The sequence below is a fragment of the Rhamphochromis sp. 'chilingali' genome, assembly GCF_963969265.1.
Source record: "Rhamphochromis sp. 'chilingali' genome assembly, chromosome: 18".
Classification (NCBI taxonomy): Eukaryota; Metazoa; Chordata; class Actinopteri; order Cichliformes; family Cichlidae; genus Rhamphochromis; species Rhamphochromis sp. 'chilingali'.
This window is the reverse complement of record NC_137945.1, coordinates 16,400,652-16,472,740: the sequence shown is the minus strand read 5'-3', so window position 1 is coordinate 16,472,740 and position 72,089 is coordinate 16,400,652. Positions and strand designations below refer to the sequence as shown.

Sequence of the window (72,089 nt, the reverse complement as noted above, 5' to 3'; positions counted from 1 at the left end):
GATTCACAGTGATGCCCTTTGGTTTGCATGGAGCACCAGCTACATTCCAAAGGTTGGTGGATCGAGTGTTGAAGGGTGCAGAACAATATGCAGCTGCCTACATTGATGACATTGTTGTTTATAGTGGTACATGGGAAGATCATCTGAAACATCTTGCTGATGTGTTTCGACGTATCGCAAATGCTGGACTTGTCATAAATGCCAAGAAATGTCACATCGCCAAGCCCGAGGTGCAGTACCTGGGTTATGTAATAGGGGGTGGAGGCATTCGCCCTCAGGTTGGAAAAGTGGATGCAGTTGCTGCAGCACTCTTGCCAAACACAAAGAAAAGGTTGAGATCATTTTTGGGATTAGTAGGTTGGTATCGTCGACTAATTCCAAATTTTTCCTCAAGAGCAGCTTTATTGACTGACATGACAAGAAAATCTAGTCCTACAAGGATCAGGTGGACGAAAGATGCTGAGGATGCATTTAATGATTTGAAAGACTGTTTGTGTCAGAAACCTGTTTTGCAGTGTCCAGATTTTAACCTTCCATTCACAGTACAAACAGATGCCTCTGAGGTGGGTCTGGGAGCTGTTTTACTGCAAGGAGAGGAAGGGCAGCAGTTGCCTGTCCAGTACATCAGTCGAAAACTTTGTCCAAGGGAAATGAGGTATTCGACCATTGAAAAGGAGGCATTGGCGATTAAATGGGCTCTAGACACCTTGCGATATTATCTTGTTGGGAAAGAGTTTGTTCTTGAGACTGATCATCGTGCTTTGCAATGGATTCATAATATGAAAGACACTAATGCCAGGATAACAAGATGGTATTTATCTCTCCAGCCTTTTCGTTTCCAGGTCCAGTATAGACCTGGACATAAGAATGTCATTGCTGATTTCCTGTCCCGTGACTCAGAGGAGTAACGGTCTTAAGGGGGGGGGGGAAGTGTGACAAAGTGGGTGAGAAGACCATTTGTCTACATTCTTAACATTCTTGTTTTGATTTAACCATATTTCACATGTAATCTGCAATAGGCAAACATCTACTATCCCGGGTTTGTTTATGTTCTGCACTTTTACAGATTATATAATATAACATCTTGGTTTAAATCAATTCATGCAAGTTTGTTAAGTTAACATGTTATTTATTTCAACTGTTAATTTGTATTGTTTGAACTTACCTTTACCTACCTGTCTTCCAGAAGCAAAAGGAGGAAATGTAGTTCTACTTCCTGCTTTATACCTTCTGGGTTCATCTGAGGTCACAGGAAGAGACCAAGGGCAGGAGGGGAAGAATTCTTATAATTTAATAAAGTTGATTTTAAAGGGTTTATAAAGAAATAGATTTAATGTTGTGATATGTATTGATTACACCAGAGTTTATGTTGCCAGTCAAGAGGAGTAGTAGAGGATGAATATAATCATGTTCATCTCACCTACCTACTGAATGGAATAGTCCAGAGGAGAAAGTGTTTGATTAAGGGGACTATTTAAGCAGACGAACTCAGGTGTTTCAGAAGAAGGGTTCAGATCAGTGTAGCTGTGTGCAGTTTGACCTTAATTTCCGTTGATTTAAGTTCAGTTATGTTTATTTGAATTGAGTTTATTATAGAGTTGAGTTTCTTATTTGTTTCTTTGTAAATATTCTTGGGCCACAGAATGGTGAATAAATCACTTGCTACACTGGACAGCATCAGTCTCCTGCACTTCTTTGACCGCTTAAGTCGAGTCCTACCACACAGATAAATCAAACTTTATTAAACTCATTCTTCTTGCTTCCTCCACTTCTGTACCATTGATTCATTAATGTTGAATTCTCTGGCAGCTGCTCTATTCCCATGTTGTTGCAGTATATTAATGACTAACCTCGTATGTGGATGGATTATCTCAGTTGTTCTCCTGACTGAAGTTTGGTCCGTTTACAGCATCCTGCCATGCGATTGCATTTGTCTCTAACCATGAGGAACCTTCACGTTAACTTTTATAAGTGGAAAAAAGTTAGCGTTCATCCTCCAGCTTCACTGTTTATGTTATGCTAACATAGCTGTGTCGCTAGCGATCACGTAGCACATCATTATATACCAGCTAGCCCAACTTCAGTAACCCTACAAACGTCACTGCTGTTTAGTTTCCTGTCTTCATTTATGTTGGAAGTGATAGCAGAGCTGTACGTTTGAATTTTTTTCAGAAATCTCTCAGTCAGAACGTGCTATATCATGCTTAGGTAACTAGCGAAACTAGCGAGCTAACTTCCGCTAGCTTCCTGCTAACTTCTAACTCCGTTAAATGTAATAACTTTTGTTTTCATGGATGCCTGGAAGTTAAACTTTATAGTTACACCTGGTAAAGCAGCAATGCTGATCGTTTTATTAAAGATGAAAGAATTTAGACAGTTTAACTCTAAGTGATGCTGCAGTGTTGTTTGACCTGAAGCCTACAGAGTTTAGGACCCAGATTACTCCCAGATTTAAGAGCATCTTAGTCCGACAAATACGACAATAACAACGGCCGCTTGCATGTTCTGCAAAAAAATGTGCTTTGTTGTGTATCTGACGGACAAACACCAAACCAGTTCCACACCACTGAAGTTGCACCATTTTTACAAACCAATTCTGGTTCATCTGTTTCACTCAACAATCGGCCATGTGCGTATGAAAACAAAGGCACTGCGCATGCGCGTTTTACTCCAATTCTATCGCGATATTTCATTTTCCTATCATTGCCTAACATTATACCGGTATTACCGTGAACGGTATAATATGGCCCAGCCCTAGTTCATTGTCTTGTGCAGGTTTGTGTGGAAGCATGTAGTTGTATAGAAAATATAAAAGATAAAAATCCAAGTATATCCAGCAAAAATAATAAGCTTCCAAGGTTAAGACAGTAAAGCAACCGACTTCACATAATCTTGGAATATACAAGTTGCAGAAAGCTTCTTTAGCAGGCATTGATGTGGCCGGCCTGGTTGCGCTTGCTGACGTGAATGTGCGGCTGCAGAGGATTAAAGACGACGGCTGAGTGGCACTGCAGGTGGCAGGCTGTTCTTGCCGACCTCACCAGAGAGAGAAAATCAAGTTGGCTGTCAGTATGATTGCTGTCACTGCGATGTACCTCCATTATGATGCACCATGTGTATCACGTTTTCACCTTTCACTTCTGCCAGAAGCAGCATTTAGCACACCTCTGTTCTACATTTTTGAGGCATGAGAAGCCTTTAAACAACAAGAGCTCTTAAACCGTCTGACCATGGGGAACACTGGTAACTGAAGTCTGACACAAACAGCCATAAATAGATGCTTCCGTTACTGACATGAAAAACCTTCTGCTCTAACCAAAAGGCTAGTTCAAGTGAAAGGAAATCTATCTTTGAACCTTTTAAAGTTAATCAAATTAAGCAATTGATTAATTTGTGTCACATTACAGAAAGTACAGTTTTATCACTGATCTGTTCAATATACAGTCGTGAGACTGTAGGAATGCAGTCCTGTGAAAAACTAACTACACCCATTAGAATTAAGAGGGTAAGTAGCAGCCAGGTGCTGTTAACAAATGCACTTGATTAATTGATAATCTGCAAGTGTGAGCACCTCTATACTAAAACAGACATTTTGGCAGTTTGTGGGTCTAAAGCATTCAGGTGTGTTAAGACAATACCAAAGGGGAAAGATATAAACAATGATATTATAAAAAAAAAATCAATTGTGGCTGCCCATTAATCTGGGAAGGGTTATAAGGCCATTTTCATACAATCTGAAGTCCATCATTCTACAGTGTAAAAGACAGCTGCCAATGCTCCCTGGAGTCGACACACAAGTTAATTAAATCTGAGGTGAGACTGTGAAATGCTCAGAAAAACTGCAAAAATCTAAGAGCTGCATATCTGTACAGGCCTGAGTTAGCATGTTAAATGTTAATGCTCATAAGAGTACAATTAGAAAAACACTGAATAAGTATGGTTTCCTCAGTTTTTTTTTTTTTACTGAAAAAAGGTCATAGCAACATAGTTTAGGTTTGCAAAGTCTGAATCTGAACAAATCAAAGACTTGTGGAACAACGACAAAGAAGCCAAAGTGGAGATATCTGCCCATAATCTATAGCACCACAGTTGGTAACAACCCACCATGCTGTGGTACTGTCAAGCATGGTGAGGGAGGGGTGATGATTTGGGCTTGTTTTGCAACTTTGTACTCGTCTGAGTATCAAAGTATTCCAGAGTCAACTGTGAGGACGTCTGTGCAACAGCCAAAGGTTGGCACAAGCTGGGGGATGCAGCATGACGAGGAGTCCAAACACAGCAGCAGATCTGCAACAGGATCACTGAAAAGGAAAAACATCAAGGTGTTGCGGTGGCTGCACCTCAACCCGACTCAATGCTGTAATTAGACCCTAAGAGAGCTGTGCATAAACAAATGGTCAGATGCCTCAATGAGATGAAACAATATTCATTGTAAAGAGGACTGAGCAGAAATGCCTCCCCAATGAGAGACTGATAAGCTCATACCAAAAGGATTTTCTTTGAATTATTGCTGCCAAAGGTGATCCTACAAACTTGAATCATGGAGTGTACTTAGTTTTTCACACACTGCTTCCACACTGTGGCTCAGTTTTTGTAAAATAAATAATGACACTGTGTCACATCACATGTGTTTTTGTTCTTCTGACATGTTGCTTATGTAATTTTAAAACCTGATGATTTTTTTTTATTATGTTCTGATAGGTAAAACCAAAGAATTAACAGAAGATGTATTTGCTTTTACCATAACTGTATAAAACCTGATAGATATAACAATTGGCCTGAAACTGTGAGCAACACTTTCCTGATGCTTGAATTGATAGCCTGTGAGCTCCACATGAATCTTTTTCCTCAATATTTTCCTTGCCTACAGGAAGCTTTTAGCTTCTCAGGAAGAGACAACGCCTGCAGTCTCTATCGGACGTCAGTCAGATGAAAAGGGATGTGACTGCAATATTTACAATTTATCACAATGCAGAGACAGCACATAATGGAACAAAAAAACCTCAATGAAAGATTCCTGAGATATAGCTCCTATCTCAAGCATGTTATTGAGAATATTTCTGATTTCCTCCCACTTTGTTTTATATCATTGAAACTCATTTGAACCCATTATACTTCAGACTCAGAATTAATTGCTGTGCACTTGATTTGAATAAACAAGGACATACTTATTATTTTTCCCGTGTCCACAATTAACAAAGAGATGTTCCAAATTGTAAAATGTCTTTGTGTTTAACAAAAAAAAAACAACCCCCCAAAAACACAGGTATACAAACTATCTTCCAATTTCCTCTTGTTCTATTCACTCATAACAGGCTCAGCTGGCTGAAGTCCTGCATGCTGTGTGCTTGAATCACAGGCTGATAATGACACTCACAGACACTAATGGTCTCACCTTCACCTTGGGTTAAGGCTCTTTTTTAGAAAATGCAGGCAGGAAAGAAATGCTTGGTGCTTTGATGAACAGCAGCTGCAGCAATGGAAGAATGAATAGGAAAAATGCTGTGTGGGATTATAATGATGGTGCTTGAATTTACCGTGTTTATTGTTTCCCATGCAAACAAATGAAATGTGGACCGACTTGGGGGCAAAACTGTACATGCATTTATTAGCGTGACTGACTTGCTAAACACTCTGCATTAATATTTAAAAACAAGCTCACTGAGCATTAATTAAAACTGAAAGAGATTATCATAAAAGCATTCTAGATATATCCCATTTATTAAGTTTTACAGTTTTAGAGAGAGAACCCCCAAAATTTGATGATTTCCGGTGATTGAGTGCTTGGCAACTGTGGGGAGAGAGAACTCCTTTTTAACAGGAAGTCTATGTAGGTCACAGGTGTCGAACTCCAGGCCTCGAGGGCCGGTGTCCTGCAGGTTTTAGATGTGTTCTTAAAGGCTAAATTACCTCCTCAACATGTCTTGAAGTTCTCTAGAGGCCTGGTAATGAACTAATCATTTGATTTAGGTGTGCTGACCCAGGGTGAGATCTAAAACCTGCAGGACACTGGCCCTTGAGGCCTGGAGTTCAACACCCCTGGCGTAGGTCCTCAATCATCCACATCATTGTGGTCTTAATCACTTTAGTTGAAAGAAACCGTTTCACCTCTCATCCAAGAGCCTTTTTCAGGTCAAAAACTGATGGATTAAAGATTTAACCCCTAGTGAGACTATCACCTTGGAGGTGGTGCCACGAGTCATTGGCCCCACCTTGTTACCATGTCAGTCAACCACAATTCATAAGACAGATGTGAGTGGGGGTTGAATTGACTGGAAGGGTTCTCCAGATTGAGTTGTAGGGGGCTGATAGTTGGTGTCGTATGTTGTAAAAGAGGGCACCACCTTTGTTTTCACTCCTCACTCAAACCATTTTGGTCAAAAAATGTGAACATTCACACTCATAAAATCGTCTTTTCTTCATTAATTGCGGATGCACAGCTTAGTCCTGTTCACTTGTGTCTTACATTTGTGGTGCATGCACTTGGCCTCTCCTATGTTCTGTATGTCCAAACTCTACTCACTGCATTGCGCAGCTTACACAACACTGTCCATCTAGTGTTCAGGTGTTTTTGTCCTCTGGGATGAACTGGGATGGAGTTTCTCTGACAAACCCGCTAAATAAAAAGTATTACTCTACCTGTTGTTCTGTTTCCTCTGGTTAATGTCTCAGATTTTTGTCATGCTTAATAAAGACCCAGTTGGGATAATAGCATGCTTTGAGCACTCTCTTAATGATTGTGCTAATTTTCTTTCCGTTCTGCCTTGCAGGGAACGTTTTCTGCCAAATGGCATAAGGTCCTGATAACCTCAAGTCTGTGTTCAAGTTAGTGGTGGGAGTCAAAGAGCAGGTGCTGGCCTGTATTTGGGTTTCTGGCAAACTTCAAAGTCCAGGCTATCGTCCTCCCCAAAGTACACAGCACAGTCCAGGAGTGATAACCTGTTTTCTTTGGTATCCTCCCTGGTGAGCACATTAACTCAGTGAACAGAAACAAGTTCTGCAGGGAGGATACCGAAGAATCATGATTAGGGAACAAGAAGTCCGCTAAGCTACTGAAACTCAGGATTTAGGTGAGGACAAAGGCAAAAGCTTTGACACTGAGCTCACAGCTTTGACAAAACCCAACCACACTCACTCTGACTTATTCTGTGTTAAATGTGACTCAGTACAATATCTGCCACAAACTTTAATAAACCTCTTTCTGAGATTCTGCAGTATGAATAGTAAATTCCTATAAATGCGAAAGGCCAGCTGCAAAATTAACTGGATAGTAAATATCGGCTGTAGGCACAAGAGGGAATTGTCTGGAACCAACTATTAGTAAATCTGGGACTTTGAATAATAACATAAAACCCATTTTATGTCGCATTCATTTTGTTTAACTTAAAATCACATTAAGTCTGAGTAACCCTTGGATGCAGGGTAAAGCACCACCTACCTATAAAGCATTTCCCTTGTTAGCTTTGTAGCTGACAGATAGTAATGGGTATTATCGGCTCTGGTAACCCTCTTGTATACTTCCTACCCCTGCTGTATACCAGTCGGCTGTAGCCTTCGCTCCCACTGACAGCTCCGTTAAAATCTCCTCTCACAATCAGTTCAACACACCCTGTTATTTTATCCGTCACTGCAACATTTTATTGACAATTCACAGATGTAGTTGCCACATCGCCGTGAATCTCTTCGCATATGCATGGCCCATCAGGCATAGAAAAACTAGAGAAGCTGCTAAAATCACAGGTAATGTAACTTACTTAAACCTGCAAATTGAACCCAACAGAATTCACCTTACTTCTTACTGAAAATGTGCTGAAGCATTTGAGATGATTAAAGGAAATGTCAAAATTAGAGTCTATCTACCTAATCCTTAATATTTTCGGAGGCTTCAAGGAGCAATTTATCCTACTTGAGCTATAATTTGGAGAATTTATTTTTTGCCATCCTTTGCCTGTTCATTGTGAAACCATCCCTACACATGGAGGTGGCCTAAGATGAATTCGGTAGCCTGAAAGACTCTTGACTTTACCCACAGAGAAGTCTGTTAATTTTCCATGGTCTGGTGGTCTAATATATCACTCTCTGGATCTAAAGGTCAGATGTGATTCAAATCCAACCAAATAAGAGAAACTATATTTTAACCTAATGACTTAAAAAATTGTCTCTTTCAGCACAAAGGCTGCTCTTTGTTACCCATTTGAAGGGAACGCAAAGAGGTTTGTGCAGTCATATATACTTTGTAACAGCATCAGCTCTTTTCAGTAACTCAAAAAATAAGTTTTATAAAACCATGCCTACTGTATATAAGAAAAAGATTTATCCACCTGACAGGGATCACAGCTTTTCAGTACAGTAGCAGCAAAATGTAAGCCCTGATTCATAAACATTTGCCTGACAGTGGTGCTAAAAATGTTTTAACTCGATGAAAACTGCATTTATATTTTATCTTTGCATACGATCCTACGTTTATTTGCATATTCATTAGTGGTTATATGGCAAATATACTGCAGTGTGCTTTAAAACTACCAAGGCAGCATGCTTAAATGAAACACAAACCAGGGAGTGATGCCATAAGATAGAAATAACCTGTGATGTCACACAAAGCAAGGATTAAGTAAAACAAGAACGCTCTATGTGTTGGTATGTGTTCTGTTGTGTTACGATGGCCTGAGCCAACCACACTATCTATCAATATTCATGGGAGAGCTCAGGCAGAGAAGTCCTTACTGTGCTGTGAGGTCTAGTCAGCTGTGAGTGGAGCCACCGTGACACAGACGGCATGTGGGTACCGCTGTGACTTAAGAAGATGGAGGGGTCGCCCGATGCTGCAGCCAGGATGGATGATGAGTGTATTTGTGTGACTGCAGGGGGACGAGACAATTTTAGAGGCTCTGCGAGAACTTATAGGCAATTTTGTGTCTCTCACTTGGTGCGGCATGTTATTTTTAATCACATTGTGCTCATCTTTGTGAATTAGCAATTACAAAGGGATTGCCCACTTCAATTTGGGTAATGGACTTTTTGTCATTGAAGGAAGTAGCTGTTCAGTGCATCCCTCTTTATAGATTTCTTACCCTTGTGTCAGATCAGGCTTTTACCCCAACATTAGGGTAACGAGCTGCTGGCCACCTGCACTAGACGCGTCTCCTCCTTCCTGCCGCCACAACCACAGAGTGCATCTTCAACCTCATAACTTTTGTTTTCAGAAAACTTTCAGAAACCTTTATCTTATTATCATGCCTTCAATGATTATTGTATTCATTTATACTGTTGTAAGAGTGGATATACAGTAATGGTTTCCAAACAAAGATGCCTTCAGGCAGCTTTTTTTTTGTATTTGCAGGTACATTAAATTACTGTGAGTGATTATTCAAGTTACCTTTGTGCTATTTTATGTGTCAGATGTCAGTAATTTTTTGCAGGAGTTTGATTCAGTCTTGCCTAAGTTCAGAGATATAAGTGCGATCCCCACGCAGGGAACAGGGAAGCTGGGTTCCCTGTTCCTAGCTCCCAGCTAAAATGTCCAGGCTTAGTGGCTTAAAGTTACATGGTCACTTTATTTGGTAGGCTGATGTTAACACAGGCTGCTAGACATTTGCTAGGTCTAACATCACCTAATTCAAGCATTTCATCTCTGTTTTTGGAGCGTTTTCAGTGCAATTACCCAGCAAACGATACGTCTTCTTGTAGTTAATTGTTAACAGAGTACATTCAAGAAGTCTGCACTGATTTTTGTGTGAGTGAAATTCCATCCATCCATTTTTTTTCATCTAAATCAGGAGAGCGGACTGGAGCCTGTCTCAACTATCATTGGCAGTTACTTGCAGGGTACACCCTGGACAGGTCCAATCCATCACAGAGCTATCACATTAAGTGTGCCCTAAGCATCCTTCGAAGGACGTGGCCTATCACGAGGAGCCGAAGTGAGCGGTTAAATGGGATGGTCTAGCCTACGATGCGCCGCTTCTGTTGCCTAGCAGCTACAGACCTTATCATTGCTCAACTTAGGTATAGGAGAAAATCTTCATTTTGCCTCATTTGTTTTTACTTTTACTAGAGGAAATTAAGATGTCTGTGATCTGTCTGAGGCTGAGAGACTATAGTCACATAAAAACAAGACTGTTAGCCAAATGTAAAACGTTAGCTTGTAAACAACAGCTAGCTAATGTCATTTATGCGACTGGTGTCATTACAATATAATTTGAATAATATAAAGGGGCCTACATTGACAATGTTATATATATTTTTAATCAAAAATGACAAGTGGTGCAGTTTAACTCAGATGACTCATACTGAGCTTCAGTAAAAGTTTAAGATACATTTCCATTTCATATCATTGAATATCATCACTGCTCTATCTCAGCGATAAAAAATATTGTTAATATAGCGCAACCTACATTTGTCTGAAAGCTTTACTTATTTATATCTTCTGTCTTTCCCCAGGCTGTCGGACTACTTTACTACGCCCCCTTACTTCGATCACTACTCGATTAATGTGTTACAATAAGGCACTTACCTATACAGGCTATAATAGCTTTGCACACTGGACTGAATATAAGCATTTTGCACATCATGATCCACCTACATATTGCATTTGCTCCCTTCTTGCTCATAACATTTACATATTTTTCAAATTCTGATTTGTATCCTAATAATATCTGTAGGCAGTTGGTATATATTCCTATTGTGTGCACTTATACTAATATTTATATGGCTATGTATGTATTGCATATACTATTCTATATTTTATTTCTGTGTCACTATTTTATTACACTGTGACACCGAAACAAATTCCTCCTGGTTTACATTTAAGCGCAGTATCCCGTAATTTTAGCAAAAGTTATAAAAAGAATTAACAAGATGTGACCATTTTATGTTTCTCATAAAGTGAAGGACAAATTGATGCTCTTAATATTTCTTTACTGAGTTATAAAATAATTTCATAACTACCATGACAGGGACAGCAAACCATTCACACCAACAGACAGTTAATAGACAAGTAAGCACATGTTATTTCTATATTTAAAAGCTAAATGCTAATTACCTTAAAAATCAAACTCACAAACTTACCCAACATGCATAGCGGTTCCAGCCCAGGACCTTATTGCTGTAAATCAACAGTGCTAGCTACACAAAGTGAAAGTCTAGCAATATTTTATTTAAAAGTTAGCAGAGTTAGCAGGTGTTGTCTGAATGCTACAGCAATACAGATGGATGGGCTCTGATAACCAAGCTAGCTTTTCTTAGCTTATAACTCAACACTTCACTGCTCCTGTCCAAACATCCAGCTGCAAAAGATGAAAGTGCTTAAACCAGGCGTCAGAACCTCTAATCTACAAACCAATGGATGTCTTCGCCGTGACTTTCTCTGTGTCGTACTGTATACAAGCATCCATCCATCCATGCTTCCTTGCAGTTAGTTTCACAGCCCCCTCTTGATATACATTTGATGGTAGTGAAATGCAAAGTAGTGACGCACTCGAAGAAGAAAACACTAAGCACGAAAACAATACGCACGACAAATATTTAGTGAGTCAGCTTGGTAAATATTTCATGTTTCTGGGAGAAACATATAAAATTGTATGTCATGTTTATTTCGGATTGTAATATTCTCAGTCTCTCCATAATCAATGTTTTGACTCTTTGAATAATGCAATCATCTATGGTTCTAACACATGCAACACAATACTTCAGAAAATCTGCAGGAAAACACCAACCCACACTTGCAGGGTTTATTCCGCAGTGTGTGTTGCCACTAGCCCCGCTGTGGAGAATCGGCGTGTTTGTCTACAAAAGCATGCATTGTGTTCACAATTAACCAGCCTGACAGACTTGTCAGCAGTCTTCAGGGACGTGACAGGCGGCGTGGAGTTGTGAATGGGAGAGGGGGCGGGTACAGGGAAGCAGACGCAGCTCTCCTGCCGGAGGAGCGCACACAGAAAAGCGCAATCCGATGGAGCGTAGGCGGTTTACCTCACACACCTAAACACGCGTAAACATACGCACTCACTTCTCCTCAAACACCTAAACCAGTCTCCAAAGGAGGTTGTTTTTTTTACCCAAAGAGAATAAAAAAAAATCTAAGGACAGGATGGATTCTGCACAGCTGCTCCTTCTGGTGTTGTGCGGATACCTGCCAAAAGTAAGTCTCTGTCTCTCTTCATACTGAAACCATTAATTTATACTTTTACTACAGGCATATTAGATTAAATCCGCTGTTGGACTCTTAAAAAACATTTTCGAGTGTGTTTAATGTAATAAAACAAAAACCCTTTTACTTCTATTTTACTTTTCCTGCTCTATGATATTTCCTGTTCATCTCCTCGTAAGACATCTGGCTTTAGAAAGATAAACTAGGCTGCTTTCACCCAGCAATATATGTGTGGTTGGGTAATTTCAGTAGCTGGCAACGTGAACAGTTGGCTTTAAAAAAAAAAAAAAAACCGTGAGTGTAGTAAAATAAAAAGTCCTCTAAATTCTTAAAGATCGCACATGATAGTGGTTCAGATCAGAAACCTTTGTGTGTGAAATCCACCAGCCTGGCTGCTTTTTACTTTGTTCCTCCGCCTGTTTGATTTATTGTATACAAGTGGACACCTCATACAGGGCTCCCCACTATTTTCATCCATTCTCCCAGGTGGATGAGTGGAGTAATTTACCTAGGCTCTATTTTTACTACTCTAGTAAATAGTTGTAGTCTCTCTAGGTTTATATAATTACATAGAAAGCCTTTGAGCATTGCCACCTGGCAATAAGTCACCTTTTAGTGGCACTCAGTGTTTCTGCAGGGAGTTTTTCTAAGCCTGCACTGTGAGTGATGGATGCATAGGCTTTCCCGCATCTCCTTAAAATTACACTCACTGTAGACGTAAGCAGGAGTGAGGCATGAGTCTCTGCTGGTCTGCTCGGTTGTACCTTTCGGTCCTTTTGTGAGCAACAAACCGAAGCGCCGTCAGGTTTTGCCTCATTTTTCAGAAATGTTATGTCAATTTCACTTCAGTTTTATTTTTTTTACTACACAATAGCACCGGTTCACAACAGTCAATATTTGAGAATATTTGGAATGTGAAGAGGGCTCTCACTGCATTTCAGTAACTGAGGGCAGAGGTTTGCTCGTTATTCATCTAATCTCTGTCAGGAACCTGTAGTTTCAGCGAACTGAAGAGGCTTTTTGTTACAATTTTCAGACATGTGGGAGAGAAAAGAAATAGACAAATATCTACTAATAGTTATAATTTTGTGCTGATCTGAGTCATCTGTCCCTGAAGCACGGCTTCCTCAATGCTTTCCACAGAAGCTCTTATCAGGCAGACTACACTGTGAACATCTACTGTGAGAATTTCTCCCCGCTCACCTCTCATGACTCTTTGATATCAGGCTCAGCCTGACGTTTTAGCTTAGCCAGATGTGTGATTAGTTGACATACTTTATTGGCTCATATGCCGTATATTTGTCTCTTTTTTTCCCCCTAAGTCCTTAGATGGCTGCTTTATAATAACACATGTTTCATCAATATGAATATGTCCAATAAGGAGTTGTGGTGCTGAGTGAAGTGAAGAAAGTGGTTAAAAAGGGTATGTTAGTGGCTGGATGTTGCTGTTATTGATTTAACCGAATGCAGATGGGAGAAGGAGAAGAGCAGGGACAGGGATGAGAGGTGGTGGTGGGAGGTGAGGATGGGGGCAATAATGATTTCTCTTCCTCGTCTCTCTCTGAATATGAAACCAGTCGAGAAAAACCTTAAGGAACTTTTCTTCCAAATAATCACAGAAACCCATTTACGCTGTGGGGTGGTGTGGGAGGTGCAGCACAAACGTATTTTATTTCTTCAAACCGTTTCCGTTCCGATGCGTGAAAATGACTTTTCTGTTTTGGTTCAAGTGTGTAAAAAAAAGCAAATATATTCTCTGCCTTAATATCCTTATGTGTCTGTACCAGTGGCTGAATGTAACTAAGTACATTTACTCAGGTGCTGTTTTGAATTTTATGATAATTTAAATCTCTACTCCATCTCAGAGACAAATATTAATATTATGTATTTGTCCATAAGCTTTAGTGGCATATTAAAACTATCATATTCCTCCTCTCACGTCGAGGCAAACCGCAAATCGCCAAATTTGGAGATTTTAAAATTAAATCAGGCTGAAGGATATAGTGTTCCTTTGTTGGCTGACAATTCTTTTTAAATATTAGCAGGTTATAAATGTAAAATAAAGCTAGAAAATGCAGAAAACAGGACTTTGAGATGCATAGTTCTCACAGGGCTCTGATCCTACAAACACATGGTGCAGATTAAACCGTCCGACAGTTTATGAAGTTCAAAATAGCTCAACCTTAAATTTCTGCAGCAGTAAAATTCAGCAAACGCATTAATGAATCAGTTATATTACCCCTAAAACATCATGGAAGATAGTAAAACACTTTTACTCGTGGAGTATTTCAACAGTAGTATCATATTGCTTCTTAAAGTAAGCAAGTGAAGGCACTGAATACTTCTTCCACCACGGGCTCTTAAAGTTTAGAGATGTTTCCACTCTCTCTGCAGTCACACAAGTCAGCATTTCCAAACTTTGACTGCGTAAAAATAGAAATGAAAATATCTGTAGCATTATAGGATTACTTTCAAAGGATAAGCATAAAGAATGCTTCAGAAATAACGGTGTGCAAACAAAAACAGTTGTCTAAGGAAGCAGAAGGCCACAAGAATGCAGTTCAAAGCAGGCCTATATTTCTAAACGTGCATGTAATATGATCTTTTTTAAATACTAGCACGTGCAGATATTACGGTATTGTTTGGTCTCTTCATGCTGTTGGCAAACTGTAATACTTAATCACATTGAAAAAACAGGGGTTGTAAATCTTATTTATATAAATAAGTAAAAGATAAATATGAGGCCTATTGTATAAAAATTAATCCCTGCAACACTCAAAGCCTGCTCTATTATATAAATCTGGCTGTAGTCTACTATTGTGTTGTCCATTATGTAGCCTCTTATGGCAACACAGTGGCATCATAATATGTCATGTCATAGTTTTGTGCATATAAATTAGATGTTGCTGTGCTGGATGTAAAATAAAACAATGATTTTTCGGGATGTTATAGGTGCACGGACATTAAAAGTTATTCATTTGAGCCCATTGGTAGGTGGTTGCTAGGCAACAGGATTACATCATATATGTAATATTGATAAGAACCTTCTGTGGCCGGAGAGGTACCTGTGTGTCAAGTTTGGTTGTTCAGCTCCTGATTGTGTTGGAGGAGTTTGTGGACCAACAAACAAACAAACAAACAAACAGACAAACAGACGTTTGGCCCATTAGGATGTACATGGAGAAAACTGCGCTGTGAAAGACTGATGTGAAATATTCCAAAATTTTAGCTTTATTTATCAAAGATTGTATTTCACAAATACCGCACAATTGATGAAAGCTCACTCTGAACTGATCATAGAGCAACAAGTTGTGTTAAAGCAGAGCTGCTTTGGGTTATTGGTTACAGATATGTGGCAGCAGCTACTCCGTCAGCTAATTTTGGCACTTGTACTGGCAACTGGAAACGGCACTGCATAATTGGAACCACATAAATCCACAGCCTGATGTTTGATCATTCAGAAACAACATGATAATCACTCAAGCTCTTTGAAGACCATGCATAAGCACATTGTTCTCAGTAACTGAGAGCAATTCAAAATACTGCTCAAGTCGTGTCAGACGTGTCCTGTGCTTTTGTTTGTTTGGCTTGCACGGTGTTCAAGCCTTCGTTTTTTGTCAGATTTTTAACAACTGCTCGTTTTTGTTTTGTTCAGTGAAGTGTAGAATTGGGAAAAACATATTAGTCCACAATGTCAGACACGAGTTTCACCTTTCATTCTTCTGTCAGCTCTTCCTCCTTTTTAGAATTTGATTGTTATCTCAAACAATGCCAGACTGGGAGCCACTTTGAATAACAACAATCACTAAATACTTCCTTGCACTGCTCACGATGAGGTCTACGCAACCAAAACTTTAAATCCTGCAGGTATTTATTCAACGTTTTCCACCCTGAGACAACGTGCATACGTGTTCTGTGTGTATATGTGCTTGTAGCTAAGTCTTTGATGAGGTCCACTTATCATCTGTACAATTTTGCGTAGTTTGGCGCTGACATTTTGATTCATTCCTCAATACAGTCATCTCCATAGGTGGCTGTCTAAGTGCTTGGTATTAGTAGGTTTCCAGTATCTCAAGCGGCAAGCACTTAGTTTTTGTCTCCTCCTTTTTGAGCCCAGTTATAGATCACTGTCGCATCTCCTCCCCTCCTGTATCACTCCAGCTGTATGAATCCCTTGCTGTGAACTCTGATGACTGTTTTATCATTGGTCTACCTCTTTGTGTGCTCTGGCTCTATTCACAATATACAGGATTATGTGAACTAATAAACTACCTCCATGCAATAGAGAAAGCTTGATCCCAGCAGCCTACAGTAGAAAGCCATGCTCACATTCCACTGCTATGTCTGTTTTCTTCCCTGATGAGGGACTTTGTTTCAGTTTTTCTTCTGTTTATGCAGCATTAGTGGCTTTTGGGAAACGTCACATTCAAAATGAGTTACATTTTGCAAAAGCTGCAAGACACGAAGCAACTTTAATTATCATTGACATTTTTAAAATTGTTGGCTGTTACCCAGATCTTTTTATTATTATTATTATTGTTTTTAGAAAATGCAATTTATTCAAATAAACATAAAAAAAAGAATTTAAATGCAGATTTGTCATTGTAAAGATAATGAGAGTGTTAATGAGATTCAGGATGGCCCTGTTATACTGTGGGGAGTCAGCATGCATAATCACTAGAGTTGAAAACACAAACAGATAAAGTTTAATTATTTAAACTTATTGAGTCTCTTGCTTTAAGTCCTTTGGTTAAACCCTGCCAGTAGGGGGCAGCAGAACAAACGTGAAATACAAAATATAAGTACATTAATCTCTATAAGCAAATATTTGCATGTTAATAGAGTCTGTATGAAAGGGACACAATTTATTGTCCTGTTTTTTTACATTTTATTTCGTAGTCTGATTTCTATTGACCAATCACAGTTGACAGACATCGACCCGAAGTCCTGAAACAGTGGCCATACAAAAGACACCAGACGCCAAGTAATCAGAAAACACCTGACAGTAGATTACAAGTCAAAGAAATTTAGATTTTCACACATAGTTAATTACTCGGAGGGATTTTTCTAAGACATTAGGACATAAAACTGCTTTTTGCTCTCTATTTTTGGTCCCCACGATGAAGTACCTGATAGGACAGCTGGGACTCCGGAGGTAGAGCTGGTCACTTTCTATACAGAAGGTTGGTGGCTTGATCTTCAGGTCCTCCAAAATTTCAAAGTGCCCTTGGGCAAGACACTGAATTTCACTTGACTCTTGATGGATCCATTAGACAGTGTGAGATCCATGTGACTGAAGTGCTTAAAGGCATAGAATACAGTGCTGTATGAATGGGTGAATGAATCTTTTGGTAAAAACATCTTCTGCAGACTCAGAGTAGAAAGGCACTCTATAAGTACCAGACAATTTACTATTTGTTTGGCTGCTAAATTCTGCAGTAGGTTAGCTGCTTAACACACTAAATAACCAATCACAAGGCAGCAACTCAAACCATTTAGGCTTGTAGGGATGCTCAGAATGACCTGCTGAGGTTCAAGCTGAGTATCAGAATGTGCAAGAAAAGTGATTTAAGTCACTTTGGCATGGTTGTTGGTGTCGGTCTGAGTATTGCAGAAACTGCTGATCTACTCGAATTCTCTCACACAACCATCTCTAGGGTTTACAGAGATCTGTACAACTATCAAACATCAAACACCCAGTTCTATGGGTGAAAATGCCAAGTTGAGGAGAATTTGAGCTGATAGGAAGGCAACAGTAACTTAAATTATCACATGTTAAAACTAAGGTATGCAGAAGAGCATATCTGAATGCACAACATGGTAAACCTTGAAGCAGATGGGCTCTGGGAACAGAAGACCACACCAAGGTCTACTCCTGTCAGCTACAAACTCAAAACAGTGGCTCAAACGGTTAGTTCGTGGTGCTAAAATTGCTCAAATCTGCAGCAACTGCATGACACTATCATGTCACTGTGAACCTAATCTCTGATGTTTCTGTCACATAGTTCAGTCAGCCATGAAGTAGCCCAACACAATACAAGTAAGGTATAACTAAAGTGGCCAGTGAGTGAATATTTGACGCTGGGTAATCAGACTGCTGTGGGGTTGTCCAACATTTGGCGACTACAGATGCAAATCAGCTTTAATCTGCATCTGCCAAAGTAAATATAATGTTTTTATCAGTACATTTAGTGCATTGGTGAACCCTATTACAGTGATATCATTACTACACCATTTTGCACACATTTAATAACACTATACTGATAGCAAACAAATATTCTCAATGGTGTAATGATTTTTTTTAAAGGAGCTTTTAGTGACTAATGTAACCGTCACTGTACTTGACATTATAATTGCAGTGGAGATGTTAAATCACTCGTGCACATAATAAAACTTTCTGTCACGGACTGGAGGAACTTGTAGTCTGCAATGTAAACTCACTATGAGGATAGCATTTTCCACTCAGAGAGGTTTCTGGACCCAGATCATCTCTAAAGTGCTTCATTTTTACATTGTCTTACAATCAACATCATTCTAATGAAAAACAGGGTTACTGAAAGGTCTGCCCAACATGAGAGTTAGCAGTTTTCTTTCTTTTCAAGCAGTGCTGCTACCATTTCCTGAGGATATGTTGGACTTTCTGCTGTAATCAGTCACAGGCAAAGACTCTCATCCCAAAGCTGTGTGGATTATGAGAGTGTCAGGATGACCTTCAAGAGAGCAAGCGAGGCAATGAGTAACACTCAGGGAAGGCAGTGCAGTGTAGACAGGCAAATTACAGCGAGATTTTACATGGTTCGTACCGTGCACTGAACTTCATCATTAAAATTGTTTATTTTGCTAACTTTTTAAAGGAAAGCCATCTTATTATACTTTACAATGTTTGAATTATCAATATCCAAGAAGGAAGGACTCAGTCTGGAACCATAGCCCTGGCAGAACAAAAAGCAATCCCAAGTAATTTTTTAAATGTCATTCTTCTGATTGCCGACCGTTAAACAGTTTGATCTTGGGGAATGACTGGAAGGGTAACTGGTGTACAAACTACCATGTCAAACAAAATCAAACCCACTGTGGTGATTCCACAGCATATGGGAGCAACCAGAAGTAGCTTCTTCTGACAGCTTTTCTTGTGTTTGATCAATCATTGTTTGCAGGTCAGTCACTGGGGGCATCTTTTAATTATCTTTATGTTAGGTTAGCAAAGCTGTGACAACAAAGGTGGGTTCCTAGATTCACAGACATCCTCATCAGTTATATATAGTTTTCATCAAAGTGTCAAAGGTGGGGCCGAAGGGAGGCCCCTGGAACAAAATGCAACAATGGGTGGAAGCTACACAGGGGATAAAGAGGTCTCGCTAGTCCTACCACTCTGTTAAAATTTAATATATTTACTGTTGAAAACAGATTATTTCTTATCCGGTTAAATCGCTGTTAGATCTTGTGCATCAGGGCACCTGCTATTAATTACTGCTCTCCTAATGTATGGAGGCAGGAGGTCTGTGCTCGTTACCATCATTGTAACTCAGCGAATGGTCAGCTGGTCAACATCTGGTAGAAACAACCCCCCACCCCCTTACTCATTGCTGGATCCCCCTGTGCCACCCGAATCTAAAAAAAAAAAATCCTGTAAGTGCTCCTGTAAGCGTTATTTATGCATGAATAAAAACAGAGTTGTGAAATAAAGCACTCCAGCCTTCCTGATCTCATTCAAGAATAATTTACTGCTCTTCATAATATTTTAATCTAAGTCTAATATAATGAGTGGGGAGTTGTTTTTGAACTAACTCTGTTGCTGCCAGAAGCATTGAGGCTGCACTAATTTGTTGTTCCCAAAGCTGGATCCCACTTGGATTCTACTATTTGAACTTTAACTAAAAGTAAAAGTAGGTGTCGCTTAAACGTTAAACTTGAATAGATTTTTACTACTAAAAAAGGCTGATGGGGTATTGTTGTTACCCTGTCGGGCAGCTGGACAACTCGATTTCATAGATATACCTGCTAAAAATCTCAGCCGAACTCGAATCTCAGTGACCTCGACCTCAAGGTCAAGGTGAGAGGTCAGGTTTTCTGAACATTTTGTGAATGCAATAACTGTAGGCGTGTCTACTAGGACACAGGGGTAGCACTGGGGGGCTCCCTGTTGATGTTATGGTCCTGAGTGCATGTGATACTGCTTGTTTTTGATACTGCTTACTGAGTAACCTCAGTTTTAAACAGGAATATAACACTGGCAACCAGTTAGGTCAAGTCTCCTATCGCAAAGAAACACGTTGCAGACAAGTTGCACTGATCACAGCAGACACACTCAGACTGATTGTAATGTCATAGAAATCTATGTTTATAAATTAGATGGCAATTGTTTGCAAAGCTTCACTAATGAAGAGTGATTGCAGTCAGTCCAAGTCAGACGATGATTGTTTGGAGACAGGTTGCTTCCCACCAGGTGTCTTGAGCAATCACCTTGACATCGAAAGTGATCATCTAGAGGTTGAGGGTATTGCATGCTTAACCTATGAGCGACCAGTTAATCACCCCATCTCCTTGTAGTTCAATTAGGTCACTGGAAAGCCGTCAATTTTCACTAATCACGCGGGTTAGTGTTCTATTTTTAATCTAGTGTGACTGTGCTTTTGTGCTTCTGTTTTTGTTTTGTGTCTCCCACCTGCCTCTGTGTTCTGCTTGTAGGTCCTCTCATCACTGTTTTATGACAGCTGATAAAGCGGGACATTAATAGCATGTGTAAATGTCACCTCATTTGGTGTTTGACCTGTGGCAGTTAAGACGAATATTGGGCTCATATCAGCGTATGATAATGTAACACTGATATATCAGTGTTCGTGCTGCGAGAGGATCCCTTGTTTAACAGATGAACCTCTGACTATCCCATGCCTCATTAAACTACTAACATGAGACGTGTCCTTTTTCATTTGTGATGGTTTGAGGTGTTTCTCTCACCCGGGGTGCGCATTGCATCGCTGACTGCTGTTTACAGCAGCGTAATATCATTTGGGAACTCAACCCTGCACTAAGTAGGACATTTCTGGATGATTGATGAGGATCATTTGATGTTTGACAGCTGGTGGCCGGGACTCATGAAGAACCACTTATAGAGAGGATGAGTCGAACAAGCGTAAATGCATCTTTGTGCTTTAGCCCTCCTCACTGTGACCTTTGCTGCTTTGAGCGTTGCCGCTTGGTTAGCAAGGTGCACACTGAAGCTCTTCACTAGGAGTTCATGAATACGCTCTGCTTCACGCCGACTTTTCTCTCCTCATCTCCAGTGACCTTCTCAAGCTCCTCACTGCTCGTCTTACACATTTTCATTGACCCACCGGCTCTCCACTAGCAGCCGTCATCCTGCATTTTTCAGCGTGTGTTGACACAGATGAACAGTCACAGCAGATTACTCAGTGGCTCCCTTCTCCTCTCCCTAATTTATTTGCACAAGAAAATCTATTTCCCTGGAAAAAAGGCTCAGTTTGAGAACATTTCTTTCTACTTAGCGTATTATTAGTCATTAGTTCAGTCTAATAAAATATAGCATGAAAAGCTGGTGACGGTGACGAGAAAATGTTTACTAATATAACTGCAAACTCATATTTTCTGGTGTTCTTGTGTGCGCCTTGCTAAATAGAAGTTCTTTCTGTTGCAGGACAATAGAGGCATTTTTTCACTCCTGAAACTTAAATGTGCTTTCTGTTTCATCCGTAGGTGCTGTCAGTGCAGATGTGCGACGTGGTGAACGAGATCCAGCTGGAGAAAGAGCGCTGTGAAAATAGCACCTCTGGGAACGTCACTTCAGGTCATTATGGAAAACATATGTAGTCTCTCCAGCTCTTTAGGGTGTGCAAAAGGCTACTTAAAGAAAAAGGGAGGCATAGTTGGTAAATATATAGTAAGGTGAGGTCAGACAGTGTGTGAATGTATATTTCAGAAATACATTTCTTCAGGACATAACAGCCACATTCAGACACGAGAGGGAAAATAACTTTCAAAATAAAACAGGAAGAGACTGAAATAGAAACATGTAACACAATGACAGACAAACAGCAGGAGACACAAACAAGGAGGCACAGCAGTAAGCCACATGCATAACAGTAGTACACTTTTATCCTGTTAAAGTAGCTAAAACTACACCAATGCCTTTTAACTCAGACACCAATTTAGATTCAAAATGTAATGTATGCTTCTCTTTTTGGCCCACTGAGATATCTGCTTGGCCGTCCTTCCTGTGACTTTAGGAACGCAGTGAAATATTGATGTTAAACGTTGTTGGCACTATCTCCATTTCCTTTCATTTTAATAAAAAATCACTACACGTGCTGTACATACGGCATGCTGCGTTAAGGTAACAGTGGAAACAGCGTTCTTTATTGCTGTAATGGCCCTTATTTTTCTACTTTCTTATCTACTTCCTCAACCAGAACATAGTTGAAGTGGCAGTCAGGGGTCACATCCTGAGTAACTGAGTTAACATGAGTGTTTGTGGGGAACCATAAGCTTACAGACTATGGCGGTGCAACATAATACATCAAGGGATCCTTCAGCAGTTCCTTGGTTTTCTTATAATATTTTGGACATTAAAACATTTTGATCGAAAGTAGATTTTAGCTTGTAGCATTAATCAAGTATAAACATTTTATTAAAGGACAATATGGTGATTGCACAATATGTCATAATGAAGCTGTTTGTTTGCTTTGCATTGCTCACGTCATCATTTCCTGGGGTTAACTCGGGTGTTGTCAAGTAAGTCATGTATTTGAAAGGTGCAGCTGAATAACACTTTCAGACTGCTAGGTTTTCACTTTTGTTTTTCAAAATTATTATTTAGAAATATGTATTTTTTATTAGATTTTATTAGATTAATAAAAAAATAATAACTAATTATAAATAAAATAATAAAAATGAATTAAGAATTTAAAATACTTAAAATAAAAACAATTAAAAATATGTTCAAAATAATAATAGATCAAAGAAAAACAATGGTGTGCTTGGTTTCAACGTAACTTTATTCTTTCATGAGTTATTTACAAGTTTCTGACCACTTATAAAATGTGTTCAATGTGCTGCCCATTGTGTTGGATTGTCAATGCAACCCTCTTCTCTCACTCTTCACACACTGACAGCAACACCGCAGGAGAAATGCCAGCACAGGCATCCAGTATCCGTAGTTTCAGGTGCTGCACATCTCGTATCTTCACATCATAGACAATTGCCTTCAGATGACCCCAAAGATAAAAGTCTAAGGGGGTCACCATTGTTTTTCTTGTGACATTACCAATAAGTTTGGTGTGTCACATGGCCCTCTTCCTATTGAAAAAACAAAAGTTGTATCCAAGATGGCCGACTTCTAAATGGCCACCATGGTCACCACCCATCTTGAGGAGTTTGCCCCCTCACATATACTAATGTGCCACAAACAGGACTTTAATATCACCAACCATTCCCATTTTATTGCGGTGTATCCATATAAATGGCCCACCCTGTAGAGTCAGAATTTGATGTAAACGACATGAAAGCATGGGTCCATTTTACCACGTATCACCATCTCACAAAGCTCGAATCATCTTAAACTCAGTATCATTTCTTATATATGACAGTGAGTTCACTGGACTCAAACGGCATCCACAGTCACCAGATCTCAGCAAACCTGCAGCAACTGTGGATGAAAATCTCCATCTTTCCCCCCAAAATTGTTTCATCTGTAGAATAATTATTATTAAGGTAGGGGCCTAACTCCATATTAGTGTCTCTGATAAACTTTCCACTGAGACTCTCAGGCAGTCCATTATCTCAGATAAATGTCAAGCTGATTAAATATTGATTGTGACAAATCAATATGTTTAAAAATAAAAATTCATCTGTTGCTTGAAGACTGGAGGCATAGAAGATGAAACCACCATGAATGAGTTTTTCTTTAACCCATATTATGACATTTACAAAACTCTAAACCTGTAACTAAGTCCCTAAAGTGAAACTGAGTGATAACACGCAGCTGCTGCTTGCCATTAATTACTTATTCAATTTGGCTTTAGTGTTGGACATGATTTCATTTTGTCATCGTGGTGTTGGTGCTTGCACGTGTGTCTCTTACAATATGAGCGATGCCATGTTGATATTATTATGTTCACCTGGCAGGGTGCCAAGGCATGTGGGACATCATCGCCTGCTGGCCTTCAGCTCGGGTCGGAGAGGTGGTTACAATAACCTGCCCGCCTTATTTCAGCTACTTCAGTGACCATCAGAAAGGTAAATCGATTACATTCAGTGCAAGTGCACAAAAGAAGGAATAACAGATGTTCTCTATGTGCTCTTCCATAAAATAACAAGCTCAAGAAGAAGAAAACTAACCGTCATTTAAATGTATGTAATTTTCTTTATGAAGGAAATAACTGCTTTGTGGCCAAAAAGCCTAAAGATGCCATAGCAGGACTTCGCTCAGCAGTGCTGTCACGGGCTAACACATTTATTTATTCTTTTATAACTGTGAGTATTTTCATATTTAAAAGGTTATTTGCATACAGTTGAGCCTTTGGGTAGACACTGAAGATAAAATTTTCTCCTTGCACACAAATGGACTTTTAAAATATCAAGGACAGTCACTGGATGCCCAACAGAAAGCCTGCAGCAAACATCTCAGGGGAGATTGGATTGGATATTGATTCATGAGGCCCATAAAAAGCTTCATTTCATCATTTTTGACACGACAAATCCATAAAATATCAAAAGGTTTTGCATGTATCCATTTTATTAAAATGCAAAAAGAATTTAACCGTGTCAGCCTAAAATCAACCAAAGCACATGATTATCAACTTTAATGTTAAAACAGTCCTATTTATGTAATAGTGGAGCGGGGAACACAGACAGGATAGTGGGGAGAGAGAGAGAGAGAACGGGAGGACATGCAGGTTGAATCAAAGCCAGGCCTCTAGACATGCGGCATACTGTCGTCTGCTCACCCACTGAGCTAAACTGATGACTACTGTTAGTGAAGCTTACCGATTAGCTGTAGAGGTTTGGTGCTTGGAAGTGTTCAGCTGACTCAAGCCTCTGATAAGCGGAATAAAACCATAAATATCAAACATCTCAGGGGCAAGCCGATGCAAGCAATTACAAGGGTTTTAAACTGAATCCTAAGCTGTACAGGTAGCCAGTTTAACGATACCAAGGTAAGTTTAATAGGTTCATCTTTTCATTTACGAGTATCAGCATTTTGGACTAACTGCAATCGTCATAAACGTGCCTGGCACGCTCTGGCATATAAAGAACTGCAGTAATCGAGTGTGGCTGTGGTAAAATCACGGATCACATTCTGAAAGTTATTAAAAAAAATAAAAGGTCTCATTTTGGCTTTCACTGAGAAAAGCTTAAAAAAATCTAATCTGCAAATCTCATTTCAGACTCTGTTCAAATTTGTCTTTTTCTACCACATTTTCCCTGATTCCTGATCACGTGCTGTGAGGGTTTTCTGAAGGAATCGATTTTGCAACTTATTAAGTTGTGCTTAATACCTCAAAGGAAGTCGTGGAGTGAAGTTTTACTGTACAGAATTTACCTGCATTCAGTTGGTTATGCAGATGTATAAATGCATAAATTCTTTTACATTTGATTGTAATTTACCACCAAGTCTATTTTATGCTGCTGGAACTGCAGGTAAAAGAGTAAAGATGAGAAAACTAAATTAAAGAATAATTAAATTTAACTTGGATGTGACCACAAATTACATTGCTTTCAACATCTCTCTCTCTCACGAGGATATGCACTCATGTATAAATATAAATATGTTGTCAGAACTATAAGGTAGCAGCTGTCAAAGAGTGACGGTTAAGAAATAAATGTCAAGCACACGAGGGTTAAAATAAATATATTACATCTCTAAATATATTACCTCTCTTGACTCATTTGCAGGATCTGTGTTGCCTTTTGCGATTATATTTTCACATCCCATTCTTTATCTGTCCCTATCACCGGTTTTTCTGATAGTGTCTTTGACAAAAATAGGCAGCCTTCAATTGGTCCATTTTGTGCAGAAGGAGAGCCAAATGACACCTTTTATGTGAGCGTGCACACAGCCTGAAGCAGAGAGAGCTGATAAGCACTGTCATAATACCCGTCATGTCTGATTGAGGTTTTAAGCTGATGTGTTGTCAACCTAATGCACAGAAAGCCTATAGCTATGCTGAGCTTGCTGCACAGTGAACTGCACTGTTAAACAACTACGTCATCGTGCTGTGTGGAAGGACATTGTTCTGATTGAAGTGTCTCCACATAATACTAGTGTTCTGTGTTGAACCTGCAATGTGTATGTATGGTGCATATAGAATTTGAAAAAGCGCTTGATGTTAACGTTAAAACTTCACTGAGGTTACTGTAGATGTAATGAATGGACAAAGCCGAGGACTAGATGTAAAGTCTGGACAGACTCGATCACAGTCTGGAAGAAAACTGCTCAGACCCCTGCTTAACCTTTATTCTGGACGACGTACAGACACAAAGCGTTATGTGACAGCTGTGTGCAGACTCCGGAGACAGAAAGTAACTCAAAACAGCTTTAATGCTGAACTCAAAAGGGTAACAAAAACTAAGAATACAAAATACACCTACACAGACTAAACACACAGCAAGATAAAGGCAGATCGCAACAATGACAAACTGAAACACAGGGCTTAAATACACAGAGGGAGCAATCAGGGAATGGACAACAGGAGGGAAACACAGCTGGGGCAAATCAGGACTAACGAGACAAAGAAGCGTAATCTGAACACACTGAGATAAGACAGAGACCTTCAAAGTAAAACAGGAAACACATAACACAGACTGAACAAAAGACACACACTCACATGCAGGCAGAGGGAACAGAGACGTGTGACCAGGGCAGACACAGACACTGACTGGACACGGGGATATAGCGGACAGGGGAGACAGCAACTAAGGATTTCACAGAGACAAACCATAAGACATGACTCTAACAAAAACCCAAAGACTAGAAATGATAAATAATATAATAAACTCAAAAACCCAGGCATCCTAACACAAAGGAGAGGAAGGGGCTGCTGCTGTTTCAATGAACTAAGACAAGAAAAATAAGCAATAAAACTTTTTTAATATCATCTACAAAGTCCAAAAAGGTTATATATAAATCACACTTTTGCAATTGAGCCAAGTTTCTTTCCACCCCAGCTCCCTTCTTACAGTAAATTAACACTTTTTACTTCACCAAGAATGTTTGATCTTGTCAATGGCTCTACATAAGAAAAAAAGCTGAACGGTCATTTATCTTTTTGCAATTACATATTGCCTGTCTTGGATTTTTTTTTTTTTTTGTTAGCTTTACTTTCTTTTTAAACTCGTGTCCTTCAGATTTACTCTCAATGCCTTTACAGCCGAAGCTTCACATCTGTGACTAAACAAAGAAATCTCATTTCTTACTCTCTTTCTTCTTTCAGTTGAGGAAAAGAGAAAGAAGATAGATATTGTCACAGATGGTCTGCTTGAATGGACAGACTATAGTGAATCACTTCAGCGTCTGTGCTGCATTGATGTCTTTGTTTTCGAAAGAGAAACGGATGTTTTGTTTTGTGTATTTTAGGGGTTAAAGTAGGATTTGACAGACCGGAGAAAAGAATTACGTCAAGGCCGGGTAAGGCTGTGATCAGCTGACCTGTGCTGCTCCTCACTATTCACTACTATTTTACTATTTACTGCTCTTTGTGGATTTAACTAAATTCAAAAAGATACACTCTGAAAAAAATAAATGAAATTTTCACTCTCAATATACAAAAAGCAATAATTCAGAGTAAAATGAAACAGAAATGTATAAAAGCAAAGGTTTATTTATTTGAATACCTAATCTGTAAGGAAAATGTGCTTGGTATAAACTGAACGTGTACAAATCAACATTTTACACTGTAGTTGTGTAACAAAATTAGGTGGAAATTTACATGTAACTAAACTAAATAAAGTCATCAGTTTGAGCAGAAATCTTTTCTTTTCACTCCTTATACGTTGTTGTTTTATGAGCTGTATTCTAACTCATAGACCATATAAAGCTAGTATAAAACATAAACAATGGCATAAACACCTTAAAGCTGCAATGTGTAAAATCTCAATACTAGATATAAGTAGATTGCAGATTACAGTCGAGTGAGTTTTGTTTTGTAAGCCTCCCAGTTCAAGTGCATAATCCTAGCTAAGTTCACAGCTAAGTTCACATGAACTAAGTTCAAAGCTGTCAGTCAACGTCTGTTTACTCTGCAAGAGGCTGAAAACTTTGTGAAAGAAGTCATATATGAGTCAGTGAAGCTCTCTTCTGTTCGATAACAGCAAAACTGAAGTGAGTTGTTGAGCTGAACTTTTACTGTCAGTAAGTGCTGCTGTTAGCTGCTGTTAGCCTATGTTAGCTGCTGTTAGCCTATGTTAGCTGCTGTTAGTTAACATTAGTGAAACTGTTTTTGAAGTGGATCTAACGTCGTTGTACTGTGGAGGACCCTATTTAAGATGTATAAAAACACAAGTTCTCTTTTCCTCCGCCTTTGAGATGCTACATATTGAGCCGGTCTTTAGCTACATACATAACTAGTAGGGGTGCAACGATATTCGTATCGATATTGAACCGTTCGATACAGTGCTTTCGGTTCGGTACGCATATGTATCGAACAATACAATTTTTTTCAATTTTTTTTTTTCAATTTTTTTTTTTTTTTTTTTTTTTTTGTGTCCGGTTTGGATCTATAGCCATCAGAATTGTTGTCTTGAGGCCAAGAAAGATGCCAAGAGGATTTATTTTAAGTGGATCATCATATTGGTCCATTTGATTGACCTTTATTATAATTATGAATTTATTTTATTTTCAGTTGCAAACGGGACAGACATGACTGTGGGATAGGACAGGGGGAAAGAATGAAAGAAAGAGGGGGAGAGAAAGAAAGAAAACCAAAGGGGAGAAAAAAAAAAGAACAATACAAAATTTGTAATTTATTTTATCAACTTTCCTTCTGACGATGCTGTCTGTGTTGAGCGCTCAGTGAATCTGCATTTGACTACTCCGCCTAGGCTCGAGAGTGCAGCCTAGGCGGAGTAGTCGAACGCAGATTCACTGAGCACTCAACACAGACAAGATGGTCAGAAGGAAGAGCGCAGGGCAAGCTAGCGAGACAGAAGTGGACCTCCCCACCCTCATTCAGATCTGGCGTTTGGAATTATTTTGGTTTTCATGTGACGTATGACCCTGAAGGTAAGCAAGTCATGGACTAAAGTAAAACAGTATGTTGGATGTGCCATGCAATGCTCAATTACATGGGTGGGAGCTAGTGTGTTAGCGCAGTTAGCTCGTTAACGTGTTGGCCGTCTAGCCCCTCTGTATAGGGTAGCTCGTTAACGGAGATTTGCCGTGTTGTGGCGTTAAGGTTATTTCAACGAGATTAACCTGAAAGCACTAGTGGGAACACAACGAATATGACTGCACATTTACACCGACATCATCCTAGTGCAAAGACAAAAACAAGCATGCATGCTACAAACTTTAGCCGAGTCATTTAGACAGCTGTTAGCACAGGATTCTCCTTATGGAGACCTGATATGTTTAATATGCTGCTGAGAATATAGCCCAGAAGAAACGGATAGTATAGCTTTTATTTTGGAAAGAGACATTTCTCTGTAATAAACTCTCTTTTCCAAAGATGAGTGATTCCTCAATCAGATACAGGGCTCGCAATATCGCTAGCCCGACGTCCCGGGGCTATCTTTCTCCTGCCTGTCGGGCTATTGTAGGAAGGAAAAATATATGTCAATGCTTTTGCATTCTTTCAGAAATGTAGCTGGGTAATTATGTCATTGGGTGAGCCACTGTCAATATGTGACATATTGAAATCGTGTTTGAATTTGCGCTTGTTTTTTTGCTTTCACTTTGCAATCGCGCGAACTGTGTATAGAGAGCGACAGCACTGATCTGTGAGTGATGATAATTTGTGCACCAATTCCTCTGACATCGTCTTATTAATTGTTAGCTTACTATGCAAACATGACAAGTGAAATCTCCCGCAGCTTAAACATGTGAGAGGTTGATCGCGCAGAGAATCGCTGAGCTTATGTGAGTGCGGCAGGATATATATTTCACTATGATGATTGAGAACCTTCACAGACAGATATATATTTTAGTTCTGCTGAGCCAAATAAGACAGGTCAGGGTGAAGAAGTGACAGCCAAAGAAAAGCTTACCACAAAACGGAGAAGTTATGACAAATCAGACTATAAGGCAAAAAGAAAGTGCAGCTTTATGGTTTCATGGACAAAAGAATTTCTGTGGCTGCAATATGACGAGCTAAAAAACAACACGCACAAGGGTTAGGGTTAAATTTAAAAACTGTACTTTTGTGTTAAAATATATATTTATAATTTTAATAAATGACAAATTAAAAAGGCATGAACATTTTTTTTTGTATCGAAAAAATATCGAACCGTGACACCAAAGTATCGAACCGAACCGAACCGTGAATTTTGTGTATCGTTGCACCCCTAATAACTAGGTTAGGCAGAACTCAAGATAGCGGGGCAACATGGTGGCATCAAACTGGTACCTTATGCACTTTTAATGGCTTGATTAATTCAGTTCAATCCAGTTTTATATATATATATAAAATACCAAATCACAACAGCAGTTGTCTCAAGGCAATTAATTAGAAGTTCATTTCAATGTGGCAGTTTGTTGGAAGACATAATTACACAGTGTTAATGTCCGCTACCTTGATGTACCCTAGTAACAATACCCTAGATGCAGCCAGTCTAACATAGTGCATTGCTGTAAACTTTGATGCAGTACTCCAAACTAACCCACCTTTGAATAACACTGATTCAGTTGGTTTCCCAAGATATTTCACAAAAATGTAATCCAGCAATACATCACGTAGATCCAATATCTGAGTTAAAAACTCTAAAATGATTAAGGATATTACTTGCAAATATCCTTAAATTTCCAGTTCATAACTTGCAGGGAAGTCCTTACCTTTGAAAATAATCTCTCATCTTCCTCTGTTTTCCTGTCTTTCTTACATCTTTCTCCATCTATCAATGCCGCACATTAACATTTTTCTTTCTTCTCCCTGTGAAATATAGCAGCTGTAATTTAGCTCATTTTGTAACAAGTAGCACACAAACAATTTGTGTGTTTGCTGGTATTTGTTGTGCTGTTTGAAAAGTTGCATTTGACATTTTCTGCCACTTAAAAAAAAACGTTATTCCGTTTATGCACGCTTCTCTTCAGTACCACTAGCTGTCCGCTAAAGTACCACCAGAAAATGGTGAAAGCATTATTTTACAACATTATTTTCTCATCACTGAGCAAACGTCTCCATGCTGTCACTGGATGTAACACCAGGCACATGAAAAATCAACTCGTTTAATAGTAATATGCATTAATCTGCCTACTGGATTTAATCACTCATCAATGGAAGTGCCAGTCCACTTTAACCCCTGGTTATATGCATGCTATTGCTAGATAATTGATAAACAGAAATCAGTATTTCACGTTAACAAACGTTGGATGGATGGACTGCCTCTGACGGTTTTCATTTTTGCTACACCAAGTACATTTATGCTTTCCAGATGTTATTTCGAATAACAAAATACAAAAAATGTTTTTAATTAAAGTACCAGGAGTATATAAAATATTGTTGACAATGTTTTTATTTGTTTCCTATTTAAAAAAAAAAAGGCATCTTGTATACTTTTTATTTGTATGTACTGCCAGGACTTGTGGGTAAATGTAGAGCAGTGACTTGGTAGTCAACATATGTGCAGTATTATAAACTATCATCTCTAATTAACCTTTTCAACCAATGCATTTGTTGGCTAAAGTTATCATCAAGGGTCTGGATGTGACCCTGGTTGAGCTTTACAAGCTCAGGTGTTGTACTAATTCACTAAATATTTTCTGGGGTGCCTGTAAGCTAGAAAGAATGGGCATTACAACAGGTTGGTAATACGTTTGAAGTTTAAACTAAGAGAATTGCCTGTTAAATTGTATACCTTTATGATATTAGTAAAATGACTCATTTTAATTACCATATGACTTGTGAGGAATGAACAAATGATCTTTGAGTTTCTGGGGGCCTTAGGTGCTGAGGTTGTAGTGGTGTGTCGTTACAGTATATCTACTATGCTGTAAATGTTACTGTAATACACAAAATCTGTGTGTGTGTGTGTGTGTGTGTGTGTGTGTGTGTGTGTGTGTGTGTGTGTGTGTGTGTGTGTGTGTGTGTGTGTGTGTGTGTGTGTGTGTGTGTGTGTGTGAACTCATACATTGTCAGTAGTATATCAGATATAATGATGTTTTCATGTTACCTAGCAAACACCTAGCAATGAATTAAAATGACCCAATTGACCTAACTGCACGATAGTCTCAAGGCTCATTTCTTTATCATTTGTTTCCAATGGGTCAGACTTTCTTGTAATTTTATAAAGTGGTTTAAAGTGGTTTCAAAGTTTTTCTTTGGCTGATTTTTCACTCATTTTCAGTCCAGTCCAGCTTTCCTGACAGACATGAGATTGTATTTCTGCATCATCAAAGCAATTCCCAAAGAGGTATTAACGAAGGAAAATGAAGGAACTAACACACTGACAAAAGGTGAAGAGGAGGAAAAAGATGAGACTTTTAACAACACAAGAAAGGAAATCAGTTAAATCCCAAAAAAGGAAATATTCAACAAGAAACCAGAACCATGGCACAGTACTCCTTATCCTGCTGATGCTCATATTGGTTCTCTTTTATTACTAAATAATGGTTTTAATATTATTATATGAAAAAATATAAAAGGATGTAGTTTCCCAACCATCAACAGTAATGACTACAGCAGTTATGAAGTCATGAAATTAACTCAGTATTTCATGGGAGTGTAAAATAAACTGTCAGTGAACAGGAAGTAATATTTCATGAAAATGGAGAGAGAAGTTTAAAAAAGGAGGAGAGTCGTCCTCCTTTCTCTGCTCCTGGCGAGTTGGGTGTCAGTCACTCAGACGTCATATAGTCTTCAAAAGCATGCTGTGATTAACAGGTAATGCAATAAATTAATCTTGCTGTGATTGTTTTGATTCGTTTTGCAGTAATGAGTGAAATCAAGCAAAGCATTATCTCTCACTTGAGTTTAAACCATTCATTTGTCTCACGTGCTGTGAGAGTCTTCGAATGTAGAGGGAACGTGATGATTAATCAGGTGTTAGCACCAGCTTAAAGAGTAGTTATTAAGGTGATAGATGTGGATGCATGGTGCATGTAAATAAAATGATTTCTCTTGGTTTTTGTGGGTTAGGCAGAATGTGGTGGTTACACTTCATACTTAGGTGATGAGGAAAATACGATTGAACGACACTGATCATCTTCCCAAAAGATGATTAACTTGAAACTTTACTGAAGTCTTCAGTGAAAATTTTCCGTGACTCCCACCTTTCTCAGATCAACATAGATTGTAAATATTAGGCGATATTATGTTGCGCAGCCTACTGACAGGGATCGGGGACCTGCTACTGTGAATTTGCTTGCGTTAATCTTGTGCTGTTGAAGGTTAGTGTCAGCGTGTTGGACTGATGCGTTTGACTGTGACCCTGGGCTGTATTGAGACGGATCGCTAAACTCTAGTTTGTCAATTCAAGCATTATTACTGGCATTCAAGCTGTTTAGGTTGTGAAAAACCTGCAGCAGGTGACTGCATTTTTCTGTTTTCATTGCATTTGCATGTACAGTAAACAAGCTAGAAACATGAATAGAAAAGTTGGGCAGCACTTTATAATAATCTGTGTGTTAGATATAGGTATCATTATTAGGTATAAGACTAGTAAGGTAATAGCAAGCACTTCATCATTTAGATATCATTACTCCTCCTTATCATGCCATTTATAAATACAGATATGCTTATCCATCTGTTACTATTATACCATATACAGCTGTCAATGTTGCTACATCACTGCTTGTAATAATCATAGTCCTAATAACATATCTGTATTTATAAATGGCCTACTAAGGAGGAGTAATGCTGTATAAATGATATATAATACCTTACTAATACCTTAATCTTGCTCAATAGTGTGCTATTATTATAAAGTTCTGCAAAAAATTGACTTGTGAGTAGGGCTGGGCCATATTATATTGTTAGGCAACGATAGGAAAATGAAATATCGCGATAGAATGGGAGTAAAACGCGCATGCGCAGTGCCTTTGTTTTCATACACACATGGCCGATTGTTGAGTGAAACAGATGAATCAGAATTGGTTTGTAAAAATGGTGCAACTTCCGTGATGTGGAACTGGTTTGGTGTTTGTCCGTCAGATACACAACAAAGCACATTTTTTTGCAGAACATGCAAGCGGCCGTTGTTATTGTCATATTTGTCGGACTAAGATGCTCTTAAATCTGGGAGTAATCTGGGTCCTAAACTCTGTATGCTTCAGGTCAAACAACACTGCAGCATCACTTAGAGTTAAAAACTGTCTAAATTCTTTCATCTTTAATAAAATGATCAGCATTGCTGCTTTACCAGGTGTAACTATAAAGTTTAACTTCCAGGCATCCATGAAAACAAAAGTTATTACATTTAACGGAGTTAGAAGTTAGCAGGAAGCTAGCGGAAGTTAGCTCGCTAGTTTCGCTAGTTACCTAAGCATGATATTGCATGTTCTGACTGAGAGATTTCTGAAAAAAAATCACACGTACAGCTCTGCTATCACTTCCAACATAAATGAAGACAGGAAACTAAACAGCAGTGACGTTTGTAGGGTTACTGAAGTTGGGCTAGCTGGTATATAATGATGTGCTACGTGATCGCTAGCGACACAGCTATGTTAGCATAACATAAACAGTGAAGCTGGAGGACCAACACTAACACTTTTCCACTTATAAAAGTTAACGTGAAGGTTCTTCATGGTTAGAGACAAATGCAATCGCATGGCAGGATGCTGTAAACGGACCAAACTTCAGTCAGGAGAACAACTGAGATAATCCATCCACAATACGAGGTTAGTCATTAATATACTGCAACAACATGGGAATAGAGCAGCTGCCAGAGAATTCAACATTAATGAATCAATGGTACAGAAGTGGAGGAAGCAAGAAGAATGAGTTTAATAAAGTTTGATTTATCTGACTGCTTTGTTTCGCTTAATGTGCCTTATAATCCTGTGCACCTTATGGTCCGAAAAATACGTACTGCACACTGCAGTTTAATGTTGCAAAGCACCTCTTTTTAACTTCAGTGGATATTATACATGGTTATGCTCAGGATATGTCAGCCCATTTCTACTGGAAATGCCTTTTGGTTAAACTTTCAGCAAGGAATTTGCATTTGCACTGTTACATTTTTATAAAGCTTTAATGTACATAAAAACCAGCTTCTTGTTTAAGTGAAAATAAAAGGAAGGTTGTCTTTTTGCGCTAGTAATGTTGTGGAGTTGTATTTTGTCTCGCATCAATTATATCGTCGGTTATATCGTTATCGCAAATTTTCAAATATATATCGTGATAAATATTTTTGGCCATATCGCCCTGCTCTACTTGTGAGTGCTAATAAATGTTTACCCCAACAGGAAACAGGAAGCCACACGATGGCTCTACAGCCTAACGGTGACGTTTCATCACCTGGGATGTCTAGCAGAGTCCCTGCACCACGTTTGTATCTACATCTTAAATAGATATGCAACTTTTATCACTCAGAAACAAACACAATGTGCAGCTTGAACACAGTCAGTTTCATGTGCTCGCGCATGCATTTGGCACAAAACATGAAGAAGGATCTTAGAGTAGTTTCGGTAAATGAAAAGAGTTTATTTAATTTATTTATTTTAATCAACTTTATTGTAGCACTAAAGGTGTAATATAATACTGTTTTGTCAAGCTGCGGGGACACACTGGTTCACTATAAAGATAGTTTTTGCTATAATCTCGTAACACATGGATTCATATTCCCAATTGCTTCTGATTACATTTAACTGTGCCCTTAAAATCTTTAGACCCATTTTTACCATCTCATATTCAGACGTGTTCCTCCTCTGTGTAACCTCTCTGGCTTCAGTTATTGGACATGCAGCTTTTAATAGTTTGAGAAGTATATTAATTCACTGACGTTCTTTACAGTTCTTTTTTATCTGCCTCTGATGAAATATTTGGATATTAAATTAAGCATGGCAGGTGAACAGTGAAGCACGGGATCAAATAACATTTCCTGACACAAACCTCTCAGTCGTTTCCATCCCTCGCTGAGAGCCATTTTTAAATTGGTGCTGATAGATAGCCATTACTTCTTTGCAACACCTGCAGGCTTTCTCCCTGCTCCTGGCTCTGTGACCCAGCAAGTTAATGTTACCCTGACTGATATGTGCTAATATCCAATCACTGTCAGCTCCACTGGAGCAAAATATGGCTGATGGGGCTTTTACTGTTACAAATCCATTTACACTAACTGATGTTCCTCACAGACAGACAGACAGAGAGATAGACAGACAGATAGATTTGATTTAACCATTAACATAACATAGAGTCATAAAATGGTATGTATAAGGATGTAGCTTCTGGGTTTGAGGCCTTAAACCTACATCATCTGGTTATAAAATAATTGGTTAATTATTAGAGACAAAAAGGATGTAAAGCAGACTTTAAACAGTTTTTTAAAATTTTGTTTTTAGGATATAAATAGCGTGACAAAATAGCTCAGGGAAGACTGTAAACATCTCAAAATGTCACCGTTGTTCTTTGAGGGCTGCTTCTGTCTTATTAAGATGTTTTTAAACTCGCCTGTGGTTTGGCTTTAGGTTAAAACCTGGCCTGTTGTTCTGATTATTTGTATAATGTACACCTGTTTTATCTACACAAATGAATCAAAATATGGTAACAAATTATTAAAAACACGGGAATTATTTTATCTTCTCCACTTTTCTTGTCAGATTTTGCACTCTGTGTAGTAAAATGTGACCTCGAAATATCTTTATGTTTCATCTACACCCACTCCTGAGCGTCACAGCTAAGCAAAGAGAGACTTGAGCTTTGTGCAGTGGTTAAAAAATGTAATTTAAAACCTCTAAAGGTGAGTAATTAAAAGGTTAAAATTCCTTTATTTAACCTGTAGCAAAAGCAAAATGGAAAAACACCAGCTTCTGTTTGTCAGGGATTTAGAGACGCTTGTTTTTTTTGACTTAGCCCAACAGCTGATTTGTCTTTTCCAGTTTTAAGGCTAAGCTAAGTTGACAGGCTTTGTATTTAGCACCTAACTATTGGAAAGTGAATCAGCATCTTAAAAAAAATTTATCACTCCTTTAAATTGTGTTGAACTTGTGTGTTATTTATTTCTGGAAAACACTTCACTCCACAAACTGTGCCTTTTCTTACTTTTCTTACTCTTAAACTTTTTCACAAAGTTTCCAAACTTAGCACCTCTCTGTATATTTTCTCGGCTTGTATCCAAAAAGCAGATGTGGCTTTTTCAACGCTGCATATTTTTTGGGTGTGATGAAAGCCAATCCATCACCTTTTAAAAAGCCAGTCAAAATTCCCCTGAGCTTTTTCTGCAAGCTGATCTCTTCTTTTTTTTCCCCCCTCTGGAAGTGAAGATGCACTCATACCTGCATTAGCCCCTCAGAGAGTCAAACAGCAAATTAGAGTCCTGGGGAAATTTAACACTTCATAGATGGTAGATGGATTTTCAGCACTACATGTACAGATGCCTACGTGAAAGAGGGTGAATTCAAAGCTAAAAATCTTGGATTGGTTTAAATGGACCTGTGAGTTTAAAATCACCACAGGCAGTATTGCATGTTGGCCAAATGTTGGCAAAAGAACAACCAGTAAAAAAATTCAGTTTATTCATTTTTTACCTTAATATATATGTATTCTTTTTGTTTTGTTTTTTTTTAATTTAAATAGTGTTTTCCTTAAATATGTAATATATTAGCTAGGGGTGGGCGATATATCAATAGAAACGATATAAATTTGGCCAACGATAGAGATTTTGACTATATCGCTAAAAAAACAAAAAAAAACAAAAACAAAACTATATCGCTCTATCGCGATAGCGCATGTTGATGATGTTATCAAGCTGCGCCTGTTTTGGTCGAAAGCATTGCGGCGGCTAAAACCATTATCATCTGCAAATTATGGCGGGCGACAGTCATAGCAAAGAGATGAAGCACTTTTGAAATATGGGGAAAGCCAAAAACTGCGCTTCCTCCACTTCCGTAACATTGATTCATTAATGTTGAATTCTCTCGCAGCTGCTCTATTCCCATGTTGTTGCAGTATATTAATGACTAACCTTGTATTGTGGATGAATAATCTCAGTTGTTCTCCTGACTGAAGTTTGGCCCGTGTATAGCATCCTGCTATGCGATTGCATTTGTCCCTGACCACCAGAATCCCTCACGTTAACTTTTATCAAGTGGAAAAAAGTTGGCGTTCATCCTCCAGCTTCACTGTGCTAATGTTATGCTAACATAGCTGTGTCGCAAGCAATCACGTAGCACAACATTATATACCAGGTAGTCCAACTTCAGTAACCCTACAAACGCCACTGCTGTTTAGTTTTCGGTCTTCATTTATGTTGGTAGTGGTAGCAGAGCTGTACGTTTTAATTAGTTTCAAAAATCTCTCAGTCAGAACATGGTATGAAATGTTTAGGTGTAAACTAGCGAGCTAACTTCCTGTTAACTTCTAACTCCGTTAAATTTAATAACTTCTGTTTTCACGGATGCATGGATGTTAAACTTAATTGTTACACCTGGTAAAGCAGCATCGCTGATGATTTAATTAAAGATGAAAGAATTTAGACCGTTTTTAACTCTTAGTGTTCGTTTGACTTTGGTACCTGAAGCGGACGGAGTTTTGGACCCAGATTACTCCGCGAAGCTCCTCACTACAGCAGCCGTGATGCTCTGACAATCCATCAAGCAGTGCGGCTTACCAAAGTAGTACTAAAACATTTTTTAACAGATTTCTGCACGCCCAAATCGGTTCAAGGTCAGTAAGCACAACCAGAATTCATACATAAGGCGCACTCTCGATTTTTGAGAAAATGAAAGGATTTTAAGTGTGCTTTATAGTGTGGAAAATACATTATACAGAAGAAAAGAATATATCGTGATATATATCGATACCGCACATGCTTCAAATTATATCGCGATATGAATTTTAGGCCATATCGCCCAGCCCTAATATTAGCATCAGTAATAATATATATATATATATATATATATATATATATATATATATTTGTGCCGAGTATGTGCCGAGTATAATCTGGAAGTCCCGAGGTCAAAATGGGAGATGCCCCCAAGGGTGGTGGAGAATGACCGAGCTAAGATCCTGTGGGACTTCCAGATACAGACGGACAAAATGGTGGTGGCTAACCAACCGGACATAGTGGTGGTAGACAAACAGAAGAAGACGGCCGTAGTGATCGATGTAGCGGTTCCGAATGACAGCAATATCAGGAAGAAGGAACACGAGAAGCTGGAGAAATACCAAGGGCTCAGAGAAGAGCTCGAGAGGATGTGGAGGGTGAAGGTAACGGTGGTCCCCGTGGTAATCGGAGCACTAGGTGCGGTGACTCCCAAGCTAGGCGAGTGGCTCCAGCAGATCCCGGGAATAACATCGGAGATCTCTGTCCAGAAGAGCGCAGTCCTGGGAACAGCTAAGATACTGCGCAGGACCCTCAAGCTCCCAGGCCTCTGGTAGAGGACCCGAGCTTGAAGGATAAACCGCCCGCAGGGGCGTGCTGGGTGTTTGTAGTTTAGTACTTCTGAAAAATCTCACCCACACAGCAAATTCAAAAGTGTTAAATGTTTTGGTGTTAATAGTCTTCTTGCAAAAGTAGAGTTAATTTTACTCTAAGCAGAGTCACATTCTTTTAATGTAACTCTGAGGTGTAAAATGATAGTAGTTAAAATCGAGTGTTAAAAATGAGTGTTTCTATGTCAAATCTGGAGGTGTTACAATGGAAACATTAACTCTTGACCTCTTAACTCTGAACTCCTAGAGGGGCTATGACACCAACAGAGTAAATTCACAGACTCCGCCCCCAGCACGGCTCCAATCAAAGCTGAAGTGAAGCCGTTTCAGAACATTTTGCTCTACATATTTGAGTTGTTTGCCATGCTTGGTAAGTCATTTTTTCCAAAGATTGTTTCAATTATTATTATTAGCTTTTACTTCTGTGGCTTTTTGGAGTTGAGACAAAGCTGTGTGAAAGGCATTAGCCATGTTGCTCGCTGATAGCATAATATTCTGTTTTAGCTAGCTGAAAGGTATCGTTTGCGGGCAAATACCACAGCCTTGAAAAAAAGCTTGCATGTGAATTTTCAGTCAAACTTTTGGTCAAATACGCCTAAAACAATGTCTAGAATGTGAAATGTTGGTATAATGGTGCTACTTGAAGCCTGAAAACGATCGCCCATAAAAACAAACAAACAAACGAGCAAACAGCAGTATCAGACGTCCTGACTGGGTTCTACGTTAGCATAGATCCCTCCAGAGTTTTGTGCACACGGTTTAGGTAAAAATGAAAAAGGTTGCGGTTTTACATTTAGTTCAGTATTACCTGTTGCCTGTGTCCTTGTCTTTTGGGAAAATACTTTACACAAGTAATGGCTCAAAGAGGATTCCTTTTTTTTTTTTACTGTGCTGCAATTGTTTACTGGATTATTTGTGCCATTAATTAGTGTCAACTAATTTTTATTCAATCTCCACACAGGATATGCTTGTGAAGATGGAATATGGGGGAGAGCAGAAGTGCGCTGAAGTTCCACAAAGTGATGAATGAAGGACATGCATATTGTATTGAAGAAATAAGTGATGAGAATGCTGTTATTTGCATTTACCATGTCAGACCTTTTGATAAACAAAATTCTAATGAAAGTGAGAACATGTACACTGTTACATCTTTCAGATAATGTTTTGAAATTGTGGTGCACAGTTCAGAATAAATGTTTTTCAAAAACCATTGCGTCTTTTTAGTAAATGTTTATTTCCAAAAGAAATGTCTAGAAGTTCAGAACAGTAAAATTCCCGCTTTTTAGAATGAATTAGAAGATAACTCTTACGTAGTTAAACTAAAATACTCTTTGAGAGTTAATATATAAACTCTTAACACCAAGTGTTAAATTATCAACTCCAGACAGATTTGGTGTTTAACACTAAATCAGAGTTAACGTACCAACTCTCCAAAAAGTTAAATTAACACTCTCTGGTGTGGACCCATATAGACACTTTAATAGTGTTGAAATCAAATCCGACAGTGTTAATTTGGACATGCTGGATTTGCTGTGCACCAGTTAATGGGGTAAACTTTACTTTAAAATCAGTTTTTCGTACTATACAATGTGTTGTGACAAATATAGTTTTCTTAATGGAAATCTTTGTTTCGTCCCTCAATTTTCTGTTATTCACTTGAATTCGCTCTTTTTGCTTGCCCACCGTCTTATCTGTCTCTCAGATTAAAACCACGATTGACTTTTAGCTACAGCCACTCTTTTGTGATTGCTTCACCTGTAATAAGAGGCATAAGTAAAGAGAAATGGCTTTTACCCGAATCCAACTCATCTCTCTCTCATTTTGTGTTAAAAAGCTGTCTTTTCTATTCTTTAATCTTCGGTCGGTGCATTAAGGAGCCATGTTTATCAAAAAGCCCACACTGACAAACGCAGCCGCTGTCCATATTTAGTAACAGACTTTTGTGTTTCAGTAAAATTTCTGGGAGCTTATTAAACCCAAAGCGTACTCCTCTTATCAGCCTTAAAACACAAGGATTCAGCATTACACTTATGTCATGTGTTACATTTAGAGATCTGGGTCTCTGCTGTTTTTGTTCCCACCACTCACCAACACACACTGGATTAAAGTGAGAATATTACCTATTAGTTTCTCATTCAAATAACATCATAAAACTGTAACTAAACTATTTTTTTTATTATTTTGATTTCATCAGTCTCTTATATTAGCAAGCCTCCCTGAGTTTTTGCAGTGAATTTTGCAGGATTTCCTTTTGGGATTTCAGGATTTCAGTCATCATTTTGGGAATAAATATCTTTCGAAGTGAAATCCATTGCAGTGCTAACACAGACAGGTCGACTTCAATTCACACTGTCATTCATATCTATGGCCGAGTCACCACCTAACCTAACAGGCATTTCTTTGGACAGTTGGAGGAAACTCATCTCACCTCTAGTACATTTTTGATACCACAACATCAAAAGTAGGAGGGAGACCCAAAAAAGACAATATTCTGCTGACAGTTTTTAAACGTTTCTTTCCCAAATCAGCTTTTCTGTATTGGAGTTCACTAATAAAAATTATCTAGCTTCAAGTAGAACAGATTGAAACTGCTCCCACCAGAAAAAGTGGGTTTTTTGTTGTTGTTGTTGTGGATTTAAACCCACCTCCTTCCTTCCAAAAAGCAAGTTTTTTTTCCAGTTCATGTTTTTTTGCTAAATTGTGTTGTGTTCTTTTGTGGCAGTGATACCAGGGACACAAACTAAAGGCAACCATGGAAAAATTACGTTACCTTTGCTGTCATGGTGGGGGGATTTCCCTGAGCGCTTGTGATAAAAAAGCTTGTTTACTGACATGCCTGGTGGAGAAATCACAAGCTTTGCTTGTTGTGAGCTTCTTGTGCTCTCACAGCTTTACACCTGAGCTGCAGCTGACATTTGAGTGGCAGCGTTAGCGCTTTGTCAGAAAAGCTGTGGAATTTATTTAAAGTCCGAAGTTCTGAGTTAGGTAAAAAGTATATATGTAACAGGCAGGGAGGTCGGTGGCTGCAGTCATTGAATATATGAATATCTGGAAACCTATTACAAAGACAAACAGCTAGAGAGAAAAAATGTGTACATGAAATAGAAAGCTTGATGGTATTACCCGCTGATAACAACGACAAAGAGTGAATGCAAATAGGCAAATAAAGAGAGAGGGAAATAGTTTGAGGTAAAGTCCTCTCGAGGGATACAAAGACCGCAACTGCATGTCTGGAATAAATCTCTTTAATCTTCAAACTCTAAGCGTATTGTAAATATTATTTACAATAGTCACATATTACATACGGTAAATATTATAGATGTTGCGCATGTCAGCATCTGGATGTGCTGCGTCATGCTGGGCATCATGATTAGCTAGCGTGACTTTAACCAAAAAAGACAACCAGGACTGAGCCGCATCATTTTCCATCTAAATATCAATCTGACGTCAAAAGCAACACCAAATGCCAAAATGCATCAATTAGTGCTGAGAAGCAGTCCGAAATATCCCAGCACTTAAATTTGTAACAATCTACTGGCTCGTCAAAAATTCGATTAGAGAAAATTGCGAGCTACTAGACTGTGGCTATTAGAGATCAAATGAGTAGGAGATTTCTTTGTGTCCCAGCGCTTATTGAGTTTGCAGTTTGGCAAAGACAAATACCCAATAAAGAAAAATCAATATCAAAGAGACGAAAATAATCTAATAAATCTTTGCCCTTACTTGAGTCATAATTGATTCGAGGGCATCTGTAGCCTTTGTGTGAGCTTTATTAAATACGCTCATGTAAATGTACTCTTTTTTTTTTTTTATGGAAATAACAGAGGACAAAAAGGAAATTAAACAAATTAGCATCAGAAATGATGATAAATTCGATATTATCCTTCATACTTGAGGGACGAGTGAGATAAGTTCATTCATAAATGGCATTTGAAGATGCTCCTCATAGAGACATGACCATTGTGGTGACTATGCTCCAGCTCTCAGAGGGCTCTCCGTTTCTCTGCAAATGGCTCAACCATGTGACCAGACAGCAGATCTCCACTTATGCAGCCTGACAGCATCCTGACAAAACATTAGTCCTGCATGAGAATTCACAGATTAAGCTGTTAGTCAGCGTAATGGGACTCTCAGAGTCCGCCGGTATCACCTCTTATTATTATTGTGAATTGTGTCCATGCAATGAAAAAACAAACAGCAATCATGGGTGACTTTACTGGTGTGTTTCTGCTGAAACTGTTAACATGCTAAATAAAGTGAAGAGTCCTTTGAAATCAATTTTCTAGCTTTTGTTTCTGTACTTGAAGGTGGTTGAATTAAAATTTTGCTTTTTCTCCCCCTCTTTTCTTTTAGAGTGGGATTTGTTTGGATTATTGTCAATTTCTTTTACCATATTTAGCACTTTTTGTTAAACCATATTCGAAAACATCTCTTATCAAGTAGTGGGTGCTGACAGACAGCCTATTTTCCAACTCTTTTGGGACATTGGTATATAGATTTCTTTCTGTAATCTAAGCGATCCATATAAACACAACATTTGTTCAACGGCTCTATGCTTCAAAGTTTTATTTGTGAAATGGTCTCGAGTATAGGTCAGGTCACGCTGCTTCTTGGCGATTTTCTGCTTTGCCGTTCAGCAATACCCTGGAGTAAATCTTGTGGAAAGACCGAATCCCTTCCACCCAGACTATAAATGAACATGAGTCCATGTGCCTATACGATTACTTCAAGTCAGCTTTAGTCAGTGTATTCATTCAGGATTCTCTGGAGGATTTAGCTCGTGCCGTTCGCTTCAAAAATTGTCTGAAAAGTTGTGTGGTGACAGATGAGGAATGTGGAAGATGTTGATTTAATGAGCCTGATGTTGTGTGTGTGTGTTTACTTACGCATCCATGAAGGTGTGTTTGGCAAATTGGGAAATTGATTTATGGTAAAATAAGACTCGAGCATCTGAGCATGATGCGTAAATGCAGTCACAGAAGAGGTATTCAGTCACATGACCGCTCTTATGCTGTAGAAACAACCTCCTGCTGCACATTCTTTCATTAGCAGCTCACTGCCTGATATCATTTGGTTATAAGCGGCTTTGTTTATATGCACAGAGCAGCTTGTCTGTCGGTCACATTAAAATTAAGGTCTTTTAGTGGTTAAGCTGTTTACATGAACAGTTGATGCCCCATGAATGAATAAACCATGAACAAATTTCACAAATAAACCAAATGACAGAGTTTCTGCTGCAGAGTGAGAGAAATAGTAACTAAACATCCTTAAAATAACGTGGCTCAATATTTTTTGTGACCATCTAAAGAAGTCTCTATAGGAAATCCACAAAAAAGAAGAAAAAATAAACTCAATCAGAAATATTAGAAGTGAAAGTTCAGTTCCATACAAATCAATAGAAATCAGGTTATGGAAAGCAGATAATATCGGTCACAGATTTGTGTGATTCTCTTTTATTGCATACTTCATTTCAAAGTCAGGAGGTTTAAAAAACAAAAGAAAAGCTATAATGAAAAAAAAAGAAATAGAAAAGAACAGAAAACTCAAAATATCACCCTGTGACAGACTGCGACCTGGCCAGTGTGTACCCTGCTTTTCGCTCTATGGTAGCTGGGATTTCTCAAGAAATTGTGTTTTTTCTAGGAGTGATTTATACCAGTTTTGAAAGAAAGTCTCACACCATCCAGTCAACGCTCTCTGTCAATATATTATGGAATTATGTTGTAATTAAATTAATCTGGTGAGGTGCAAAATGTTGAGACGTGCAGTATGAATCACTCAGAAGGTTCCAGCAGAATCATTCATTTATTGTTTTTTGCCTACGTATATCATCTTACAATAGAGCCAACCTGATATATCAGCATGGTCAATATCGGGCAATATATCAGTACCAGCATTTACAACAGAATTAAAAACATCAAGAAGAAATAGAAACATCCTTCAACCATATTATGAGTCCTGAGTGCTGTTTCATAGTTTACCCACCAGAGGGCACTCTGCAACCTTACTGTCACCAACACCAACAACCAGCTGATTTTAGCTGACAGATGGTACACAAGTAATATATACAATTTGTAACAATTTTTTGCAAAAAGATTATTATTATTATTAAAATGTAATCTGATATTATTATAACTCATAATTAACAAATCAGGAAAATCTGAAAGAAAACATAACCCTCAATCTATATATAATATCTATAGTAGACCTATCATGATTAACATTTTTAATTATTTTTATTCATATTATCATCAGATGTTAAACAATAGGCTGTTAGAGTAAATTTTAAGCAGTATGTTGTGGGCATGGTAGTATTATCTGGTGCATGCATTCTTGCCTGGATCATTATGTGGGGTTAGATGAATGGCAAGATACGGATCAGTCAAAATCTGTAACAGCAGAGTGTCTTTCTGCAGGCTCAGGTAAAGTACAAGTCAATAGCGGCTCACATTAGCAGGAAAGACTTTTTGTGGCACTTTGCAGAGTTTGGTTTTTTTGCCGTTGTTTGCTGTTTGCAGTGACCTGTTGGGTCACTGACAATGTCACAACGTGTCCAATTTGAACCTAATGGGTGGCAGGCAGAGGAAATGTAACGCTTGGGTGGCTGTGACCTCTTTGGTTCTTCTCCGTCTCCAGGTAACCTTTCGAAAACCTGCACAGAAGATGGCTGGACCGAGATGCATCCTATTGACATTGCTGTGAGCTGTGGATACAATCTCAACAGCACTAGCGATGATGTGAGTAGACTGACACAGTCTCATAGTGAATGACCAGAGCTGCACAGCGGGAAATGGTGTCCAGAGCCAGCGGTCAGGAAGAATTGAATGAGAAGCTCTTTTCTTTGCTCTGTGGGTGGGTGTTATTGGCTGTATTGGGGAAATTACTGTATTGATTGGTTGCCACTGTGTACCTCATATACGCTTTTGTTCACTCCTATGTATTGAGTTGTCTCAAGTGACTGAGTCTACAGAATATATAGAATGAAGCTGTCAAAGAATACTGTTTATATTTTCATGTACAGGCTTTTTATTATTGTTGGACTAAATGTCAATATAATATAGAAATGTACAGAAATGTCAGGAAACAGCAAGATGAGGAAATTAATGAACAGCTGTTTGTTAGACTGCATTTTAAGAAATTTTCTTATAAAGCAAAAGTTAGCAGGAACACAGCAACATGCCCAACTAACTTAACAGCTTAATGCAGTATGTTCCTTAGTATACCGGTAGCTTGTCAATATACAGAGGAAGGTGCATTAAATTCACTGATTCATAACTGTGAAGTGCTGAGTTAGAACCCGAGATACTTTGACTAGTTCAATATAAAGTGTGGAAGTAGATAACCCGCTAGTCTTTACAACGCTAAAGATAGCATTACTTAGCATTACTGCATTGCTAAAGCGTACTTATTTCTACATACTGTATTTACATAGTCGCTAACTTAAAATTGTAATCTGATGCATGCAGGTTACGCAGTTCTGCAAAAAAAAGTTTTCCAGCTGCATGGGATAATTTTGGGTAAATTTGATGTTTTTTAGGTACTGAATCTAAAAATGATCTCCATTTCCCTCACAGTTTTTCTTTTTTACAAAACAGGAGGAGTTTACATTTTTTAAAAAAAAAAAGCACAACAGCAATGAAAAAATAAATATTTTATTACAATTAACTATGCATAATTTTTCGGAGATTCCTTACCTTTTGCTATGAACAAAATAAACCTGTTGGGACATGATCATCTGAGCTCCTCACACTGCCAAACCCACCGTACACTCCCCCTCCTACTGACCCCCTCAATCCCTCGCATTTTCTATTTGTATTTCTCTTGAGTCTCGCTCTTAGAAACATTCAATTCATGTGAGAAATCATTAGTGGATACGATTTTTTGACTCAAGTATAGGATACCAGATTTCAGTTTAAAAGGGGAAATGAAACTAAAAACATGAGTTTTGCAAGAAAACCTGATGTGATGGAATTTTTAAAACGTTTTTCCCGGTTTCAGTAAAAATCCTAAGCAGTTTTTTGGTTGCAGACCTGTGCTATTTAAGAGGAATACATGTTTGTGTACAGATTCAACAAAGAGTAACAATGTGTTCTGATAAATGTATATTTTAACTGTAAAGATAACCAGAGTAGCTGTACCCTGTGCTAGTCATACATTGGGAGAAAGATGGGATTAGAAAGTAAATCTATGGTTATAAGGTAATTTGGTTTGATGCTGTAACAAAAACATTCGTATTGTAATTAAAATACGAATGTCTTTGAAACACACTTGACATAATTGACACAGACAGGTCAGTAATAACTCCCGCCTCCGTTATCAGGCATTATGAGTCATTAGAAGTTATTCAGAATCCTTCCAGGAGTAGGACCAGAATAAATAAATCAAATGCTGCTCTTATTTAGTTCAGTTTTACTGCAGCCAGAGCTAATCTTGTCCGTGTTGACGAAGGTGGAGCAGAGTGAAGAGTGGATGTGCACTGCAGGGTGGTAAAAGCTTTCTTGGTGGGCACTTTGCTCTCTGAGTCAAAGAGGCGGCCTCATTAGTATGCCACATAGGAAGTCAGGAGGGACCTGGCCCGGTGAAGTACTCTAAAAGGAATTTGATGTCCATCTTACTGCAAACATGATATGTGTGAGTGTGCCAGAGGATGCAGGAGATCTTAATTTAATTTCCATCAAGCGCACAACATACAGTGGCATGGCAGTAACATAGCGAAAGCTGAAAGGATCCAGAAATTCAGGATGCTGTTACAGTATATCGCATGACTGGACTGATCCAGTATTTGGTAAGAGAGAGACACAAATCCGTGGTTCAAGAGCTCTTCAGTTACAACACTTAAAAATGACAGGAGTGGAGCCTAAATGCTTAACAACAATAATAAAAGACATCTCTAAGCCAAAAATTGAAACAAATCAATGTTTTGAATGGTTAAATCAACTAACACAAGTGATGTCACTGTTTGAGTGTGTAAACACGCACCGGCTGTTTCCTTTTCTTTGATTTGTTCTCTGTTTTTATGTTTCTTTGTGCAGGGAAAGTTTTTTTGGCAAGTGAAGATCGGCTACACCATCGGCCACAGCGTCTCGCTCGTCTCGCTTTCTACCGCTATTGTGATCCTCTGCATCTTCAGGTATGTAGATGCACAATAGCTCAGCTGTTTTATATTAAGTACTTATGTGCTATTTAATTGCACTCACTGTGAATTTCATTCCATCTGGATTAACTTATTTTTATGTGGTCAGGTGTTTAGAAAAACGATGACCGGAACAAAAAGTGAGACTTTTGTGAAGAACATCAGTACGTGCTATTATCTACAAAGCACGCTGACAGTGGCATTATCCCTGCCGGCTGATGTGACATGAACATTGTGACAAATTACACATTTCTGTGTCACGCGTCAAACACTTTTCACTGGAATTTGATCGTCTCTGATCACTGCAGCTTCACACCCGAGTATAATAGCAGGCTTAAACCAAGATGAAAGATACAAATAGCTTCCAAATGAAATAAACTGTCACTCAAACTCTGCTATCTTTTGATGGCGCATGCAGCACTTTGAAGGTTAGACGTTTGAAGTATTGCGGGATAAAAAAAGGACCGGCATTTTTGCTTGATAAGCCAGGGAACGATTGTAACCTCCTCAAGTGCAATTACAGTTCTGAGGAAGAATAAGAAGCCAGCTTTAAATTGCAACATCTTCACCCTAAAAGATAATGAATGGACATTTCAAGAGTGACTCGCATAATACCGCACATTACTTTTTTTGGAAAAACTGCTGTATGCAATTTGTCTGCCTGAGTAAGACGCAAAGTGAACTTTTCTCGCTGAATGCTGCAAAGAAATAACTTTTGTGTACAAAGACTGTATGTGTAAATGGGTGGGCCACATTCGAGCACTTCTTCTTCCTGTGTGCTACACCCCCTCCAAACACTGTAAAAACTCTATACTCTATATACTGTGCAGCTGCAAAAATTCACACCTAAGTGCATGAGCTGTGAAATGATGTGTGCTGATTTTCATTTCTTACATGGAAGCTGCTTTCTCTCAGTGTACTGCCATCCATTTCTCTTCATGGCCGCAGTGGTGGAGTAACATTTATTCTGAATTTTATTTTTGGTCACATTTTTCTTTTTGAGTCTTTTGCTGATCATGTCACCGGAAAGTGCCTTATTGAATTAGTTGCTGATAAGAGGCACTTTTCATGCTTTCTGCAAAGACAAGCAATAGGTGTCAAAGTGTGTCCACCTGAGAGTTTTGCTCACCGTCACGCACCCAAAGTCACAAGGCCGGCCATGGTCAGGGAGATAAAAGGTGTGAAGGTGTGAAATCAAAACAACCCACAGATTTGAGCCAGAAAGAGCGTTATGACCGTCGGGTATTATGAGCAGTATTAGTGCTATATGGTTCACTACACGCATTTCTAAAAGGCAACATATGGAGGAACCCCAACACATTAAAAGTAGATTGGATGAACAGTTGTTGAGCTCATACAGACATTAAAAGTCAGGTTTACAGTTTCTAGAGTCAGATGTGAGACCATCTGTCTGACACTAAAGGCTGACCGAAACTGAATAAAGAAGAACTAGAAGAAAGTAGAAGTAGAAGAAAAATAGGGATTTAAATGAAATAGCAGTTGCTGTTTGATGTGAGTATAAAATCTGGATAACATTGGTATCATGGCAATTTACTCTCCTGGGAATGAGGTACGGTTAAATGAAACTGTTATGATGTCCAAGGGAACATTAACTGACTGGGCACGTGCTGTACTCCAGGCGAATATTTACCTGCCCAGACAACAACCATTTCTGACTTAAAAAAGTGATCGAAGCTATTAGGAACCTGTTTTCCCCAATTACCTCTAAAGTATTGATAATGTAGTCAGCAGAAGAAGTGTTAAAAGAACTGATGTTTTAGGACTACTTGTTTCTACTACTGTAACTTCTTGGAAATCCACCTCTCCTGCCTATTTTCAAAGGTGTGTGAAGAACCATAAAAACCATTTATTGTGCTCTAAAACTGATCCACCCACACAGTGAAAGGGAACTAAGAAACTTAATTATGATTTAACTGTCTGTGAATTGCTGTCATTTTAAGCTATTAACTCTGAGGACATTGTGTAATTAGCATGCAGGGCCTCTTTATTGAATTCTCCGCGTGTCTTGTCGCTTTGTCTTGATCTGTTTTCTTGTATCTCTCATTCTGTGTGTCCTAGGAAACTCCACTGCACAAGGAACTACATCCACATGCATCTATTTGTTTCATTTATCCTGAAGGCCATCGCTGTCTTCATCAAAGATGTGGTTCTCTACGAGGTCGGGGAGGTGGACAACTGCTCCTCGGGCTCTGTGAGTTAATGCTGCTTGTTAATGACTGCTCTCCTAGAACTTCAGATAACTCAGCAAGACTTCAATACAGTCAGTATTACAGTACATTCAGTACAGTATTAGTACAGTATTGTAGCATCACTGATCATTATTGATAATTACTGACATTTTAAGTTCTCATATCATAGCTGATGAATAACTTAAAAGTTTTGAAAACGGCTTGTGTCAATTTTCAGTTTCAATCTCACAACAAAAGCCACATATTAGCCAAGTATGTTAATATTAAAATAGTAATAAAAACATGGACTTACAGCCCACAGTCTTTGATTGTTGTCCTTTGGCTTTCAACCATCACCCCTTCACAATGAGCCACAGTCCAAAGCCCCGTCAGGTGTGTGGCCAATAAACATGAGGTTCATGTTACAGAATTTAGCCACACAATGAGCAGAGGCTCACTCTATTTGTTAGTGAGCTTTGTGGTCGGCTGCACTACGTTAATGGACTCGCTGGGTTGACGGGAGCCAGCTGCTATCATGGCACATTTGAAAGAGACATTATAGAGACGGGTCTGGTGCTGCGGTGCTCATCGTGACCCCAACATTAGTTCCATTACAGCTGTTAGCATTGCTTCTGCTGTGTTTATCTGTATGTGTGCAGGTGTTCTGCATGCTCCATTCATTATCTCTTCTCATACAGCTGGATGTTTGCCATAGTTAAACACCCGATTAATTCAAAGCATATTTAAAAAATGCATTTTTTTAAGGTACGAGCATGGATCCGTGTCTGAGCTTCCTGTTATTCCCTGTTTTTCCAGTGGCATAATATCTCACAATTTATCCTCCTTTAGCGACTAACGGCAGGCTTTTTAAAACTCAGCTCCAGCAATCAATTTGTACTGATTTGCACATATTAAACTAAGCAGCAAGGCTTAGGCAGCCCATCTGGGTCCGTTTTCTTCCCCCTCAACATGCCAAGTGGGAATCAATTTATATGGGTTACAAAATTCCTGTCAGCCCAGTAACAGCTGCTTCAATGAGCTGTCCCAAACTTTAACTCCATGCACAAGGACTAAAACAGAACAAGACATTTCTGGATTATGTGAATATTTTCAATACAGCGCATGTTTTTGGAGAAGCTAGAAGCAAGACATTTCATACATAAAGACTTCTGTCTACTCAGACGGGTTGCTCGTTTTGTCTATATTCTGCCTGTGTAGAACATAGACTGCATACAAAAGATTGCCAAGGCCACTGAAAACAGAAAAAAAGAAATCACTCACCCATACTGGAGACTTTTTAGACAGGCTGCAACATATTTTTGGTATTAAAAGTGCTGCAAACAAAGTCAAGAGACCCAGTTCTTGGATTTAAATTAACTGAGTTGATGACTAGCAGAGAGCCACCAGCACAATGTCAGCCTCGAATGCTAGTTTCTTTAAGTCTCCTAGTCATTAAAAATCCTCACGTTCAAGCCAGATTCAGATATTATCAGATAGCCATAGATTATCATGTTTATTTAGCTTTCAAAACCTATTTCCCATCGAAAAATTTTTTTTTTAAATTCAACATCTAAACAATATCTCCATCTAAAATGTACTACAGTAGAAAGTGGCTATAACAGAAAGCATGTCGTGATTGCATTTTGCATTTTAGATTTTTAAGAGGTAGGTTCTGTCCAACTACACATCATTATTTGTTTGTTCTTCTTTCAACTCTATTGTCGTGACAAAGACCTGACAGCTTTTTCTGATTTTCTTTTCTTTATTGTGACTTTATTGTCTTCTTTACTGTCCACTTTTCTCTACCCATAATGCCCTTCAGCCCAGCCCTTCCTATTGTGTTGCTGTACTCCAGCTGCTAAAGTGCTCAATGTATTCACTCTTACGGAGTCTTTTTAAAGGAGCACAGTTTATTGGTTTTTCTTATCCATGTGATGTCTTCTGCGTAGGATCTCCGCGTTGCTCACTCTAAAGCTGCTTGTACAGGCTTGTAGATCTGACCAGCAGAGTGAATTTAGAAACACTGCAGACAAAATCAGCCTTTTTATACATGTCATTGTGTAACAATGTCAATAGCAGCCTGCCTCCCCAGCATTCAGCATCGGCAAGCTCAATTTTGAATGAACTCATCCACCCTCACGCAAATGTTGTTCAGCCAACCAGAAGAGAGCTTATTGTGTTTTCCTGTGCTATGGAAATCTTGTGAATGCAGACTCAGATGTCTTACGCAGAAACATTTTATTCAGCTATCATAATATCAAGCAGAATGAGCACGCCCAAACAGGCTGTGAAGGTGTATTGTTTCCCAGCGAAGAAGCTTATTCCCTATCAGGGCATCTACTACTACTACTCATAAATCTACTAATTCAGCACACTTGCCACTTCAGTCACACTCAGCTTCGGCTAATCTCAGAAGCTATGGGTCATTTTGTTCTTTGGGAAAACATTCTTTAAATCCAATCTTTCGTAAATGCTTCATGAGTGCTTCAGTGTTAATCCTGCTCACTTCCTGCATTATATTTCGGAACATTTCTGCACTTTGGCAGCTTTTCTTTCACTGAATGAGGCAGAGAGCTTATAAAGTGCAGGCTGAATAGGACACAGATTTGCACTACCTTTAAAGCCATTATTTACAAAAGTTTCATAAGTAGTAACTCGCTTTTTTAGTGCAATATGTCCATGGAATTTATTGATAATAAAAGAAGCATTTGAGTGAATCTCTGCTTCCAAGTTATTAATAAGGGCACAAGAAAAACTAATTGTCATTCTACTGCAGTCATAGGATTCATATTGATATAAAAGAACACAGATATATACCTGCTTTCACCAACAGGAAACAAACAACTCCAATTTATTCTTTCATTTTCTAAATGCAGTTTTTGGCCACAACTGGGAATAAATTTCACCGTATCATCTTCAACATAAGGTTGTCCCTGTTAACTAGATCATTGTATGATTCATGCTTTTGTGTCCATTGCCAGGTTGGCTGCAAAGCAGTGATTGTGTTTTTCCAGTACTGTATAATGGCCAGTTTCTTCTGGCTGCTGGTGGAAGGCCTTTATCTGCATGCATTGTTGGCCGTTTCCTTCTTCTCCGAGAGGAAGTACTTCTGGGCTTATATTCTGATCGGCTGGGGTGAGAAAGTCTTGTTTCTTGTTCTATTAGCGAGACCTTATAGAGTGTCAGCAGTACATGAACTACATGTCGAGAACCTTACAGCTGGAATCCACAGTAACATTTGGTTGTATACTTTTTTTTGCCCCCAGGCGGTCCAGCAATTTTCATCACAGCTTGGAGCATCGCTAAAGCCAACTATAATGATGTGGGGTGAGAGACTAGGGAACTGCTAGACCAGAATCGAGCAGAAAATACTCTTTTGTGTTGTTTTGTTTTTGTTTTGTTTTTGTTTTTTTTGGGGGGGGGGGGGGGGGTTGCTTTGTTTTGCTACATCTTATACATTAAAACTCTTTCACGTCTTACCAGGTGCTGGGATATAATAGAAAACACCGATGTGTTCTGGTGGATCATTAAAACTCCTATTTTGGCATCAATTCTGGTAAGTTCATGAGCTTTAAAAACATTTTCATGGTTTATATCAGCACTAGCCAGCTTGAGCTAGCTCTTTCAAAGTAAATGGCACTAAGAGTGGAAAAGTTGTCTTCATTCGTCTATTCTGAGTGACACAAAGACTGAAAAAAGCACTAGAAAACAACAAAAACCTATCTCTAGTTAAGCTGCACGCAATCCAAGATATATACAGATGTACTGGTAAAAGTATTCTCTTGCTATCCAAATCATTGAATTCAGATGTTCCAATCACTTCCATGGCCACAAGTGTATAAAAGATCTAGTCATGCAGACTGCTTGTACAAACATTTAGGAAAGAATGGGATGCTCTCAGGAGCTTTGTGAATTCCAGCGTGGTACTGTAATAGGATGCCACCTGTGCAACAAGTCCAGTTGTGAAATCCCCTCATTACTAAATATTCCACAGTCAACTGTTAGTGGTACTATAACAAAGCCATGAAGTGGTAGGCCACGTACAAATCACAGAGCGGTGAACTGTGCACCTCAGTTCACAGAACTCGCCAACTACAGATATCCAAACTTCATGTGACCTTCCGATTATCTCAGGAACAGTGCATAAAGAGCTTGATGGAATGGGTTTCCATGACAGAGCTGCTGCATCCAAGCCTTACATCACACAGTGCAAAACAGTGTTGTATGCAGTAGTGTAAAGCACGCTGCCACTAAACTCTAGAGCAGTGGAGATGTGTTCTCTGGAGTGACAAATCAGGCTTCTCTGTTTGGGCAATCTGATAGATGAATATGGGTTTGGCAGTTGACAGGATAACGGTACTTGTCCTATACACTGTGCCAAGTGTAAAATTTGATGGAGGGGGGATTATGGTGTGGGATGTTTAATCAGGAGCTGGATCTGCCCCTTAGTTCCAATGAAAGGAACTCTTAATGTTTCAGCATACCAAGACATTTTGGACAATTTACAGCTCCCAACTTTGTGGGAACAGTATAGCAGTATGCCACTTCCTGTTCCAACATGACTGTGCACCAGTGCCCAAAGTAAGCTCCATAAAGACACGGATGAGAGAGTTTGGTGTGGAAGATCTTGACTGGCCTGCATAGAGTCCTGATAACAACCTAGCAGAACACTTTTGTGATGAATTAGACTGGAGACTACAAGCCAGGCCTTCTCGTCCAACATCAGTGTCTGACCTCACAGATGCACTTGTGGAAGAATGGTCAAAAATTCCCATCAACACATAAAGCCTTCCAAGAAGAGTGGAAGCTGTAATAGCTGAAAAGGGTGGGATGACATCATATTAAACCCAATGAATTAAGAATGGGATGTCACTTAAGTTCATGTCCTTGTGAAGGCAGACAAGCGAATATATTTGGCAGTATAGTGTAGAAACAAGTTATAGTATTATGCGACAAAAGGACTCCAGAAGGAAATAGTGTCCAGTCAAACCAATAATTTAATCCATCATACTCAGTAAAACCACAGATATGGACTTTTACACTGTGGTTCTGTGCTCGTATTCAAGTCTTTGATGAAATTCAGACAGAAATAAGCTGTTAAAAGCAGCTGCTTGCCTCATTTTTAAGTCACAGTTTCAAAGTCAAGATAACAGGCTGCTGGAAAAAAGTTTAATATTTAGCATGCAAATTTGAAAGTACTAACTAAATGTACTAATGTGCACCCTCATTGATGTTTTATTTTGCAGGTCTGTAATTTCCTAACCATTTTTTTGTTCAAATAAAAGTTTACAACAGTGCACAAGAGAGGTGAAGAAGAGAGTGCAGGCAGGGTGAAAAGACTTGTGTCAAGGGTGATTTGTGACAGAAGGATAGCAGCAACAGTGAAAGGGAAGCAGAGAGTGGGGAACAAGATGGTAGTGAGACCTGCTATGATGTATGGTTTGGAGATGTGGCAATGACAAAAAGACAGGAGGCTGAGCTGGAGGTGGCAGATCTTGAGATTTTTATTAGGAGTGACCAGGAGGGACAGGATTGGAAATGAGTACATCAGAGAGACAGCTTAGGTCTGGACATGTGCAGAGGAGGGATAGTGGATATACTGGACAAAGGATGTTGAATATGGAGCTGCCAGGCAGGAGGGAAATAGTAAGACCATAAAGAGTGTTGAGTGAAATAGAGACCGATGATCTGTGGCGATGAGCAGTTGCAGTTGCAGTAAAAATAAATGCTTAGAGACATATGCAATAGAGAAACGTTGCCAAGCTCATGTGTCCATTTGAACACAATAAAATTAAAGCTGCATGTTAGTGAACACTGGTAGCTTCACACAGTGTTAGTTAGCATTTACACAACCCAACACATGCTAGTACTCAGGTTTTTCTTTTTGCTAATACAAACTTTGTGCTTGAATTTCATTTAAATGGTTTAACTTTACTACTTGAACACTTGTTTTGGTCTATAGTATGCTAATACTCAAAAGTGGCCCACTTTTTAGAAGCCTGCCTATAGCTTTACTCGAGCATTAAGCTAATTTAACGATACCAGAAGCATTATAAAAGTTGAAAAGAAGAACAGACTCTGGCTAACAGCATGCAAAAACCAGGCCAAAGTCCAAAAATGTACATTTTTCACTTTTAAATTAAGAAAACAGATTTATTTTCTATGATTTTTTAACTTGAAGGTCGTCTAATCTTTAAGTTGTTGTTGTTTAGTAATGATGTTGTCGCCATGGTTATGAGATTTCTAGTAACTGGCATAACATATGTGTGTTGTCACATTACCTATTTGGTCACTCGTGAAGTGACCTGAAGTGAACTTAGCATCTTATCAGCTTTCTTAATGGAAGTAATCGCTATAGTAACAAACACTGGAAATATTGTCCGGTTGCTCCTGATTACGTCATTTCTTGGCCATTTTTGTGCAGCTGGGGTCCACAGCCTACGTCTTTTTGTGTTCTGCGTCACATTTATAGAAAATCTAGCGGATGCTTTTTGAACCTTTTGCAAAGAACCAGCTGTTTTCTGTGTTTAAATATTTGTGGTTAGCTAAATCATGAGTGGTACTGATCTTCTCATGGAAGGCGGGAAAAAAAAAGAAGCTTTTAATATAATTTCCAGCTATTAAAAGCTTGCTCTGGACAAAGTGTCATAGCAGACGCCTACTAGTGTCCAAATGGGTCTGTTTAGTTATTTGCTAGCAGTTGTTCCCAGAGGAGGGTCAGCTTCATTATTTAACATGAGTGTCAGCGGCCTTACTGTTAGTACACTCTGTTTTTCTGTACTTAGCCAGTGACTGATAGCTGGGAGTGCATCATGATGACTGATGTGTTGCAAGTTCACACTCACAGCCCAAATCATCAGTTTAGAAATGCTCATTTTCCCACAGGCCAGCGCCACAATCCAACGCTTCTGTTTATGAGTTGAATCTCACAAACATCTCCCCATATGCATTAGATGCAGTGTGAAATGCCTCAGTGCTTTTCTCACATGACTTTTGTAATGTATTCTCCACAGATGAACTTTATTCTTTTCATCTGCATCATTCGGATACTTCGCCAGAAGATAAACTGCCCCGATATTGGAAGACACGACTCCAACCAGTACTCGTGAGTGTAATTAAATTTCTTTTTCATGCTGGAAGTTTGTTTTGTGTATCAGCTAATAAAGGATGAAATGTCACTGATACGAACGAGGGTGTTTGGAAAGAGCTCCGCCACTTCTGTCTCGGTGGACATTCTGTGAACATTAGCTGCTTTTGTAAGGATAAACAAAGATTCGTTTGAATAAACTTGCAGAGCAGCAGAGTAGCACGCACTCCTGAGTATTCTTCCTGTAACTATTGCTGCAAATGTAACTTTTTTTACGCTCAGAGCGATGCAGGGATAACTAGTCCTTTTGGATTTCAGAAAAGAAAATCTTAGCATGCACAGCACACTGTGGTTTTCCACCATCCAGCAGCTGCTTTACACAGAGATGTAGTGCTATATGTATTTAAGTGGTTTTTCATATGATGGAGAGCATCTCATAAGCCAGTCATAATGCATGAGCTATTTTCCAACTGACACTTTTCATGGTGTTTTTCCCCCCCCCCCCCTCCGTCTCTGGTCTGCTGAGCTGAAATTTAAAATGAAAAGTACTCCTGAGCTGCATTTCATTATTGGGGTATACAGAGACAGATTGGATGCTGGTTTGACTGGAGGGAGGGATTTGAATTTGTTTTTGCCTTATCATTTCAGGCGACTGGCAAAGTCAACGCTGCTTTTGATTCCGCTGTTTGGGATCAATTATATAGTGTTTGCATTTATCCCCGAGCAAGTGAAGACTGAGCTGCGGCTGGTTTTTGACTTGATTCTGGGATCATTTCAGGTATGAGATCAAATGTTTTTGAGGAAAAAGTGATTGTTAAAAAAATACCTGTAGATTCCTAAAATCCAGTGCCTTAAAATAAATGTAGTCTTCTAGAAGTGTGGTCACTTAAACTTTTAAAAAGTCCAAAAATAGTGATTTGGTATGCTTTCAGCCCTGAACTAGCGAGTGCTACTATTAAAGAAAACTGCATCAGGTCTCCAAGCACTTTGCTGGCTGGCTCAGTGGCACTGTCACTGTTTAAAGCTCTGATGTTATTTCAGTTCATCATTTAATGAGGAATGATGGAGAATGCAGCCAGACAGCACAGCTGCATTACAACAGCTTGGAAGATATGGAAACCTTTCCAACACAATCCTCTCCTTACTCCTTTTATTCCCCCTTCTTATTACAACTCGACTCCCATTTGTTTTGTCTGTGTAATACATTTATGACAGTCATGACTGCCACATGTTAATTTTTACAGCTTTTCCTCTGTTGCTTTGGCTTAATTAAGACAGTTAAAGCTGTAAGAAGGTATTTGGAAAACAAACACAAGTGTCTACAATCTTTATAACCAAGAGAGATTAAGTCTTCTTCATGAGTTAAATAGTTGTGCTCACCAACTACTTTGTTAGGTACTCGTTGCTAATACTGGACTGATCCCCCTTTTGCATTCGGAACTGACTTGATTCTCCGTGGCACAGAGTTCCTCAGAGATTTTGGGCAATATTGACATGACAGCATCAAACAGTTGCTGCAGATTTGTTGGCTGCACATCCATGATGTGAATCTCCAGTTCCACTACAACCCAAATTGAGATGGGGTGACTGTGGCGGCCATTTGGGTACAGTGAATTTGGCTAATAAAATATCCCCAAACACCATTACACCACCATCACCAGCAGTCTGGTCTCTCGATACAAGGTAATCCAGATTCATGCTTTCATTTTGGTAACACCAGCCTACCACGTTTTTCCAATCTTCTGTTGTCCAATTTCCCTGAGCCCGTGAGAATTGTTGCCTCCTTGTCTTAGCTGACACGAGTGGCACATAATGTGGTCTTGTGCTGTTGAAGCCCAGCTGTTACAAGGTTCAGTGTGTTGTACCTTTAAGCCCCTTTTCCATTAGTACCTACTACTAGTAGTCAGATCATCAAACCCATTTCCCATTAGGTCATAGTACCTGGTACAGGTACTTTCTTAGTACCTGCTTGCCCGGGTTTCCAAGCGATCCGAGCATGTGCTAAAATGTGACATTGTCAGACTGCATGCACATCACAAAGGAGTGTGGAATTTCTCGGGACTTGGATCAGCTAATGTCACATACTGTCCAGTTAGCTAACAGCTGAGGGCCATTAGTAGGAGTGTTGTAAAACACATTTACTGAGCTTTAGCGCACCAACGTGTCACCAGTTTGAAAACAAGGAAGAGCCCACTCAGATACACCGAGGAATCGGACTGGACATTGAAGAGAGAAAGGAGTAAGGAGGTGGGAGGGAAAGATGACGTAAAAAAAAAAGTGTAGTGAAAGTTTGTGGATTATACAGGGGTTTCTCGCTTCTTACACTGCAAGGGAGAGCATTAACCGTGAGGTGCATGAGAATAGGGAGAGCGAGGGAAGTCCAGTGAATCATACAAGTTAAAATCATGTCTTGTTGAATCTCTCAGATAATAATAACAGTTCCACAGAGTAGGTATTCAGATTTGCTAAAAACACGGGGAAACCATCCTTAGTGCTAAGATCTTAAAAAGGATGCCTCTGGAACTGAGAAAAACTGTAAAAATAACAAATAATTGATAAGACGAGATGATCAAAGAAGAAATTTAACCATTACATCCTCTGCTCCTGCTTTCTTATCAGTGTTTTTCTTTCCTTTTAGGGCTTTGTGGTCGCAGTCCTTTACTGCTTCCTGAACGGAGAGGTAGGTGATGTAAACACTGCTGATATAAACACACCACAGTACTTCCACACAGAGATAGCCTGCAGTCGTGCTCTCATTCTCAGAAAATGTAGTTTATCTGTAGTTTCTCCGTCGCTCCCTGTGCGCACCATTTACATTCACACACAGTCCTGACAGGTAGATGGAGCGGCGGGTATGAGTCACCGGCGCTTGTCGTTCCAGCTCCTCTCTTGGACCTCCCCACAGCATATTTTCTGCACTTTGCCTGCAGGGTGGGAGGGCTGTAAAAAGCACACAGTCTTTTTGGCAGGGAGCTATTCAGTGATGTCTGCACAGGCTCTCTGTGGGCAGATTATTTATGTTCTCAGTGCTGGGCCAGATTGAATCTGGGCTAGATGGCGAGGCTTCACACTATGCTGCCTGAATTTTAATCTCATGCAACTTCCAGGTGTCCTTTACTAAGTGTGGAAGATTTGTGCACTGCTGGTAAGATATGTTAGGTTTAGTTGTTGAATTCTCGGTGCTTAAGGAATGGCAGACATGTCGATAGCAAGAAAACAAATATTGACAAGGTAGAAGTGGAAGAAAATGACTGAAGAAAAAGCTATATTGATTTTCTTTTTGCCTAAATAATGCAAAACAGTTTTTAAAGTGTCATACTCTCGTAAAATTCATGCAAAAGAAAAAACTGCTGGACTCGATTGCGAGGCAGGACTGTCTTTAAAAAAGAAGATACGTGGGTCCAAATGAGGGGTTGAGGATTTTCTGGAGAAGCCGGTGGAGAGTGTGCAGCCAGGTTTACTTAACAAGGAGTTGGCCGAACAAAGAGACGCAAGCTGGTAGAGCACAAGGAAGGACCTAGACTCTAGGTCCTAGAGAAATAAATGTGAAGCCTAAGTGTTCTTATTGCTGCTGCCGATGAAAGCACATGATGGCGAGTGTGTGTGTGGATGACTGTGTGTGGGAGGGGCGGGTTGATTAGTCGATGAGTGTCAGGTGTGCCAGCCAGAGTCCAGTGGGAGCTGGAGCAGTGCCGCATAAACAGGGAAACATATGCACACGCACATACTCAGAGAGTGAAGGGAGACCTTGGAGATGCACGCACTATTTGGGGGAAAAAATGAATGTAGTCTAATCCAGTAATAGAAGTGTACAGTGTGCAGAATAACACAAACACCTGGCACAGCCCCTTAACCTGTAATACATGACACAAAAAAGCAACAAATTTCCAAAACCTGCAACTGACTGTAGATAATGTTCCAACATAAGCAAATATCTGCAAAAAAACAACAAAAAAGGCACATTTAAAAATATTCAATCCTCCAGCAGAAGGTTTGGTTCACTTTCCTCCCTCTGACATGGTCTAAATGAAAACTAATGTCAGTGTCGGGTACTGCTTTTAATGGCGCGCCACCTCAGCGCTGGCGGCGTTTAATTCTGTGGATTTTCTCTGGGTGCTTTTCATTTTTTCCCCTCCGTCCTTGAGCTTCGTCTGCTGCTGAAAATCACGCCAACCAATTTGTTTTTCTGTTTAATTAAAATGCAGGTCACCCGCTTTTAAGAGAGCTGCAGTTTTTATAGTCGATTATTCAAAATCTTCTAAATTGTCCAAATTTGTTGTATGAAATAAATTCAAGTAAAACACTTGGAGAATGACAGAGGTGTGTAGGGAGTAACAGCAGGGCCTGTCCACATGTACACGGGTATTTTGGAAAGCATTTGGCAGCATTTTGTCCTTTTGTTAACATATAAACTCTGTTTTTGGTCAGAGGTGTCAAAAACATTATCAGTGAATTCCCAGTAATGTTTTATGTTGGTAAAGAACATGTAGCTCTACTTACTGAATAAACATGTAATTGTCCCTTTTGCTCTAATCGGTTTCAGGTCCAAGGAGAGATCAAGAGGAAGTGGAGGAGGTGGCACCTGCAGAGATACATGGGCTCAGACACCAAATACCAGCACCCGTCTATTGGCAGCAGCAACAACTTCAACACCCAGATCACCATGTTGACACGGTGCAGCCCGAAAACTCGCCGGGCTTCATTATCCTGTCACGATGACTTGTCTAGCATCTGAGTCACAGTGACACAGACACACAAAATGCTGTACAAAATGCTCTCATGCCAAACATTAGGCAGAACATCGCAGCATATATAAGCTTTACCATAAGTACTCTTGGGTCATGTGTGTGGTGCAGAAGATGGAAAGTGATGAAAGGATTGGAAAAAGAGATATAAGGACACGATGTGACCATAATCAGCTTTGAAGCAGTTTGTAACTGTTCCAAAAAATACATTTAAATGAGAAGGTAAGTTGCACATTGCTTAACAAACAAAGCGTTTGCGGAGAGAGTCATTTTTGCGCAGGTCACCTGTACAGGTGAATTCAAGTCATATCACTACAGCTCTTATTTTTTAAATATCCTGTGTGCTTAGGTGAGTGGGCTGGTGTAACTCTGAGCCTTGTGCACTCCTGCAGCTCCAAATAGTCAAGTTTTGTGCTAAAGCTTTGGAAGAAATTGAGGTGATGTATTTTTCTAACAGCAGCATCACAGGCTAACAAAGGTACTATACCAGAACTGGACTGTGAGGGTGTGTTTGAGTGCTGAATGTAAATAGTGCTGGAAAATTTGCTTTAAAACATACTTTAGAGTATCCAAAATAAGCATAATACTACACTTCCCCCCCTTTGCTGTGTAGGAAGACAGAAAAAAAGACAGGCTTACAGAGCAGGAAACTTTATTTCCATAAATGCCAAACAGATTAGGCTTCAGACCAAGTGATGCTGATTCACAATGATGGGTTTGGAGCACAAATGCCCTTCTCTGCACTATCATGCTCATGAGAGACCGGTTGCCCTTTGCCTTCTTTTATCAACACAGCCTTCCCTCTTGGCGTGTGCGATTCTGAGCCTATGATTAGGTAGATATTTTTCATTATTTAGGGCACTGTGGCGGTTTTGTGTCGATCACTGACGAGTGCCTGGGTTTGGTGTGTTGAACCGACTTCTGCGGTCTAGTCTTTGCTGGCTGTTGGGCAGTACAGCAGCTCTGAAGAGGAGATGTCCATATGCAGCTCATTCCTTGAATGTTTACATTTACTTGGGAAGAGTTGTAAAAAATGATGCACAGTCAAGTGTGCAGTGTAAATAAACTTGGAATGCTTGTGCCATACACATCACATTGTGGTTATAATAATAGTAATGAATCACTAAGTGTCGTTTTTTCAAATTAAAGCATGACAGGATTCAGAATCTTCTGAATCTCCATTATGCATAATATTTTTTGAATTCTTCAGGTTCAGACTTACTTCTCCATCGGAGGAGTCTGAACTTGACAAGTCAGCAGAGAATATTAGATCCTGTATGCAAAGCAAAGTGACAAGGATGACTGGCCCTGTCACAACGATGCTGTCTTTGTGCTTTTGACCTCGCGTAGGTTTGAAAGTAAGGCTTGTTCATACTAGAGGGAACAACGGGGGGATCCAGCTTTACACGGGAGGAAGGAAATCATCTCAACCCACCAGTGATTTAAAGGTTTAGATCATCATTAAGTTTAAGAATAATAAAAAAATTCTAATGTGGTAATATGTGTCAAGGAAATATTGAATATCAATATATCGCCTTCAGATTGCTGAAAGTAATAATTATACATTTAGAGAAAAGGAAAAAGATTGGAACCACTTTCATATTGTGGTCAGAAGTTTACATACACTCATCATGCAGGTGAATGACATGCTAATTTTGCAGCGACTTCTTTCTTGATCAGCACTTCACTGTGGACAGTGACACTTAATCCTTGGCGGTTCCTGCCTTGTTCCTGAACATCTAACCAATTTGCTCTCATCTAAGGGTGACATTTTCAGTCTTCTTCTAGACCAGGGGTGGGCAATCTCAGTCCATGAGGGCCGGTGTCTCTGCAGGTTTTAGATGTGTCCTCGAACCAACACAGCTGATTTAAATGGCTAAATTAGCTCCTCAACATTTCAGTGTAACAGTGTAATTTAGTTAGACTGCGTTTTTAGTTCTGAGTTACATGATGACCAGATCACATAATGCATGAACCCTAGGAATTCCAAATAGTTCACAAACATTACTGACTCTAGCTTCATATTTAGTGTGCACACATGAGTCAATTTAAGTCGCAGGATTAAGGCAAATAGACACATTTGCCAAAAAGCACCAAATCACAACAACAGTCACCTCAAGTTGCCTGATATTTCAACTTATAGACCATGCAGAGAAATCCCCAACAATCAAGCGACTGCCTACGAGTGACCATTTGGCGACAGTGGGAAGAAAAAAACCCTTTTAACAGGAAGAAACCTCCGACAGAACCACACTTGGGGAGGGCCAGCTAGGACAAAAGGCACATTGCGGAAGAGAATCAGAGATTAAAATGTCATTTTTCACGTTGCTTATAAGTGTGTGCTTAAATACTCCTACATTTTTTGCGTCTGTCTTTTGTCGTCAGTAACTTTAGTGTAATTTTGTGAATTTTCCAGTATACCTCTTAAAATGGTGAATGTAAATAGATGTGTACAAAGTGGGAAAGCAATTATATTAGACAGTGTTTCTCAAATTCAGTCACATATGTCTCTTGGGTTGATTGTTTTGGTTACCAAACATTAAAAAGGGATAATATATATATATAAGAGTGCACTTAGAGTAACTATGTGCAATGTAAATCTGATTTTTTGTTAACTGGATAATGTGTTGTGCATATCTGGGTTTAAGATCATTTGTTTGGTTTGCTGTTGTGCGGTTTGTGTAAGACTGGTGTAAAGCATTACATTGTAAATCTGCAGTTGTACAATTTGGTCACATCTGTGTACACATAAAGCCATGCTTTCCTTTTAAAAACGGCTCAATGTGCTAATTAATTTTGCCATTTTAATGTGTAACTTTAAAGGTGTTATATTAGCAAAAAACTTACTTTACCAAAAAACCTTTCTCCTCGTGTATTGTATGAAATAAATTATTCAGAAACACACGAGAAAGTGGAAGTCTAGTATCCCTTTGTAAAGTTCCTCTGTGCTTCAGTATTGTTTTAAATTCCTATACCTTTAACGTAAAATGAGCTTTTTTTGTGAAAGATATCCTATACCATGCTTTTGTTACCAAAGTAAGGCTTATTTTCACAAGGGCTTTTGGCTACTCAACAAAGGCTCGGCTTTAACCTCCTAGGACCTGGTGTCCACATATGTGGACATCACATTTTGGGTTATTTAGACTAAAATACTCAATTTTGCTCTACATGGGCCTGATATCCACTTACGAGGACATTATACTGCTACTGTTCTATCAAAATTTTAAACCAATATCCTCATTTTTCTTAAAAACATAAATAATGTATAAAAAAAAAATTTGGTCATTCTTTTTTTTAACATTCATCGGGCCCAATATGCCCAAATATCAAAGAGAAATTAGGCGGTTAAGTCACTTATTTCTTTATATAACTCTGAGGAAGACTCACTTAAAGCAAGTTTTTCATGCAAATATGCTAATGCCTGCAATAAGAACAAAAATCTGCCCTCCTTTCCTTGTATATTTAAATATTCACATTTTACACCCATTTCCTCTTTGACCAGCAATTCTGATCATGTTTAGCAAATAAAAATGTGTCTATTTCAGGACAAATTTCAGCTAATATGAGTGCGTAATATCATCACAAGGGAGTACATTCGATTCTTGTGGCAACAGCGTGTTTGTAGCAGACAACCCAATGGGTTGAAAACACTCCCTCTCTGCACCCCACACAAAAGTATTATCCCATTAAATGGCTGTAGTTTTTCCCTTCATTATGTGCCGTTACAGGTCACAGTGCCCTGAGAAGAACAAAATATCTTAAAACTTACACAATACACTTTTTTCCCCTCCCGGGGCTTCAGCTATTCAGTTAAGCAAAGAAAGAATAATCAGATTTACATAAGTGGGCGACATATATTTATACATATATTTAGAGAGTATCTTCCACCAAGGGCGGGCCAGTGGTTTACAATGGAAGAACTCACTGAAATCTCACAAATCTTGAACAATCCTGACAATATAAACTTCTTGACATAAAATAATCATTTATGCCAATAAGATTTGTAAAGACTTGAAGAGTTCAGTTGTTTGACATCTATGTCATCTTTCCACTGCCTTAAAGATGACAGTAATGGTCCCATGCGTTAGGAGCTAAGCAGAACAAACAGTTAATTATTGCTGGTGGGAAAATGGCTTTAAAATTCATTTTTAGCGTTTCATGTAGAAAATGTATTCATTATGTTTGTAAGATGTTGTTGCTCAATTTGGATACCCGGGTTAGTAGTACATTTCTGCACCTCACAAACATTTACACCTATTAAAGATGACAAAAACGTGAAAAATACAGGAATTTTGCAGAGGTTTGTCTTATGGATTTTGATTTTCTTAATCGAATTAAAACAGCTGATTGGCTACTGTGTCTGATTTTGTGTTTGTTACATTGTGTTGCAACATCAATGAAATAAAATGCTGCATTAAAAAAATCACTACAATTTGGCCCTCAGAGATATTTTTCTTTAAGTAAAAATATACATATATGAATGAAAGTAAAGATTCGTGCACCTCAAACTGATTTTCAGTATTTGATAGATATGACTGACCCTCAGAGTTTGCTTTTGTGTATAAAACTTCAGCTATTAAAGTTCATCCTTATGTTGTCCCTCATTTTAATTTCTACAATTCACTGACTTGAGTGTGGGGCACCTCGTGCGGAGTTCAGCAACATAAAGAAAAACAAATTCAACAAAGACAAGGCTCTGTGTGCCATAAAAGATTAACAACTACACTGCTTCATGCCCTGTTCCTCTGATCAGCTGCTTTTGGGTCTCATTTTTCATTAGCTCTGTCCATGAAGGCAAATTGAGCTTGCATATAATGTGATTACCAATGCACTGGAAAGGTAGCAAATGTAAATAAATGGATTAACCGGTTTGGAGGATTCCGCATGAAATTCAATGCAGAAAATAAAAAGAAGAACCTTGAGGCTTGTGTGTGATCATCTTTGTACGTTTATGTTTATGCTCTGCTGTTGAATATCGTGCAGTCAGATGAAATGTTTGGACTGCTTTTGGTCTAGACTTCGAAATTTGTCAATGTAAGGTCACAGCTGTGAGATTTCATGAAGACAGCGTGGGATGCAGACAAGACAGAAGACGGATGAAGTTATTTTCAGATTCCCTGTGACTCTTAAAATGCGAGACAGGTGTCTTGCCTTTGAGCATCATTCAGTATTCATAGCACTGGTTAAATATTCATGTGACAAATAAGGAGAAGCTTGGAAAGGTGAACGACTGAGCAAACAAGTGAGCTCTGTGAGGCTGTTTTGATCACATCTGCTGATTAAAAGAGACATTGTCTGCCAAATCCAACCTGATCTGTGGCTGAGAGTCAGTAATAAATACTGAAGGTTTGCCTACTTTCCACAGGTAGTGCAAATCTAGGACTGAGTTATTGTACCCCGTGTATGGGATGGCTCCAGTAACTGGCTGTAATTCACAAAAATATACCCACTAACTGATGACAAATGTTAGACTTTCTATGTCATATGAGGAGCAATAGCAGTGATTTGCATATAACAGAGAGTGTTACAATAAACTTTGATTTCTCACCTTGAACTTTATGACCATTTCACACATTAGCATGCCAACCATGACTTCCAACCAATGCATGGTGATTTTAAAGAACACAGTGGCCCTGAACTGACCCGGCTCAATGACCCCCAAAGATATTCTGCCACGTAAACTCCCCAGTAGTTTCCCTCAAGCAGCCACCTCCACACACTTGAGGCAGGACTGAGAAGACTGCCATGTGCACACACAGCAACAAAGCCACTGTGGACAAATCCATGAATTTGAATAGATTTATTTTTATTTACATGGTTGCGTGGAGTGTGGTCTGGGTCTCCGATGCAGAGGAGGGGTGGTGCAGTGGGTTCAGGGGCCAGTGCTGGGGAGGCTGGCTGGGGCTGATCTGGTAATCAGCCTCTCCCTATATCAGGAGGTCACTGATGAGAGAGAAATCACTGTAAATAAAATGTCACCAACCCTTCAATATTGTATACATGACAGGTCCTTTGGTCACAAACACGAAACTTTATTGTCATTTTTTTCAGGTAAATCGCCTAATAAATAACTGTATAGTATTACTTTTAAACAACTTTTTGACAGACATAAAAAAATAGTGTTTTCTTATTTTTATGACAGGTAGTCTAATAAATCAGTTACAGGTAAATTACTTATGTTGCATAACTGCCCTTACATCATAAATAAAGGCCATTAGGTCACTCTTTTGAAAACTCAATCAGTGCCACCGCCTGACCCCCTCACAACCAGCTGATTCACTATTTATTTATTTAATTAATGTAAAATAACTTTGGCATCTTTAAATAAACCATGAAAACTTACAGCACATATGGGTCAAAATTTTGCATTTTTTGAGTATCTTTGAGTCCTTGTCACTTTAGAAACACAGAAGATATCCACCTGAAATTCGTAAGGAGATGTTCAGTGCTAAAATATCTTATTTTTTTTCCAGCACTGTTGCACTAACATTATAATAATGGGATATATATTAGTTTAAAGCAGGGGTCTCGAACTCCAGGCCGGGCCGGTGTCCTGCAGATTTTAGATCTCACCCTGGGTCAACACACCTGATTCAAATGATTAGTTCATTAGCAGGCCTCTGGAGAACTTCAAGACATGTTGAGGAGGCAATTTAGCCTTTAAATCAGCTGTGTTGGATCAAGGACACATCTAAAACCTGCAGGACACCGGCCCTCGAGGCCTGGAGTTCGAGACCCCTGGTTTAAAGTAAACCTCCACCAGTGTGATGTCAAAATGCTGATTTAATGCTAAAAGTGCATTTTGTGTAAACTTATATCATCATGTGGGATACTAAGTGGTCGGTCAAAACAAGTTGCAGCACATGAAGGGACTCTTTTCATCTACATTTTGAAACCAGGCTCTATAACATAGAGTAACAGAAACAAGCAGATCGATCACTGAGGTCAAAGTTCAGTTTGCAACCTCTGACACCTGTAATGTGAGGTATAGGATGTCATTTTTCCTTTTGATCTCTATGGCTGCCGAGCTGCTCTTTCATCTTGCTTTTAAAAAAATAAATGCTCAGCTATGATTAAATCACACCCCAGTTAATTAGAATGAAACACATGTGCTCATATTCAGTATACATACAGTGATTTATCACCACCAGCACATTTGCCTGGTTGGGCATGAATCATGCCTAACCAGGCAGGGTGTAAACAAGCTTGGGAAATTACACCACACATTTATACAATCACGGGAAGCTTGATCTCACGTATGAAATGAATGCACAATTCATCAATGGAAATTATTACTCACATAGCATTTAAAGTCTTGTCTGGGTCAAGTATTTGTATTGTTTGAAAGTTCTTGTGCCTTCATGTGGAATTTCTTTGCAGCTAAATCAATTTAATTAACTCTTAACGCACAACTGTATCCAAAAATAGGTTTTTCTTGCATTATCAGATTTAGATTTAAAAGCCCTGCAGCAATGTCGTGAATCCACCAAACGTCCAACTTCAAATTAAAAAAAAGAAACTAAAGAAAAAACTAAAACACCTGTTTAAAAAGCAGACTGTGTTTTGAAATAATGACTTTTCATCTGATTGCTTTTCTAATGTTCATTTGCAGCAGCTTTGTAGATAGCTCACACAGGAGCGGTTAGTGTGGGACTGATAGAAGAGCCAATTTCTGTCTATCTCTGTGTTCTTATAAAAGGACAGGAGGTGGATGAAAGCAAAAAGAGTAAAGTAATGGGATTAGGGGGGGTATTTTTTTAAAAGGCTTTACATCAACACCAGAAAAGGGCAAATGAAACACACAGAGCTCAACGCGTGCTCTTTACATGCATGAAAAGATGTTTAGAAAAGTGCAGACTTTCAGCTTTAATTCAAACGCTGTAGCAAAAGTATTGTAATAACCGTTTAGGCTTTACAGCCGTTTTTATTCGCAGCCCCCCGTTTTCAGAGGCTCAAAACCATCAGTATGCTGAGAAAAATGTGAATAAAATGGAACGCAACCCAAGTTTTATTCACAGCAGAACATAGAAATCATATCAAATGTTTAAACTGAGAAAATGCTGCATTTTAAGAAAAATATTACTTCATTTTGAATTTGATGGCAATAACACATCTCAAGAAAGTTGGGACAAGACTAAGTTTACCACTATGAAATATGCAGGGCCTTCTGCTTGTTAGGATGCCTGGGTCGTTGACCCAGGGTTTTGAGTTTATTATATTATTTATCATTTCTATTCTTTGGTGTCTTCGTTAGAGTTATGTCTTATGGTTTATGTCGCTGTGTAATCCTTAGTTGCTATATCCCCGTGTCCAGTCAGTGTCTGTCTGCCCTGGTCTGTTCCCTCTGTTGCAGTGCCTGCATGTGAGTCTGTGTCTTTAGTTCAGTCTGTGTTATGTTTTCTGTTTTATTTTTAAGGTCCATGTCTGATGTTAATGTATCTGGTTTTGCTTCCCCTTGTCTCGTTAGGCCTGATTTGCCCCAGCTGTGTTTCCCTCCTGTTACCAATTCCCTGATTGCTCCCTCTGTGTATTTAAGCCCTGTGTTTCTCTGTGTCCGTGTTGCGATCTACCCTTATCTTGCTGTGTGTTCTGTCTGCGTAGGTGTATTTTGTAGGCTTAGTTTTGTTACCCTTTTGAGTTCAGCATTAAAGCTGTTTTGAGTTACTTTCTATCTCCGGAGTCTGCACTTTGGGTCCTTCTCCTGCCTGCACACAGCCGTCACATAACACTGCTGGGTGGGAGCAATTGTTGCTCCAAAACTTGAGTATACCTTCAGCACTGATGGTGCCTTTCCAGATTTAGAAGCTGCCAGTTTGATGAAACGTACCCACACTATACATATCAGTCATGCAGGCTTTTGAATTGAGTGCTAATGACAAGTGATGGTCCTTCTCCTTACTACAAAGTGATTTCAATGACAGAATCATTCCTGCTTTTAATGCAGTGCTATCTCAGGGCCTCATAATAATGGGCTTCCAATATTATTTTCAACCTTGCGCACAGAGATTTCTCCAGATTTCTGAATC

General features: G+C 39.0%; 1 protein-coding gene across 1 annotated transcript; it reads left to right on the top strand.

The window, feature by feature from the left end:
- The first annotated feature begins 12,002 nt into the window (after nt 1–12,002).
- Nucleotides 12,003–65,771, top strand: vipr1b (vasoactive intestinal peptide receptor 1b). The gene is made up of 13 exons (XM_080865719.1): nt 12,003–12,139; nt 21,863–21,953; nt 24,290–24,400; nt 46,546–46,646; nt 48,942–49,039; nt 51,122–51,254; nt 54,213–54,366; nt 54,498–54,558; nt 54,715–54,787; nt 58,245–58,336; nt 58,967–59,096; nt 60,957–60,998; nt 62,862–65,771. The coding sequence occupies exons 1-13, from the start codon at nt 12,089–12,091 to the stop codon at nt 63,051–63,053; spliced, it is 1,329 nt and encodes a 442-aa protein (XP_080721845.1). The 5' UTR covers nt 12,003–12,088; the 3' UTR covers nt 63,054–65,771.
- Nucleotides 65,772–72,089: the final 6,318 nt, after the last annotated feature.

Bases quoted from the DNA above. Each gene is read 5' to 3' on its own strand.
- vipr1b (XM_080865719.1), top strand. From the start codon at position 12,089: ATGGATTCTGCACAGCTGCTCCTTCTGGTGTTGTGCGGATACCTGCCA. The intron at 54,559-54,714 runs GTGAGAGACTAG...ACGTCTTACCAG, and splicing joins GCCAACTATAATGATGTGGG to GTGCTGGGATATAATAGAAA. The intron at 60,999-62,861 runs GTAGGTGATGTA...AATCGGTTTCAG, and splicing joins ACTGCTTCCTGAACGGAGAG to GTCCAAGGAGAGATCAAGAG.